The sequence below is a fragment of the Alosa alosa genome, chromosome 10 (genome assembly GCF_017589495.1).
Source record: "Alosa alosa isolate M-15738 ecotype Scorff River chromosome 10, AALO_Geno_1.1, whole genome shotgun sequence".
NCBI lineage: Eukaryota > Metazoa > Chordata > Actinopteri > Clupeiformes > Clupeidae > Alosa > Alosa alosa.
Window position 1 is genome coordinate 4145032 of NC_063198.1, and position 71024 is coordinate 4216055.

General features: G+C 44.4%; 4 protein-coding genes across 8 annotated transcripts in view; 2 read left to right on the top strand and 2 right to left on the bottom strand.

Moving 5' to 3' along the window:
- The first annotated feature begins 8754 nt into the window (after positions 1 to 8754).
- arl8ba (ADP-ribosylation factor-like 8Ba) lies at positions 8755 to 18391 on the top strand. The gene is made up of 7 exons (XM_048255425.1): positions 8755 to 8966; positions 12689 to 12769; positions 13216 to 13289; positions 13465 to 13558; positions 13698 to 13765; positions 17047 to 17117; positions 17239 to 18391. The coding sequence occupies exons 1-7, from the start codon at positions 8844 to 8846 to the stop codon at positions 17286 to 17288; spliced, it is 561 nt and encodes a 186-aa protein (XP_048111382.1). The 5' UTR covers positions 8755 to 8843; the 3' UTR covers positions 17289 to 18391.
- Positions 18392 to 18910: 519 nt separating this feature from the next.
- edem1 (ER degradation enhancer, mannosidase alpha-like 1) lies at positions 18911 to 28764 on the top strand. Its single transcript, XM_048254257.1, has 12 exons — positions 18911 to 19521; positions 19972 to 20044; positions 20450 to 20553; positions 20930 to 21101; positions 22689 to 22872; positions 23750 to 23924; positions 24206 to 24326; positions 25017 to 25187; positions 25520 to 25593; positions 26487 to 26583; positions 26826 to 27002; positions 27540 to 28764. Exons 1-12 carry the CDS (start codon positions 19058 to 19060, stop codon positions 27627 to 27629), a joined length of 1902 nt encoding a protein of 633 aa, XP_048110214.1. The 5' UTR covers positions 18911 to 19057; the 3' UTR covers positions 27630 to 28764.
- Positions 28765 to 30460: 1696 nt separating this feature from the next.
- Positions 30461 to 36331, bottom strand: gnat1 (guanine nucleotide binding protein (G protein), alpha transducing activity polypeptide 1). Its single transcript, XM_048254259.1, has 9 exons — positions 36080 to 36331; positions 34829 to 34871; positions 34587 to 34728; positions 33966 to 34123; positions 33634 to 33762; positions 32286 to 32415; positions 31871 to 32024; positions 31472 to 31698; positions 30461 to 31321 (listed from the first exon to the last, which is right to left on the bottom strand). The coding sequence occupies exons 1-8, from the start codon at positions 36183 to 36185 to the stop codon at positions 31508 to 31510; spliced, it is 1053 nt and encodes a 350-aa protein (XP_048110216.1). The 5' UTR covers positions 36186 to 36331; the 3' UTR covers positions 30461 to 31321; positions 31472 to 31507.
- A 1840-nt stretch (positions 36332 to 38171) lies between these two features.
- sema3fa (sema domain, immunoglobulin domain (Ig), short basic domain, secreted, (semaphorin) 3Fa) overlaps positions 38172 to 71024 on the bottom strand; it is a 47164-nt gene continuing 14311 nt past the window's right edge. For 2 of the 5 annotated variants that reach the window (XM_048254738.1, XM_048254737.1), the window contains exons 3-19: positions 54402 to 54562; positions 54071 to 54133; positions 53504 to 53623; positions 52646 to 52741; positions 50887 to 50980; positions 50575 to 50694; positions 49895 to 50034; positions 48385 to 48499; positions 44601 to 44670; positions 43241 to 43385; positions 42797 to 43019; positions 42167 to 42255; positions 42020 to 42061; positions 41619 to 41776; positions 41297 to 41379; positions 40958 to 41091; positions 38172 to 40658 (exon numbers count right to left, since the gene is read on the bottom strand). In XM_048254738.1, coding sequence (XP_048110695.1) covers positions 40134 to 40658; positions 40958 to 41091; positions 41297 to 41379; positions 41619 to 41776; positions 42020 to 42061; positions 42167 to 42255; positions 42797 to 43019; positions 43241 to 43385; positions 44601 to 44670; positions 48385 to 48499; positions 49895 to 50034; positions 50575 to 50694; positions 50887 to 50980; positions 52646 to 52741; positions 53504 to 53623; positions 54071 to 54133; positions 54402 to 54562 — 2378 coding nt within the window. In that variant the 3' untranslated portion in view covers positions 38172 to 40133. The remainder of the gene's footprint in view (positions 40659 to 40957; positions 41092 to 41296; positions 41380 to 41618; positions 41777 to 42019; positions 42062 to 42166; positions 42256 to 42796; positions 43020 to 43240; positions 43386 to 44600; positions 44671 to 48384; positions 48500 to 49894; positions 50035 to 50574; positions 50695 to 50886; positions 50981 to 52645; positions 52742 to 53503; positions 53624 to 54070; positions 54134 to 54401; positions 54563 to 71024) is intronic. The other 3 variants (XM_048254740.1, XM_048254742.1, XM_048254741.1) reach the window with 3 other exon arrangements.

Genomic DNA, 71024 nt, shown 5'->3' on the forward strand with positions numbered 1-71024 from the left:
CTGGCCCTCTTTAAGCAGGACCACATCTCCTTCTTGTAGATTTGGTCTCGCTATCCACCATATCGCGCCGATCTTGGAGCCCGCTGATGTATTCTTTTCCTCCATCGAACCCAGAAGACATTGGCCAAGTGCTGCTGCGCCGCCACTGTGCCCTGAAGAGGTCGCGTCCTTCAAACTGCCCTGGTGGTACCCGGGCGGTGTGCCAGACTTCTGTGTGAGCAGCATGGCAGGGGTAAGAATCGCAGGATGCTCTGGATCTGTGGAAACTGTTGTGATAGGCGTGCATTTACTATTGCAGTTACCTCAGCCATGAATGTTACCAGCACTTCATGAGTGAGATTAGCATATCCATGTTGCAGTAGCATTGTGTCCAAGATCCGATGGGAAACCCCTATCATGCGCTCCCAGGATCCGCCCATGTGTGAAGCATGAGGAGGATTGAACTGCCACTGGCAACCGTGATTTTTGAGGTAAAGTATCAATTTCGCTGTTGTGGCAACCCTTCTTGTCAATTTGCAGCTCCTTGCAGGTACTCACAAAGTTGGTCCCACAATCCCGATCTGAGCAGTTTTGCAGCACCTCTGATGGCAAAAACGGACGCAGGGCATTGATGAATGATGATGTGTCCATTGATTCTATGATTTCGATATGTATGGCACGCACACTCATGCACGTGAAAATGACAGCCCATCTCTTGGCCTCTGCTTGACCTCCCCTTGTCTTCCTGACCATGACATGCCAAGGCCCAAACACGTCTAGGCCCACATATGTGAACGGTGGGTCTGTGCTCAATCTGTCCTCAGGCAGGTCCGCCATGATCTGTTCTTGTTGTCTGCCTCTCAGCCTGCGACAAGTGACACAGTTGTAGATCATACTGCTGACCGCTCTCTTTCCTCCCACAATCCAAAATCCTGCAGCTCTAACAGCCCCTTCAGTGAAATGTCTACCCTGGTGGTACACCCTTTCATGAAAATGTCTGACTAATAGCTCAGTCACATGATGTCTTCCCGGAATGAGGATAGGATGTGTTTCCCCTGTAGGTAACTGTGATCTTGCCAGCCTACCTCCGACTCTGAGAAGTCCACTTTCGTCCACAAATGGACACAACTTGCTGAGTGGGCTTGATCTTTTGACAGGCTCACCTTGTTTAGGCGTGTTTGAAATCTTCAGCAAAGACCTCACTTTGAACAGCACTTAATGATTGTGGCTCTTGCCTGTTGAAGCTGGTCTTCATCAAGGTGCAAACTACATACATGCCAGTGATGACGGGCACTCTCTGGTCTGTGCTTGAAGGACTTGGCAATGTGTTGCAGCCTAGCTACTGCCCTCAACAGCAGGTTCCAGCTGGAGAATCTTTCAAACCTAGCACTTCCAAGATCACCTTTTGACAGTGTGGTAGCACAGGTCACAACCTCTGGCCGCAGCTCTGGATCAGTTACAGGGTCAACCAGGTTGAAAGGCTTCTCTTGTATTTCACTTTGCTTTGAGTCAGTGAGGAAAGGAGGTCCACTTAGCCATGTGGAGAAACACAGCTGTTCAGCGGGCAGCGCTCTTGTGGCATGGTCAGCTGGATTTAAATGAGTGGGCACATACTGCCACTGATTTGCCCTTGTAGATCGCCTGATACGTTCCCCGCGGTTATGAACATAGGCGAAAAACGTCTCTTCTCATTGAAGATGTAACCCAGCACGACCTTTGAGTCTGTGAAAAGTTCACATCGCCCACGCCGATGTCCAGTTGTTCTTGGACTAACTCTGCTACTTCAACGGCCAGCACTGCCGCCGCAGAGCTCCAGTCTCGAATGGTGATGTCTGGTTTTGGAGCAAGCCTTGCTTTACCGAGAAGGAAGCCCACTTCACTATAGCCATCTGCATTTGTAATCTTCAGATAGGCAACAGCCCCTACAGCTTTTGTGGATGCGTCACAGAAAATGTTTATCTCTTTCCTTTGTGCTGCTGATGAAGGAATTGAAGTGTACATTCTTGGGATGTTCAACTGCTGTAAGTGCTTCAGAGAGTCTTTCTATCTTTCCCACTGGGCCTGTTTGTCTTTTGGCAGTTCAGTATCCCAGTCACACACATCAGAGGAGATCTTCAATGCTTACAGGCACTGCGAAGCCAAGGGGGTCGTAGAGGCTGTTGATGACTGATAGCACTCCACGTTTAGTGTATGGCTTTTCACTGATTGTCACCTGAAACATGAACAGGTCTGTGGAAAGGTCCCACCCCAAACCTAAGCTGCGCTGTACAGGTGGTGAGCTTTGCCCAAGGTCAAGGCCCTGCAGGCCAGTAGCGAGATCTTCGTCAGGGAAGGCGCTTGTGGATGAGATCTTGTGCAGGCATATGTTTGACTGTGCGAGCATTTTCTGCGTTCTGCGCAGCACATCAATGGCCTCAGTCTCAGAAGAAAAGGATTTCAATCCATCATCCACATAAAAGTGGCGTTCGATGAATAGCCTTATGTCCCTACCATACTCTTCCTCAGCTTCAATCGCAGTCCTTTTTAGCCCATAGATAGCAACTGATGGTGATGGACAATTTCCAAACACATGGACCCTCATTCGAAACTCTGCAATTTCTTCATCCATGTTGTGGTTCTGGAACCACAGGAACCGAAGGTAATCACGATGCTCTTCTTTAACGATGAAGTTGTGGAACATTTGCTCCACGTCTGCCATTACAGCATATTGCTCAAGTCTGAAACGGATGAGCACCCCAACCAGAGTGTTGTTGAGATCTGGGCCCTTGAGCAGCACCTCATTGAGAGAGATGTTGTTGCACTGGGCACTCGAATCAAAGACTATCCTGATCTTGCCCGGCTTCTGAGGGTGGTAAATCCCGAAGCTTGGGAGATACCAGCATTCTTGCCCAGCTGTGATGGGAGGGGCAATTTCGGCGTGTTCCTTGATTAACATCATCTCCATGAACTCCACATAATGGTCCTTCATCGCAGGCTTCTTAGTTAATGTGCGACGGAGTGACATCAGCCGAAGGAGAGCTTGGTCTCTGTTGTTGGGCAGGCGTTGTTTGCCTCATCTTTGCAGAATTCTTTGCTCATGATATTTAGGAACAATTCATCTTCTGCAGATAGTGCCAGCTTATCATCCTGCTCTGTTTGCTTGAAGATGATTTTGCCTATATCGTCTTTGGGCTGCGTTTTTCCTAAGAGGGGGCTAGTGTCTGTAAACCTTTCCCTAACATGGATTCTGTTTTCACCGGGGGAGAGAAAACTGGGTCGCCCATTTTGAAGTATGTTTGTCTTGAAAGAGCTCACAGTGGGTTTATGAGCTCCTGTGAGGCAAACATCCCCTATGATCGCCCACCCCAGGTCAAGACATTGAGCGTAAGGAACGTCATGTGGCCCGTTAAGCTGACTGCGCACCTTGTGAGCCTGAATGATGTCCCTGCCTAGGAGGAGAAGGATTTCTGCTGAAGGATCCAATGGGGGTATCTGTGATGCGATGGGGGTATCTGGGATGCGATGGCCTGAAGATGAGGGTGGTGTGCCGCTGCCACTGGAGTCGGGATCTCCCACCTATTATCAGGAATCTGGTTGCATTCGGTGAGTGTTGGCAATGGCATAGACACCTTTCCATCGATCCCCTCAACAATGAATCCATTGGCTCTTCTCCCACTAGTGTTTGTTATGCCAGAGCATGTCTTCATTGTGTACGGTAGTGCTTCACTCTGTACACCAAAGATGTCAAAAAGGGTTGTCCTTGCCAGCGATACATTACTTTGGTCATCTAACATTGCATACATTTTTCTCTTCTTATCAGGAAACGCTTTGTGATAGATGTTGACCAGGCAGATTTTAGAACACGACTTTCCTTGGAGCCCTTTCCCACATACCTCTGTGCAGCTGGATGTGGTCACAGTGGAGTCTGGGTTGTCTTGCTCCCCGCCTTGACTCCCTGTGGATGTGTTAGGCTCTTTAATTGACCAGGGGGGTGGTCCAGCATGCAATGCTGAAACATGACCATTGCTATTGCACTCTACACAGTGAATCACGGCTTTACAGTCTTTGGCCCTGTGTTCTGTAGACATGCAACATTTGTAGCAGATTGAGTGCTCTTTCAGCAAATTTCTCCTCTCATCCAATGTCTTCATTCTGAAGCCCCTACATTTAGCTAGTGAATGTGGCTTCTTGTGAATGGGACATTGTTTATCTGGACCAGCAGGGGGAGTATCAGTGCCGGTGTGTGTCGTCTCAACCTGTGTTTTGTTTGCTGTGATGGGGGTTCTGAATTTTGCTTGCTTTACTAGTGTCTTTTCTGCTTTGAGGGGGAGCATGCTAGAGCCTTGCAATGTAAAGCTGGGGTCTATTTTCATTTCAGCATGGCTGTTAACAAACTTGACAAAATAAGAAAAAGGTGGATAAAGACCATTATGTTCATTCTTGTACCTTGTTCCTTGTTTGATTCATGCCTCTTGGAGGTTATGGGGAAGCTTCTCTACTATGGGGTTTATGTATAGGTTTTTTACTATCATATAGCAATACAAACGCAAAATACATATGCAAAGTAAGGCTAAACACATAGCTTAAATAAATTATATCATCCAAACTTACAGATTGTCCCGTGTCGAGGGCGTAATATAAACAAAGACATGCACACGAATTCCACCGTCTTTCCACTTCAAATGCACTTACAACAATGACTAACATTGGTTTACGTGTGCTTAATCTCACTCAGAAACGGAAACCAGCATCTACTTAGAAACAGGAAGTATTCACTACAAAACCCAGGGACAGAACACTGGGTGTTCGTCTGTGAAAGGTACGTGCTATTGCCTCATCTGTTAAACTGTGGGCAACAGGTGTCCTACTGTCGCTAGACGCTTCCGAGTAGTTGGTGGGTAGCCCTACTACTGAAGGTAATAGTACACTATTTTAATCATTGTTGTTCAACGTCAGGCTACCATGTTTGTGAGGTTGTACATGTATTTAATAGCCACATTGTAACGTAGGTCTCGGGTGAAGGACGTTTCAACGAAGCCCTGCACTGTTTACTAAGGAACCTAGCCAACAACGGTACATTTAGTTGTAACTCTTGTTTGGGGAGGGAAACATTTGCCTGTAAACTCCTTTTCTCTTATGTATGCCTGTTTACTACCTATATGTGATTGTTGCCGCTTTAGTATGGTGTAACACATGTGAGCTAATCATGTCCTCTGCTTATGAGGTAAATGCCTGTATCTGACATATACTTGTGTACAGCAGTGTTCTCACGCCGGCTTGTGGTGAGAGTGCCAGGGGTCCCCTTGCCAGGTTGTGTTTGCTTTTAGGATGCACTGAGGTAAAGTAGAATGATGCCTAGTGTGTATGTGTAAATACTGTCAATAGAAAACTGTTTGTTTGTTGATTGTGGATTGTTTATGGATGGCTGATTCTGACTATTTTGTGTCTCCAGAACCAGTTGCCACTGCTGTTTTGCCTACTGTAAAATTAATGTAAAGTAGCTTTTGCCCGTTTTGTTTGTTTTCTTTTCTGTTTAGTTGGTTTCATTTGGTATTATTTGACTTGGCCGTTACCTTTTAGCCTCCTGTTGCCTCTCTCCTTCACGGCATTAGGGCATGTGTGGTACTGGCTGCCCCAATAGTTTGCTACCAGTAAAATCCTTCCTATTCAGCTTTGCTCTACTGTTTTCCCAGTCACTGAGTGCTAACCATCCCCTCCCCCTTCTCTCTTCTCCAGAGTAATAGTGAAGCTGCTCACAAGGCAGGTCGCCGGATCTGAGTCCTCCTCTTCGCGCACTGCTCACAGTATTTTGTAGTGATAACGTGCACCTCACCATTTGCTGTGATCACATTGTTGCAGTAGTTGTGCCTATGCGTGTGTGTGTGTGTGTATGTGTGTCTGTGTGAATAGGCACCAGAGTCAAGAGCACGAGTGTTGTGTCGGCCTCACACTTCTCCCAGGACAGGTGACCGCTCCCCATCAGCTGACTAGCTATCTCTGCCCTGCTACTGTCCCAAAGAGTAAATATCCCTGGTGGCAGCCATTACCACTTCCCCTTGCCGTTCACCATAGTGGGTCCGAGCTCTAGTGCTTAACCGTATAAATGGCCTTTTAAGTGAATTCCATATTAATAAATCTTGTTTATTTTTGTACTGGAATCACGTCTCTGTCTTTACTTATCTTATCTGTGTGTCTCATCAAATACACTTGGGTTTATAACATATCTTGGCGTGAAAGGCCCCAAGTGGCGTTGTCGTGCACTTATATGTACCCTATAGGTACAGTCGGTCACACTTTATCTGCCAAGTAATTGTCAAATACATAGCGAAGTTTGCATGGAAGAGACTGACGTGACGGAATTGCCTTTCATTAAGTCAGTGATCTTTGTAAGTAGGACAAATGTCTTTTTTTGGATAACTGAAAAGTGTAGTCAGGTTAATAGGGCATAGATCACTCTGAAAGTAATCCCCAACAAAATCATTCTTTATGTTATTGTTATAGTTTTTGTGTGGACTTGTGGCACCCCCAACCAGCCTTGCAAATGGTTGGCTGTGTATGGGTATGTAAAACTCTTGCTGGCCTCTTGCTGGAGATGGCCTCTTGCTTAGGTTTCTGCTACTTACTTAATGTGTTGTCCCAAGTATACACTGAGTGTTACCTGCTTTGTTCTCTCCCTCCATTCTCCACTGTGGAGACCAGGACCAAGGATGCAGAGGACCAGAAGGGTGTGCGATATATGACTGGAATGGTCAGATAAGATCATTTTTTGTTTGAGGAGCACACGATGGGGCCTTTACACAAATGGAGTTGTGTTGATCCAACACCTTCCACACCTCCCATAACACTCCCTCCCTTCCACATTGTGTCTTTTGTGTAGTACACACGTGTTGTTCAAACTTTGGAAACTGAAATCTTTTTATTTTTTGGAAACCTAAATGAGTGTCAGACCTCCTTTTTATGTTGCAGTGCTACCATACCTTCCTCCCAGTCTTTTTTGCATTTGTTCCTGTTTTAAACACACATTGAAAACTTAATAAAAATTCTATTGAAAACCTAACATGTATCAGTCATCCTTTTCATGCTGTAGTCTCACCAGCCGGCTGAAATATAAGTTATAAGTATTTTATTGAAATAGTTGATTGCTTATTGAGTTAGAAGTGTGTTATTGAAACAGTGGGTGTCTTATCTTGCAGTATTAATTAAATTTTTCACATTTAAGTTGTTATTGATTCTTATTTAGCCTATGCGTTTTTGACATGTTTATGGCTTAGTCTTAAAATGTTACCAAGGCTGTGTGGTGGCCACCTTTATGCTATTTCTCTAAAAGAACTGAACAGATTTAATGCATTGATCAAACTTTTAAAATTTAAGCTGTTAGGCTACTGAATGCCATTCATATATGTCATATATTTATATATTTGATAGACGTTTATTGCTAGTCTTACAATGATCAAAGTCGTGTGGTAGATAAAGGGGGGTGGGGGGCACCTTCATCTTCATCTTCATGTTCATCTCACTGGCTCTAATGTCCACACACAAAAAGGATACAAAATGCATAGCCTACGTTTTGACAATGTAAGTAAGGTATATGTAGCGTGATACAGGCAAATGTAGGAATCCAATAACAGCTCATGTCCAGCAAGGAAACAAACGTTCAATGTTAGAACTACCAAAGAACATATTTTAGATCGATGTTGCAAACTAATTATACTCGCAATATATAATTGACACTATAATGTAAGCATGTTAACACGTAATAACACTCGTTTTTGGTTTGTTGTAATGTTTACCGTTCAATAATGCACTCGCTGCTGTTTATCCCATTGAAATAACACGACACGCAAAGAGCTGTTTGGAACTGTTGAAGCCTACGTGAACCACGTGACCGCGTGACGACGACTTCAAAGAGTGTCGCAACTCTTTCTATGGCTCTTCCATAATTTCCAGGCCATTTAGCCTTTAGTCATTTTGTCCACGACAAGTTCACCGCTGCCTACAGCACTGACTAGTGATTTTAATTGTTGACTAGATAACTAGTTGATGAAACCCCTATCATACAACCATAGATATTGTAACATTGTCACAATTTGTCCGCTAAAGATAGAATCTAATTACTCTGCTGTCTCTCGATTTGATAAAGCTCCATGCCACAGTAGCTACTGACTTCCTTCCTGACCTGCCACACAGGATACAGTTTTATCTTTGAAGTAGACTTGAACAGTTTGAAAGTTGCAATACACATATGTCAGTTGTTAAATATTAGGCTAACTTATGCAATTATGACCCTAAATAAAGACTTCTGGAAATGACCTATGTCTAGTAGCCTATAGGACATATTTTTAAGAACATTTGCTTTTTGTCTATATGGGTTTAACACACAGTAGGCTGACTAATGACTGATCTCTGAACCTCTGCACCACTGACAATTGCAAAGGCCACAGCACACAAGTAGCAAGATTAAACTCAGTGGTTTTCTGTTATAGCCTATCTTGCACATTGCCTATGTCCACTGTATGAGTGCCACATCTAATTAAACAAAGTGCAAAATTGTTTTGTGAAGTTGTGAAGTGTATTATCTAAATACAAGGATACAAGGAAGTTTATTGTCACATGCATATAGTTACTGGAAGTAAAAAATGCAGTGAAATTATGTCATATATTGACAAAATTGGTCTTATATGGTGCGATGAGCAGAACCACGGACAGCAAATGCCTTCTTGTTCAGAGACCGGCTGCGCTGTCCCTATGTCGACGCAAAGGAGCACGCAATAAAAACATATCGCGAGTCATATGACAAGAGCCAGTTCCTTTTCACTGCACATTGCGCGACTGGAGGAAACTGTTGGCAGTCTCAGTGTTGGGTAGCCAGCTACCAATATTGCAGAATGTTGGCTCTAATTAATCGTCTTTTGGACTGGTTTAAGTCCCTTTTCTGGAAGGAAGAGATGGAGTTGACTTTAGTCGGACTTCAGTATTCGGGGAAAACAACATTCGTCAATGTGATTGCTGTGAGTGTAATCTCGACATGTTAGGTTAGCTTTAAGATAAGATAGCATGCTAGCCACATTTTCTAGATAAACGGCTAACAAGCGTGATATAGCTCAGTAAGTTATGATTTAGTTGCTGTAGTCCTCTAACGGTAGTCGTCCACTTATGTCTTCAACCACAACAGTAGTTGAATTGTACTTGTTAATACGATCTTTGCACTAAGTTAGCTGCTTCTGTTTTAGAGTTTGTTGACATTAAACTGACCAAGGCCCCAGATTAACATTAGCTAGATCATTTAGCTTTCATAGGCTAGCTACTTGTGAAGCCTGGCAGCTAATTGCCAAGCAACATACCGTTGCTACGTCTAACGTTACATGACGGCTTGCTAAAGGTAATCTTATTCAGTATAAATTAGTCTACTATAGTTACCTGGGATTACGTTGTAACATGGATACATAAATTACACATAACAGGCAATTGACAAAGTATGTGTACAAGCTCTGTTGACATCACAGAATAGCTAGCAAGGTAACTTAAAATCACCGGGTAGCGTTAGGTAGTTTCTAGTTGGCTATGCTAAAATGCTAGCTGCTAAACGTTAGCTTAATACTATGATGGCCTCATTCTGTTGTAAATTTGTAACGCAATCTGATTAGTACAGAACCTGTCAATAATGTAGGTCTTTAGAAGGTCTTGTTGGTATTTAAGTCACTAGGATAATGGCACGAAGTTTGCTTCTGCTAGGGTGCAGGATAGCTTTGGCTACCAAGTCACTTCTGCTGGCCAAATCTGTCTTTTTAGCTGGATAGGATGTCGTTAGGCTAGGCTAGTTATCGATAGCTAGCTAACTTTTATCCAGCTTCACATTGTCATGCTAGACAGCTCACATAATGCTAGTCATGGAGTTGGTGATAGTTATGCCATTTTGGGATATTTTGTAACTACTTATTTGTTACTTGTGCCCTACCTTCCAAAATCTTTAAACGTATGTCATGTCTAGTTACGCTAAGACTGGGCAGTTAACGTTAATCACACTAGCACAAAATATCGGGCGTCTCCTTGCGTCATCATTCATCTGAAACTTGAAACCGTTTTCATACTCATAAGCACATGATAAACAAACCGGTTAGACTGGTTTTTAACACTGTAACAACTTAACCCGCCACCATGTTAGATTCGCCGTTATATTGTAGCATTGGTGTAGGCTACTTAATGTTAGCCAAGCATAATGACTTAAGCGTAGTATTATTGTTTACGGCCTCTACACACAGCTGCGTGCGTTGCAGTGCTGGAGACGCATCCCATTCACTTTACATGGGCTCACGTCATCCGTTGCCCAACTGAATTGTGGGTCCGTTGCGTCGCGTTTCTCCCGTCGCTCGCGTTGAGAAGTTCCGCTGTTGCTGCACTGACAGACGGCATCGGCCAATCAAGCCAATCGACGGACGGCACCAACCAATCAAATTACGGTTATACTTCAAGTCATTTGCATAGCTACCGTCGGGAACACCCACTGGCATGCGTTGACTGAACGCAACTGTGTGTAGGAGCGTCAGACTGGTTAATGTCACTGAACACCAGTAATACTTTGAATAATCAAAGGGTTATTTGATCATGGCTGAGTAATTAATCATTATCATGATTAATGGCAGGCAACAGCCTAAAACATGTGATCTGTTCACTTAAATGGATGACAAGTGGGCTAACAGACAGTTGTAGGCCATTCTAACCTGTTACCTGACCGGACATACCTGACATAGACAAAGCACATAAACAGATCATTTATCAAAGAGGATATTAAGTATGAATAGCAGATGATGTTGAGTGTGGGGTAAATGTAGTGTACATGTACTAGAAAAAGTCAGATGAATACATCAACATGTCTTAACGTTTATTTATTTTGCAGACGCTTTTATCCAAAGCAACTTGCAAAATGAGGAATAACATTCAAGATACATTGCAAAGTTGACAATGAATACAACTACAATAAATACATTCTACTACCAGAGGATGAGAGTGCAGATGTTTTAGTAGTATTGAAAGTGTAGTCGAAGGAGATCAGTGTGAAAATAGAAGCCAATATAGAAAAAAAAAATGCTGTTCAAGCATCCAAACAGGTGGTTCTAACTCTGGTGGTTTTTTCTTTGATAGACACATCGACAGACATGCAGACTAAGGAAGGTTATTCAGTGAGAGAATATTGTTTGAGTTTACATTCAACTCAGTCAACTCTCTGCCCCCCTAACTGGGGTGTGTTTGAGGGGGGTATTGTCAAGCACAAACCTGGTCTGCATATTCAGGGATTTGAGTGCTAGATGTGCTCTGGCCACATACTGTTTGTGTGAACACCCACAGATGGAGCTAATAGTGACTCATAGTGAAGGACCCTCCCTTCCTGGGATATTGTAAAGAGTGCTGTTCTGTGACATCTGATGCTCAGCTCCTCAGCCTTTCTGATTCCACCTAGTCATGGCCTGTTACTACAAATCAGCCATTATAAGATGAGGAAGCTAAAATGGACTCTCTCAATGGGCTGCTGTCCATATCAAAGAGAAGAAGCCTACACAGCAACCAGAGAGCTTGTGCACCTGGTAGCCTAAATCCCAATTGACCTTCTGTTGAGTTTTGTGAAACACAGAATCAGACCTCTGGAGACCTCTTTATCAGAATAAATGAAATTACAAGCAAACAGTAAATGAAGCAACAACACGGCTTCTTCCTGTTTTTGCCTTGTCCTATCAGTAACTGCAAAATTAAGTAGGTGTTATACACAGAGCACACTTAGAGGTGAGATGTGTTAGCTATGTTTGTGAATACAATTTTGAATACAAACTTAGAAACAAGCTGGCTGACTTTTTTTTTTTTAAGTTCTCAGTTTGTGACATGCATCTTTGAAAAGGTCTGTGCGTATGGCAACATGACTTGTGAGATGAGTCTGTGCGAGTGATTACAATTAACTGTGAAGTGACAGTGATATTGTTGTACCAGGGCTTACACATGCAGCATACTGTATGCAACCAGAAACACTCAGGTGGCACACAGTACTGTAACAATATGGGGAAACACAGGGGGCAGCATATTGTGCAAATTGTGTGTTAAGGCACCAATTTAGTTTGGACTTCCCATTGAGCCAGTGTCACAAGACTCAAAGCACTCACTTCCACTCAGCCGCTTGGCGTAGTCAGGTGACACATCAGTCATGTGCCTTGAGCCAGACAAAGGACTGCTCACTCACACACTCACTTGGCTTAGAGTTGAACAAAAAGAAGCACACCCCTGTGACCTTCCATAAGCTGCATCTCACTAGCTCTTAGTGATCCTAATCAGCAATGCTGAGTCTCCTCATGCAGTTCTTCTGGAAAGTCAGAATGGCACAAGCAGTGACACCTCTTTGGTTATTATTAACCTTTGGGTATTATAAACTTTATTGTTTTTTTCCTATGTGCTGAAACAATGTTACTTTTTCCATATTAATTCCATATTTTTTATAGAAGATTAAATACTTTTGAACAAAATTTTCCCCTGTAGTCAGGTTACATGTTTTTGTGAAGGATTGTGCATGCTGAAGCTACATCCACTCAGAACATTAGGCTGCTTGGTACAGAACATTTTCACAATGTTACAGTTGAGGCATTAGGCGAAAGGTCTTTGGCAAATGTTACAAACAGTTTGAATGGACTGGACATTGCCCTCTGACATCCAATAACCATGGCATCTGATTTTCCCCACTTTTGTGTTCTAGTCGGGTCAGTTCAGTGAAGACATGATACCTACTGTTGGCTTCAACATGAGGAAGGTCACAAAAGGAAATGTAACTATTAAGGTATGTAACTTCAGCAATACTTGATACAGTTGTCCTACACACAGTCACTTCAAGCAGGCATTTGGCTAAAAAAAGAATGAATGCCTTGTGATTTTACAGTTGCTTTGGTATAGCCCCTTACCCACACACATACACACCACACCATTTCATTATTCCCCTTTTCATTACCCCATACACACACAAAATACACCTTCTTAATTACTGCTTTATTAAGTTGAGCTGGCTCTTGAGCTTAAGAATTTCATTATAATTTCATCATTCATTTTATAAGTACATGACAATAAAACTACTTGAACTTGAACTTGAATAGGAAGGTCTTATTTGATGGTTCCAGCCTTGCATAGGCTACCTCATTCATATCTGCACCCAAAGTCTGACTTTGATTTTAAGTGGTGGGCATTGTCCTGGGAAACAAGACAAACTTGTTTTGTTGTTGTGATCATCAGATTTGGGATATAGGAGGGCAGCCACGGTTCCGCAGCATGTGGGAGCGGTACTGCAGAGGAGTCAATGCAATAGTGTAAGTAGATGACCCCTTTATCACCATTAGGTCATCTGCCTCCCATCAGACCTATGTAAATTAGTGGCGCATACAGTATGATTAACTGTATGGGAAGATACGCGACCTGTTTTATTTATGTTGAATGCTGCTGATGTCTGAATGACATTTAAGATTGAAGCTTCTTACCCTACAGGTACATGGTGGATGCTGCAGATCGAGAGAAGGTAGAAGCATCCAGGAATGAGCTCCACAATCTTCTAGACAAACCTCAGTTACAAGGAATTCCAGTATGCAAGCCTGTGCCTCACACCACACTTCTTTGTAATATGCAGAAATTATGTGTGCTTGTAGTAATCTGTCTGCTTACTCATTATAACCTTGAGACTCATTGGACTCACTGGCTCTCAATTACTGCTGTGTTTGCAGGTATTGGTGCTCGGTAATAAGAGAGATCTACCTAGTGCCCTGGATGAGAAAGAGCTCATTGAGAAGATGTAAGTAAAATGAAATTGCTGCTTTGATGAAACACAGATCAAATACTTGAGCTCTCATTTCAGCATGAAATGGCATGTTCCTGGTCCAAAGTTATAAGCTTACTGTGCTAGTGGCTCTGTTAACAACAGATCAGACCAATCAGAGCAGCACGTGTAGTGGGCTTGCCTGGTATTCTGGTTTTAGACATAGACTGTATTTAGAGTTTCAGTTTAGGAAGTCAGCCAGCGTTCTTCACATAGTAGCTCTTTTATGCGGCTTCACACTAAATAATAATGTTAACGCAGCACGTAGGCAAGCAGCTAAATTTCATTTAGAAAAGGAAGTGGTTAGAAGTAAGCTTTTTTTTTTTTACTGAAAAGCACACTCCACATTTTCACTTATAGGTGACTGACAACTAGAGCCTTACGCAAAGGCTATGCGTTTCCCAACAAAAACAGTTTGCGGACACTGCCTTTTTCACTATGTCAGGCTGTCACTCTGACATTATATTGCACTTGATTTTGGTGATGGGCATGGTGACATTGTGACATGGAACTTTTGAATGTATCGATCACAAACCATCATTGCCCAAGTTTGATGTGTCTATCTGACAAAAATAAATCCCATTCACTTTCGTGGCACTATGGTGCATTTCTGTATTAGCAAGGAAGCAGGAGCAAACCTGTGTTATTAGTTTTGCAATTAATGCAATTTATCTACCTAGGATATCCTCCAAGTTAGCACATATCCTGGAACGCTTGAGACCAATTTTTAGTTCAAATGTTAAAGGTGCGATTTGTAGGATTGTTACCGAACGTTCTGCAGGCCAAAATCAAAACACTGGTGAACGTTCTCAAGACTACCAGACGCGAGCCTCTTCTGGGTTGCCAGATGTAATGAAGACTTAGCTAACGTTAGTTGACCTGCAGCTGCTTTAACGTTTCTCCAACCATGACCCAGCTACACATTACGGAAACAGTGAAAACAAAAAATACCTCTCTAACCAACGTAACATATTTAGCTGAAGTTAGCGATGCAGATGAAGTTTAGCCTAGGCTACCTGTTGTGGAGAAATATGGCCAGCTCTGCGTCAGACTTGATATTCTTCGTTTGACGAAGACGTCACCATCTCAGGAAGCTCCTCCGATGTCCACTTAATTTGTTTATTGTTTTAATTTTGGAAATTTGCCTGCCTCTCGTAGGCGTTCATGACTACAACTGACAGCTGTTGACAGTTGGCCTTTGCTAATTTGGCAACCCAAATAGGAGGACGCGCTAGCCCATTATTAATACGCTATTCTAGAATTAATCGTTCAAAACATAAACGAAAATTCCAAGACATTCCGCCCCGTAACTCATTTTTTTTACGGGTTAGAGTAATGTTGTCAAATAAGCCATTACTTCAATTCATCGTGTTTCCTTACTCTCTGACAACATATGGTGATCATTTTTGGAATGGTTACAGTTTATTTTCCATTATTTCCTACATACTGGACCTTTAAACCCACTTGAAAGACTGATGTCTTGGAGGAGGTAGTCTGATTTTTCTGACTTGAATAAAATGCTCAGTCAGTACAGCAATAAACAAATGTTGTTCATGTCATCTAGATAGATAGAATAAAGCAGAAGAAGAAATGACACACCACACCAGCACATTTCCTATTAAACATCTCTCTTGTTTGGAATGCAGAGAGGGATTACTTTCAGGTTGGCCCATAGAGTTATACTATCAAGCGAGGTTATTGACTTAACTTCAGGAATAACTGCTGATCTCAAAAGAGCATGTCACTTCACTTATGACAAAAGATCAGCAGTTACATCTGAAGGTACTTTGATAAACCAGTAACCTCATTTCATCTACAAAAAACATAGCTCACAACCTCTTATTACAACCAAGTTATGCACTTTCCATCCATGTAGGCTACGTAGGCTACTAGACACTAGCTCACAGTTTTCCCCAAGTCTCTGGGATATCCCTTATAATCAGTTTGTCTACACATACCAGTAGCCTCATATTATGCAAATGAATGCCTTTGTATGCCCATTCTTTCTGTGCAACAGTGCATATGTGTTACCATCTCTGCCAGCTGTTGTCACTATAAAACGTTGTGTCCAATGGGTGATGTTACCAAAAGAGAGGTTTTTTTATTTTTTATTTTTACTATTTGGTGTCAAATGGACAGTCTATTAGTTTTTCCGTTGCTTACATTTTTACCTATCATTCAATAAGCCATTGTAACTGACTTGGTTCTACATAGAGAGGTCTTTGACACTTGAATAATACGGTCTGTCTGTCAGATTTGCCCAGTGGTAGCCAGATTGTATAAAACATTTCTTTAACACCACCAACAATCCAGCTGGCACTGATGAAAACATGCTAATTGGTGTCTTTTGACAATGTAGCTGGAAATTTAATGGAAGTTCCAGTTTTGAACTCCGAACTATTGTCATAATGTCACTATTGTGAACTATTTGTGCATATTTGTCCTTCACATGACCACATACCATGAATATTCATTTGTAGAAGATGAGAAACTACCTGCCTATAAATCATACCTAAAAGTGGTGAATTGTTCTAGTTATTTAATAAACTGATTGTTTGTTTAAAGGATAAAAGGTGAGGTGTGTTAACACATCCTCAATGCCCTGACGGTGTACAGGAACTCAGAGGAAGGGAGGATGAGGTATCCTTACAATATGTACCTTGTCACTACAGTATGTACATACCCATAGCTGCCAGCTCTGGAGATTCATTCACTTGCTTAGCTCCACGCGCCCTCATGCCAGTCGAATGCGTGAGGGTTGGCAGCTATGCATACCACAGGCAAATAGATACCTCCTGCTGTTTTTGTGATAGTGATCTTTATAATGGTTGTTTATACCCTGTGATTCACTGATCTTCCATGTTTGGGGAAGGTGTATGTCGGTTTTTCATTGTATTTTGGTTGTTTCAGTTAAACCACCCTTGTCTAGTTTCTTGTCCTGTGGAAAAGGTTTTCTCCAAACAACAGTACATGTCTCAGACGTCACAAGCCACAGGCCTGCTAGTGTCATTGAGTTGAAGATCTCTTACAAAAAAAACAGTGCCATCTAGTGGTCAAGGAATTAGCAGTGTTCACTTTTACTCTGTCCTCATCCGTATGATTCAAAAATCACATGTGTTAAGCACACAGGTAGAACCAATACATGGCAGGACTTTTACTTTCTTAAGCCGGACTTTTACATTTTGTCTTTGTGACATTTTTTCAGGAATGTTTCACATTTGTGGGAGGAACTCATTCTCTTTTATTTTTCTCCCAAGGAATTTGGCAGCTATACAGGACAGGGAGATCTGCTGCTACTCTATTTCATGCAAAGAGAAAGACAATATAGGTAAGACCTATGACAAGTCACTTGGTTATCGTTTCGTCAACTATAGCCGCTGATAATAGTTTTTGGAGATTGTGTAGAGTGATGATTGTCTCCCACTAAAGGTGACCTTTCTTCACTTCAGATATCACGCTGCAGTGGCTGATCCAGCACTCAAAGTCACGAAGGAGCTGAGAACAATCCTGAGAATAACAAACAAACTGCATCTCAGCTGTTTCTGCTGCCATGTTCTTCTCATGCCACTTCCTGCTCACTCTGTGACGTGCCGTTTTCCATTCTGCACACTCATCTCACCACCCCATCTCCCAGGCTCTCGCCCAATCCCGTCTCGCCGTGATCCTCGTCCCTCCAGTGTTTTTGTATGTGCCCCCTACCCACTCCAACCCAACCCAACCCAACCCAACCCAACCCGTGGACTATGCCCCTCAAGTCTTGACACCAAGAGAATGTTAGCCATGTGCTAGTTCAGATAGTCCATTTCAGGAAGCCAGTTGGTAGTCCAAAGTTGAAGCCCAAAGTGGGCCCAGCCACCTACCCTTTTTTCCTCCTACGTACCCAAAGGTTGTGACGCTCCCTTCCATGACCCTGTGGCGGGCTGGATGAACCACTCGCCCAGGTTTTCTGGCTCCTGTCCTGAGGGGATGGGGCTGTGTGCAGACCAGGGCGTGGTGAAGTGGACTTGAATGCCTCTTGTCATGTTGTGTGTAATCTGTTTATGGGTATTGCCTTTTTTGCCAAATGGTGTGTGTTCCCCTGAGAAAGCAAAACGATACAAAAAAAATATATATGAATAATAATGACGTAAGAGCAAAGAAGTAAACGAAACAGCCCAACTGTTGGGACTATTAAGGTTTTTATTTAAGGTGAACATACGTAAGAGTAATTTTGAAAGAACAGATGTGTGAATGTATGAAAGGTTGAGCTGAGGGCTACCTTTGATGGTGATGTTTGTGAGGTGTGAACTGGAGTATAGGCAGAATTTAAAGTGCCTTGTGCAAAATCCCTCACCTCTTCTGCTACAACCGCTTACCAGGTGTGCCTGCCTGGACTGAGAGGTTGTCACGTAAAAGACATCTTGTCTCTTCAAGAAATAAAAAGGCATGCTTTTAAATGTAGATCATTGTATCGTCATTATCAAATTTACAAAAAAAAGAAATCCGCTTTAAATTCTGTGTAAAGTTAAGTTCATTAAGTAGCCAAGTATTTGGAACCCCACTATTATCAATGCACTTTTGTAAATAAAACAACAGTAAATAAACAGATTGTAGTGTATGAAAGATGTTTCATTACTTGTGTGTTTGTTTGTTATGGTTTTATCAAAATTGAAGAATACATGTTGCACAATATTCAATTTCTAATATTATGTTCCCAAAAACACCTTTGTAATACCTGTAGCCTACTGTGCTCAAGTACAACTGAAACTGAATATTAGTCATGAATCTGCCAAAAATACAAAAAAGCAACATTTTCAACAGCCATGCTTTAATTGAAACTAGGCTACACAATGTCAACTTCCGCGATTGAGAATTTTTGTGTAAATATTCTGTTTGAAGAGTTGCTGCTCATCATACATTAAAATTACAGTTGCAGTATTTTCATATCATTGGGCCACTGAAAACTATTCAGTCGTCTTCATTCTTATCAGACACACTTGTGGCTTTTTCATTGGCTTAGAGGTTCAGTCATTTCTTTGAAGAACTACATGCCACGACAACTTTTCAGAGCGCCACAGTTAAAGGCTTGTCATGAATCGACACTCAAAACCGCCAATCCCTGGGCCAGGTTTGACTACTCAACGTCTCAACCAATGAACGTGGGTACATTGGGAGAGGCTGGTTTGTTGACAGGATGTGGTGTTGAGAAAACTACAATCTGCGAGCTTGTAGCTAGGTACAGTGTTACTCGAAGTAAATTATGAGTTTTAATGTGGACTTCAGGCAAAGATGCAATGGAGGTCAATAGTGCTGGGTTTGCTTTTCTTAAGACTGGCTCTCAGTTGTGTTTTATGGCTCGCGTTTGGGTTGGGACCTAGCTGGGGGTTTAACTTCCCCATCAAATTCAATTTTAATTTGCACAAAATCGAACTTCTGAGGGATGGCGACAGAACATCCTCAATGACCAATACATGGTCACAGAAGACGTATGACACTCTGGATAATCTAGGGAAGACCTGCTCGAAGGTTGGAGAAAATTCTCCCAAAAAATCTTATCTTAGTTTCTTTGAAGATGGCAGAGACGAATATGATAGGAAGTATAGCTCCTTCCCGGACACTCTCAAGGCCGAAATGAAAGGTTTAGCAAAAGACATGTTCTACTATGGATATGACAATTACATGAAATATGCATTTCCAGCAGATGAACTTAATCCGATTGACTGTCAAGGAAGGGGACCTGATGTTTTCAACCCGTAAGTCTTTACCTGAACGGAATATTGTATCGGCGCATGGTTAGCCGATTAGATTAGCTTCTTGGCTATTGATTATGGGCAGCTAATTACCTGGCTCTGCCTCTGTAGCGCTAGATACTTCGTGAATACTAGCTGCTAGCTAGCCTCATGTATTTTTTGAGATTATTTGGTATTTAACGTTATAAGTAACCGAGAGGTTTTTAGCTATAAAGCTGCAATTGTAGCTTTAACGTTAGATTCCTAGCCAGGATAGCTAGGATAGGTAAGTTAGCTTCCCTAGAATGTAAAGTGTGGTGTGATGTAGACCTGCATAGTAATTTACAGATTTCCTCCATTGTGTCCCCTGATTTAAATCAATCACTTGGTTGTCAGTCTGACCAAGCGGTCAAACAAGTTTCCCCCAACAATTAAATGAGTGTGTGTGTGTTGCTGATGAGACGCTTTTTTCAGGTCCAACATCAACATCAACGATGTTCTGGGAAACTACTCTTTGACCCTTATTGATACATTGGATACGTTGCTGGTAGGTGATTCTTGTTTTCGTATGATTGTTGTACTGTAGATAAGTACCCCATGCAGATTAACATGCTTATTATAATCTAAAATAAATCTGCAGCAATACAATTGAAAGAAAACTCGAACTTGATTTCTATGTTTCCTATCTGGCAATACAGAAGTGTGGCATGCTGATGAGTATTTTTAGCTCTATCTTAAAGTTAGATGTTGGCTGATAAAACTGAGCGCAACTAGGCTACTGGGATATCCTATAACTCCGTATTAAATGCACAGGCCTTCTGAAAGCCTCTGATGTCTCTTACTTATGTGGCTGATCAGGGCGATGTTGCATCAAGGTCCTGCACATAGGTATAATATTGGAAGTGATGGGTATAATGCCAGTAAGGACATTCAGCCATGCCTTTCCCCCTAGATTCTTGGAAATGTGTCCGAGTTCCACAAAGCTGTCAAACTGGTGATTGACACTGTGTCCTTCGACAAAGACTCAACTGTGCAAGTGTTTGAGGCCAACATAAGGTTGAACATTATTTCTCATCTAACCAGTAGCTCTATCATCATGTTTGATTGTTTTTCTCTTGCAGCGTTCAGGTGACTTAACTTAATTTCTGAGGTCATTAGTGAAGGCTTTGTTTAAATGGCATTTTACTGGCGAAATTATTTAGATCACTGCATGTTGCAAGAAGGAATGCACTTGCCATCTATAAACCATAGTTCTGACACTTTAGTTCCACTCTGTACACAAGTCTCATTTCCAAGCTTCATATCAGATGACCGAGCACTTCGGAGACCAGTGATATGCAACACACACTCACTCCAATTTGTTTACCTGTGCAGGAATTACAATTATAGCTAATGTCATGTTGGCCTTTCTCCTTCTACTCTCTACCCGTAGGATTCTGGGCAGTCTGATCTCAGCTCACATCCTCCTGACAGACCCACACCACCCCTTTGGAGATGTGAGCCTGGAGGACTACGACAACGAGCTCCTGCATATGGCCCATGATCTGGCTGTGCGACTGCTTCCAGCCTTTGAGAACACTGGCACAGGCATCCCCTATCCCCGGGTACACACCTGCAGCACAGAGCTCTATCTGTACTGACTGCAACCAGTAGATTTCCACCGTGGATCTCTGTTTGACTTTGTAATGTTTTAATGTAAAGCTGTTACGCCGTAGTACACTAAGATTCCTCTGTCATTTTATATTCCCAAAGCTGAACTAGGATGTTTGTAGCCTCGTGAGACCATCCTGATCTCACGAGCTTCAGGGTTTCACTCACAGATCAGTCTGGCAACTTTCCGATAGAGAAAATTTGGAGCAGTTCACCAAACGAACGGCCAATCAGCGTTGGTTTTGAGGCGGGTTTAGGTGTGACGCAATGAACAACATGACAGCATCCACAGATGAGATGAGCATAGCTATCGCGCAAGTTTTATTCAAATTAGAAAGTATTCCTGGGTAAGCTGTGAAGCTATGAGTCTCAGCCATGCAGCTGGGAGGAATGAACGACACAGACATCCTCCACGGCCTATTCCAGTTCATAATGGAGGAATATACTTTCTTCAGAAGTGTAGGGCCTACCGTGAAAACTTTCAAGCTTTAGCACCCTGCACGTCTATTACATAGGGGGAGAACCGGGACTTTTCAATGAAATGTAATTTACAAAGACATCGTACCACACTGGAAGCTAATATTTTGTCACTAGCAACTTACATCTGTCCTCTGTCAAATACAGTTGGAATGTCAGTTGAGTTATTTAAGCAGAAGTCGAACGTGCGTTTTTTTTTATTCGACTCTCTTAGCCAGAATGAATGGAACAGGCATGGGGGATGAAAGAAACATACCATTTAAGCTATGTACTTCCCACAACTTCAATATTTGACAACATATCATGAACGGTACTTCAAATAGGTGTTATTTTTAATAGATTGCTGATGGGCTATACATCTTGGTGAACGTCTGTTAACAACTTCTTGCCGTTATCGTGAAGCGTGTATCTCTCGTTATGGAAATATCATGCAATATGCCATTTTTATAGTTCCCAATTATATCATGTTTCTATAGTGTAGCATGTTATTTTACTGTGTCTTTACGTGGGTTAGGGCACCACACATCCAAATAAGTGCCCTTCATGACCCACAGGCCTTCAGTCTCCACAGGTTAACATGGCAAAACTCGAAAAGCTTATCAGACCTCCCGTGCCTAGTGACGGGTTGCTAAGCTACGATTGGCCTGTGGCGGTTTTCGGGTGTGGCTTAGCGAAGGGTGAATTGTCGTTGATTAGGTTCATGTCACATACGAATGGTAAGTTAAAAAATGTTAACGTTAGTTACGTTACCTAACTTAATTGTATGTTAAACGAAGGCATTAGAACAATACTTTGTTCATCTAATTGGTTGATTTGGCCCGTCGATAACCAACATAGGTGGTAATCGACAGATGGTTTATCCAATCAGCTAACCAGTATTTCCGCCCCTTCCCAAAAGTTTTCCAACGGAAAGTTCCCAGATGGACATGCAGAGCAAATGCGAAGCATCCATCTGGCGGAGTCAGGTTAGGATGTTTGTCCAAAGCATTCAGTAAGTGTAGAAATCTCACAATGATCTGGTGGCTCTATAATAAAATGATGTGTTTGTGGGGTTGTGGCTGCAGGTGAACCTGAAGAAGGGCGTTCCCCCCGACAGCGTGAACGAGACGTGCACTGCAGGAGCGGGGTCTTTGCTGGTAGAGTTTGGCATCCTCAGTCGCCTGATCGGAGACTCCACCTTTGAGTGGGTGGCCAGGCGGGCAGTGCGTGCGCTCTGGAGCCTGAGGAGCAATGAAACAGGCCTGCTGGGTAAGGGAGCGCTCCAGGATTACACTTGTTTGCAAACACTTTTAATCGGTCTGGGCTACATCCCTAGGGGAGCATTGCCAGTAAACTGAAGTGAAACCGTGTGGTTCAGTTGGTGTGAAACATGTTCTTTTTTCACTTAACCTCAAATGTCTACTCTGATGAGTTTCATTTGCATGTAACTTACTAAAACAGAGTTGAGTTTTGGTAAAAACGAACTACTCAAACTACAATATACTAGTCTGGCTTTCACCAGACCAAGCTCAATCTTTTAAGATTGAACATTGGTCTGGGGAGTACGCTATGTATTTTCTACTACACAAGAGGCATGATTAACGGGCATAGTTCAAATGACTCTATACGCAATTGGATAGTCATTCACCAATCTGACCAATGAACCGGGTGACGTTTGCAGAGCGACGCGAAAACTCCAGGCTCTCCCGCTATCGTCATTGAACCTGCCAATAGTGAGCCAGGTGGATAAGCCAGCTTGTGACTGGTCCCGGCAAAATTGTAACAGAAGCAGCAGAAAAAGATACACAGGTTTCCAGCTGCAGGGCGAAAAAGAAATCGCTGGCAGATCAGGCTGGGGTCACCCAGTCTACCGGATTTCTCCTTAAATTCCCATTATCCATTGACCTGCACAAACGTAGCACACATGACCTCCCAGGTGATTCTTCACTTTTGCATAGACATTTCATATAGTGGTGGTAGTCATTTTATTAGAAAGTGTCTAAGATGTTGGATGTGCTCCACAATGCTTGACGGGTTCATTCAAGAGTTTCTTTTATCTATATCTCCAATGTACTTTCCCCATGTGTTCACTACTCTTACTGTCAGTCATCTGTGTCCTCCAACTTGTTCTCCCTTCTTTCCTCAGGTAATGTGGTGAATATCCAGACAGGCCAGTGGGTCAGCAAGCAGAGTGGCTTGGGGGCCGGGATGGACTCCTTCTATGAGTACCTGCTCAAGTCCTACATCCTGTTTGGGGAGAAGGAGGACTACCGCATGTTCAGCGCAGCCTACGAGAGTATTCAGAGCCACCTCAGGAGGGGGTGAGTCAGTCAGACACACAGGGCAAGGCACACTGGGAGATGGCATTAGTTTGTTCTCTTGCGTGTGTGTGGGTGTGGGTGTGTGTGTGTGTGTGTGTGAAACCTTTTGAAAGCATGAAGCATGTAGTGCCTTCCTGGGCATTCACATGATCAGAGTTAAGAGCTGTGGACACCAGTGCCGACATGAGTGCGGCGCACTCCGCTTTCGTCATTCGGCTCCGGTCTCCACAGCGCTTCAGAGTGTGGAGTTAAGTTCCATGACGACACATGCATTTCTGCAGGAGGGAAGCGTGCAATGAGGGGGAGGGGGACCCGCCTCTATACGTCAATGTGAACATGTTCAACGGCCAGATCATGAACACCTGGATCGACTCCCTACAGGCCTTCTTCCCAGGCCTTCAGGTGGGCACAGCTGCACCTCTTCAACTCTTCGCCCTTTCTCTGCTTCTTTTCACTCCTTTACTCAATGTAAACAAAACACTCCTCACGTTAAAATTTGATCTTGGGTACGAAGAATACTACAATAATCTGACTTAGTAGTTTTTGTGAAGTTACTGAATATGGCCTATGCAGAATACAATTTTTTTTGTCTTCCACAATGGACTTACGATTGACCATGTCTGACTAGGTGATCCGAGAACCATAAAATCTTGCCGCATCTTGGTCAGGAGATTGGCCACATTACAAGATCATGTAGCCTACTCATTGCGTGTCGTCGCGTAGTGTCGGTGTTAATCTATACAGTATATGGTGTCAACACGTAGGATATTCCTCAAAAAATCTAACATGCTAGACTTTTGGTCGTGGAGTCGTGGAATGTTGCAGACAATAAATCGGGGGATATTGAATATGTCACATTACAGGACGCGTTCCTCCTTCGATGTCGTTCCTGACCTTTCATATTCGGGCATGACACTGGAAATTTGTCGGCTACGACAAAATAGTGCCAAAATCGGGCTGAAATCATGTAGTCTGCATAAGCCATAACCTATGGAAAAAATGGTTTCAAAAGAATAGTGTTTGCCTTCCTTATCTGTAAACACTTGTAGGCTAGTCTACCTCTTTATATTGTAAGATGTTTACTATTTGCAGGTGTTGAATGGTGATGTGGAAAATGCCATCTGCTTGCATGCCTTCTATTACGCCATCTGGAAGCGCTTCGGAGCACTACCAGAACGGTACAACTGGCAGCTGCAAGCCCCCGACGTGCTTTTCTACCCCCTCCGGCCTGAGTTGGTGGAGTCCACCTACCTGCTCTACCAGGTAAGCCTCCACATCCGTCACCTTCCCTCCCCTAAACGGAACACTCACCTCTCCAACACGTATGGCAACATTCTAGAGTTGAGTCATGATGACTGACTAGGGCCTCCTTATCTGCCGTTGCATATCCTTGTTGAATTTCCTTAAGACAGACCTGTTTAAAGTGGGTGGAGTTGTTCTGCCGTGCATAACTGCAAAGATATTTCCTGGCTGTCATTTACTGGGGAAGAAGGAAAAAACAATATCTTTTGACATTTAGGCACTGAACCTAAGTTCTGTAGCTATTTATAGCTTTCACTGTTGTTCATAAAATGCTCATTCTCTTCTTAATGCAGGCAACAAAGAACCCCTTTTACTTGCATGTAGGAATGGATATCCTCCAAAGCCTTGAAAAGAATACCAAAGTCAAGTGAGTTTATTTTTTATAAGCACATCCTTTTTAGTGAAAGTGCTGATTTGTTCTCCATAAATTGCTTATTTATGTGTGCAGCATACCCTGGGAACTCCAGAGTTCTTGCAAGAACACATTTTGAATTGTCTCTGTGAGACATTCTGGCAATGAGTAATGATGCACGTTACTTTTGCCACTTGTATCGTGGGTGGCCAATCACGTCGGTGTATCTGATATAGGCGGGCCAGAGGCAAGCTAAACAGATGACAGTCGTAGTGTTATCCAATTGCGTCAAAGTCCGGAATCAGTCAGTAAACATTGGTCGTATTGTGTTATCCAATTGCATGCAGTGAGATTTTCAAATGCACGCTTGGTGCCGCCCCTCGAGTTGGGCCATTATGTTATTCGTGGCCAGACCTGGAATCCAACTGGAATCCATGCATTTCCACAGAATTATTTTTGGAATCTGATCCTTTATCATACCTGTTCATTTGTACCGCCATTAATTTACTTCGCGGACTAAATTCAAGATGGCTGCGAACGGTAAACTTCCTTAAGGTACTGTCTGTATAAATCGTCTTGTAAATAAACTACCAGTGCCTTTTCAAAGTTCTCAATGTCTCGTTTTAAATGTCAGGGCCCTCGGAAGTCTACCAATGAAGTGTGGAGATACTTTGAGCCTCGTAAATGGTGTAAAACAGTGATTTATTTGCATGGCTAGTGCTGAGGCACCCCCATTGAAAAAGCTGTTGGTAGCATCGGCTAAATAGCGCCAGATTTCGGAGTGCAGGGGACAAGCCGAGATGAGCTATGAGACATACGTATACGACTCGGTATCATGTTTCAACACACTTTAGGTTAATATCACACCGGAATTCTCCTTTAACTGTACTTCTGACATCCTCATACAGGTGTGGCTATGCTACTCTGCACCACGTGGTGGACAAATCCAAAGAGGACCGCATGGAGAGCTTCTTCCTCAGTGAGACCTGCAAATACCTTTACCTGGTCAGTGCTCAGCCTCATCTATGGTCTATCCAGCATCCTGCCTATCTGTCACTGACCTTTGGGTACGCAGAATAACTGTACTCGAATATGAGAAGCCTGTGAAGTGTTCAAGAGCAAACATAACTCCTAGGGAATCTACAGAGTTGTACAAAAGAGTGATGTATGGATTGGATTCCATTCCATACGGAGTGAGGGAGGTGTTGCATGTGTGTCAGGCTGTGATTGATGTCTTGGCCCCTCAGCTCTTTGATGAGGACAACCCACTGCACGACTCAGAGAGCCGCTACATCTTCACCACAGAGGGCCACGTGGTGCCCATCGAGCCGCGCTTCCGCGAGCGCACCTGGAGCCACCTGCAGTCCTCTGATGAGCCTTGTGACGAAGAGCCTGACCATCATCACCCTGCCAACACCAGCAATGTGAGTCCCCCGCACCATGACGTAAACTGGTCAGTGCAAGTGCCACTTTTGCAAACAAACACTACACATACAGCACATACAAAGTTCCCGGATGTGCCGGTTGTCCGTATCACCCAGAACACAAAAAAACCCCAACAAACCCCATCATCCAGAACACCACCAAACCCAACAAACCCCATCACCCAGAACACCAACAAACCCCATCACCCAGAACACCAACAAACCCCACAAACCCCATCACCCAGAACACCAACAAACCCAACAAACCCTAGCGCATCAGCAGCAGCAAAGTACACACCCTTAAAGGTCATAGATTTGAACACTGACTGTAATGGGAGCTATTGTACATTTTGGTTCACCCTTGTCTTGCACCCTCATCCCCATGAGCTCCTCTAAGTGGGAAAAGGTTCTTGTGTACTGTGTAAAGGTTGAGGTCATAATGTCCTCTGTTTTGAAAGGGCTCAGACTGGAGCATGACTCGTACCAGTATTATCGCTGGATTTTGTGTGAGTAAGTGACTTGTGTCTGTACTAACAGTGCGACCGGATCCCTGAAGAACGACGCTTCAGCCTGCCTCTCAAAAGCATCTACATGAGGCAGATCGACCACATGGTTGGCCTGTCCTAATGCCCCACCGAAGCCCACCTTCATCTCTGCTGCAGCTGCCTTTTGACTCTTCAGGAGAACTCATCATGACCTGAGAAACACTTGTTTTGTTATACCTCGACTTTTTCCTCACCCCTTTTTTTACGAGAAACTAATATATTTTATAACAAACTACACAGGACACACATATCTGAGAAAATCATTTTTGTTTTGTTTTGTTGTGTTTTAGCGATGTTTTGTTATTTCAGGGGAGACATGCACTAAAAATCAGACCTTTTTCTTTTTTCATTTTAAACTTCCCTTCTGGAAGAATTCAGCCTACAACAGGACACACTCAACCTGGGACTCAGCAGGTTGTTTTGCCAAGCCTTCTCTGGAAGGTATTTGTGCCAGAGGAACTGGTATGGGAGATGTGCAGGAGGTAATGATGTGCAATGCAAAGCAAACATTTTGCACCAAACTACACAGCTACATGATGAAACACAGGACTCACTTTGTGCAAGGCTGCATTTTTTTTTTTTTGTGTTGTAGCCAACATGGACAACGTGTCTGAACATGGACAAAACATGGGGTGTGGTGGGGAGACTCCATGTAAGGACTTTTCTGTGCCATTTCTTTGGGGCCTAATAGTATTTGGCATAAGAATGCCTGACAGTAATTCCAGCCTTATTCCAACTGCTTCAGTGTGTTGTTCAGGACTGTCTTCAGTGACATGCAGTATATAGCCAAACCTTTCTTCATCATCTTAATTGTATAGCCATTTGAGGACTTGTAGCTACTCGTGTGTTGTCTATGTTAGGGATTAACATTGATTTGGAAACTTTTGAGGTGTTGACAGTGATTGTTAGGAATTCCTTTATCACTCAGGAAGCACAAGGGAAGTAAGTCATGAAAACAAAGCAAACAAAACAAAAACACCTGTTTAAAGTCCCACACAGTGATTGCTGGATGGGCATCCACACAGACTGCAGTCAGTGTGTGAAGTCACAGGTACGACACAGATGCCTGTGCTGCACAACTATTTATCCGGGCAGTTATAGTCTTCCAATTCTCCAGAGAGATGGTTGTTATGAGCGTTATTCAAACCATCTTGCTATAGCAGACCTCAGATGTCCATATTGGTGAAGTGTTCTCTCTTCACAAATATTTGTCTCTTGGGGGGTCTTTAATTTTGTTTCTGTCTTTGATTTTGTTCTCCACAAAGGTCATTTTTGGGCCATTCTTATTGTGGTGTGTAACATTATTTCACTGTATTGTCGCTCTGTGAGTTTTGGTCACAGATGCCGGTGTTTGAGGCATAGGTGGGTCTTTGGGACTGGTAGCAATGCTATCCCAGGGAAAGGTTATTGAAAGCCATGCTAAGTGCATTAATGCTATGCATCCTATTTCCAGCTAAAGTATTTTCTGATGGCAGATGGCTGTACAGTATGTCACATGACAACACATAGCACAGTGCCTCCTACAGTAATGTTAACTGCACAACCACCTCATTGACTGTGCCTGTAGATTTGGTGTTTTGATTGTAATGTGTGTGTGTGTGTGTGTGTGTGTGTGTGTGTGTGTTCTCTCAATCTAACGGACCAGACCTAGTAAATGGTGCCTTTCTCTCATGTAGTGACTGTAGTGTACTAGAGACTACTGGTAGGCAAACCTGCAAGCTGGGGCTCTTAACAAGGCTCTGTGACTTTAGAGGTAAAACCATGACAAGGTGTAAAAAAAACAACAGATCTTTTTTCTTCCTTCAATTGATGACTTGCGATATCTGCAATATTTCTTTTGGTGCAAAAAATGTAGTTGTGGTTCTTCCCACTCGCTTTCCCTGAAGTTTGCCTGTCAGTGATTTGAATGGTCCATGAGTGCTGTTTTCTGAAACAAACAACTGTCTTAAATATGAAGGCTGCAAAACAAGTTGGGTAATTGTTTTCTTAGTGTACATTGACTATTTCAACTATTGATGACTATTCTTTGAATAAAAATGGCTAAATGATTGTAAGTGCAAGAGTGGAAACATTATCTGGATGTTTGAGTTATGGTGTGTGTGTTTTTTTTTTTTTTTTTTTTTTGTTTGTTTTTTTAAAACAACCTTTTTAACAGACATTTGTATTTACCATAGATTATACAGTTCACTTGCTCTCCATAATTGTCCTCTCATTAAAGAAATGTTATTCACTTTGCATTGTAAAATGCAAGATACCTCATGCTAACCCTTCACCCAGCTCCAAATGATTGCGCTTCCTCTTGAGATGATGTCATATGATATTTTTTTGGCTAAACCAATTAGGTGAAAGGTTCATGCTGGTGTATTTGTGTGCTTGCAGCGATCAGGTGCAAAAGCAGGAGCTGCGGACAAGCTGTGTCGAAACAAATTCTGCCTCTTTGGCCGTTAGCAAAGCAAACTGGTTTTGCACATCAGAGAGAGGAAACTCAGGGACTGACGTAAGTCAGGATGTGTTTGTTTTAAATAAGTACTCGAGGATGTCATTGGATAGTGATTTGCTTGACTGTCTGTCCTTGTTCTGTCTCATTTCACCATTCTGATCATAGGCTAAATGACAAGTTAAAATTTATTTTTTGAGTATTCATGTGCCCTTTTCACTAACCAGCTGTGTGGTTGAGCATCATTTTAATATGCATGCTTTGGGTAACTCATGTACATTGAAGGACATACTGTATGTCCAGAAGTATGAAGTCTTGCAATAAACTAATCTGATTTATTGTTGTTCTGCAGTTGTGCGTGTGTACTTGCAATGTGTTGTCTAGTCGTGATGAGTAAGTACAAAACTGACCTACCTGAATGATGGCTTCTCTAATATCCTCTTAGTCTAACTTCAGAACCGACACTGGGAAAAGGCTGGGGTGCCTACAGAAGCTTTATTAGACAACTTTCAAGTACAGAAAATCTCTGCATAACGGAGTGCTGTTGGTTGACTTCTGCATCTCAGAGGCGAGTTTGAGCTACAGCAGAATAAACACTTCAGTTCTTCTCGCCAGACGGTGCCCCATAACTTCCACAATTCATTGGTGCGGTATGTTAGAAACAAGTTACAGAAAAATAGCATTATAAAGCAGTAGCTTGGGCCTCTATTTATGGTTGATGTTTTGTGGCTATAGTTCTTTCTTTTTCTCTCTGTCAAGCTACACTACTGTGTACTGCCATGCATGCATCATTCTGTAGTGTGGTATCAATGGCAGGGAGCTTGTATTTAGTTTTTTTTTTACTGCTTAAATCGACTTCACCATCTCTCCAACAGATTACAAATTGAAGTGCATGTGCAGGTGTTGATCCGGTAATTTGGCCATGTGTAGCTACACGATCTCCTGGATTAATCAGACCCAGTCAAACATTTCATACAATTGCCATATAATTTGAGCACCTATCACATACATGCACTCCTGAAAATGCTCTATACATACCATTCCATAGTCTATGAGGGACCTGCAGCACTGCTTTCTGGACTACAGGTGACCAGTAAAAATGTTTCATTTGACGCTACCTCTCCGTCTCTTGGTATCATGGTACAAATACATCCTTACAGTCACACACCTGGACAGAAAGCAGATTTCTTTTTCTTCTTTTTAGAGTTTGGTTGGGCTCATGGTTGTGTTTGTGTATGTGTATGCACGTGTGTGTATCTGGGGGTTGGGGTTGTCTTCTGACTTCTGAAGGAGATGGGTAAGGAAGTGTGTCGCAGGAGGGGTTCACATGATGTTACCTAACAGGAAAATAAGAGCAACAGTTTTGAACCTCTTCTCCATTAAGGAAACTTCATACAAGGGTAATATTTCAATGATTTGTTCAATATGCTGGATATTAGTCATACACGACTTTGGCCCGATAGGGGAACAGGAAGACAGGTGTTTACCTGCATCTCTCCTGCCTGCCAAGGGTCTGTCCCTCTTTAGAAGAGACCGCAATCCTTGAGGTTCTCTTTGATGATGATGTCGGTGACGGCATCAAACACAAACTTGACGTTCTGTGTGTCTGTGGCGCAGGTCATGTGGGAGTAGATCTCCTTGATGTCTCGCCGCAGGTTGAGGTCCAGGAACTGCATCTTGATGTAGTTACCAGCATCCTCAAAGGTATTGGGACCTGTAGGTAAAAGCATCAAGTTCATCATCTTGAAATGAAAGTCGAGTTGAATTTTGAGTGCCATTGAAAATGTGTAGGAAGTATTCCATGACACACCTTGTACCAAACTTGTACTTGAGGAGTGTTTTATGTTAGTACACAGTGTAGGTGGTAGCCATTCAAAATACCTTACCATCATACTCAGGGAAGCACATGCTGAGATGGGACTTCTTGATCTTCTCCACGAAGACATCTTTCTTGTTCAGAAAGAGTACAATGGAGGTGGCGGCAAAGTAACGGTGGTTGCAAATACTGTTGAACAGGTGGAGGGATTCGTGCATTCGGTTCTTTGGGAGAAGACACAGACAAAAGGGAACCAGTAGGTTACAGGAGGCAAGGGTTTAAGACCATTCACATATTTCAAGAACACATTTCATAGGTCTCTTGAAATTGGCTATAGGATTGCAATAGCAGTTGTGATGTGATGGAATATTGAACCTACTCGAGATTCTCTCAACGAACGGCTTGGCACAAATACTGTATTTATACTAACACGGTCCTCTCTCGGTCCCTGATCTAGCCACTAGGGAATAGGCAGGCACTCTCACCACTTCATCATCCTCCACCAGCACCATGTCGTAAGCACTGAGAGCAGCAATGAAGATGATGCAGGTCACACCTTCGAAGCAGTGGATCCACTTCTTCCTCTCCGAGCGCTGGCCACCCACATCAAACATCCTGCAGGAGGAAGAGGAGGAGGAGCAGAGAGGGATGTTACTAGTGTAAGTGAGTACATGAATGTAAATATTAACATTTATATAGATATATGTATTAGGGCTGTCAAAAAAATAGCACAGATGAATCGATTCCGTATGGCCTTTGACTCCAAGCCGTTCTGGAAAATAAAGGAGAGAGAAGAAAATGTGCTGCCTAGATCATTGTTTGGAACATTTACTTTTAAAAAACGGCCTGATGGTGTTGATAAAAATAAAGTCCTCTGCAATGTCTGCAGAAAGGAATTTGCATATCACCGGAGTTCGTCAACTCTGAAGTCACACATCAATGCAAAGCAATATGTTGACATTGAGGGGAGTGTTAATTTATTTTCATTGTGTCCCCTAGGACAGGGGTTCCCAAACTTTTCCACGACAAGGCCCCCAAATACCACTAGGTTCTGGCCAAGGACCCCTTGATGTTTTATTAATTAAACCCATCGACAATACTACGGCAAATGTAAAAATACGTTAAGCTAATCTAATAATTATTTTAGCCACAACCACATCGCGATGGAGCATACAGTGTGTAAAAATGTTATTTGGGGCTTTCTGCTATATGAGAGCCATCACTCTACTATTATTCCCAGTCATTATCATGGGAAATATGTTCAGATATGCGTCACATTATTATAATGGCATTGTATAACAACCCTCATAGTATATTTTAAATGTTTCAAATGTATCCAACTTGCTGAGGACCCCCTGGCACCCCCTCACGGCCCCCACTTTGAAAACCACTGCTCTAGGATATATCTGTGGCCTGAAATGCCTTGTATGTGAAAAAAAAACTTCTTCCCGAAGCACTTTTGAATTTATTTCCTCAGCATATTAGGTTATATCATAGATTATTATGGCCATTATTTGGTCATAATAATAGTTAGTAAAAATAATAAAAGAGTTTTAGAACTTTAATGTCACTAATGCTGATTATTCAATGATTCATTTGATTTTATATATTTAAAATACTTTCACAGCAAAAATGACATATGCGATTCCTTAAGATTAAATTAATAGTATGTATGTAATTAATTGGATTACATTTTTTAATCTATTGACAGCCCTAATATATATGTTTAGCTTTGTTTTTTTTAGTTTTTTTTTTTTATTATGTTTTCTTGTTTTGGTGAACCCCCCTGGATCATGGCATGGACAAAGTCGTGATGATGTCATGATGCCTTGCCTGAAATGAAGGTCCTTGAAGGAGAACGTGGTCTCAATGATACCAGTGGTCTTTACTCGAGAACGCAGCACATCCTGCTCAGTGGGAACATAGCCAGGCTGCACTAACCGCTCCAGGTCATTTAGGTAGCTGAGAGAGAGAGAGAGATAGAGAAAACAATTACTATGTATTTTTTGTATCCAGGTTGAATAAAGTGTCATTTTGTCTCTAACTTCATCAATATAAATAGATTCTTCAAATATCTAACGGCATTTTGTGATTTGTCCATTTACCAAAATACAAATCTGATTTGTTTTTTGCCACATTTGGCTAAGAGGCATTGAAAAACCTACTATCCAGCAGAGTCGTTCAGTTGGTACTCAGATGCCCTGTCGAAGCATGCCTGGATCCCAGTGTCCTTCCAGAGCCTCAAGATGATATCGGCCATCTCCTTAGGCATTGTTCCCTCCTCAATGGTGTCAGCCAAGTGCATCAGCTTCCTGGCATCATCCTGCAATCACACAAAAGTACACAGGAACATCAGACACAAACAGGGGAAATTACTGTGATGATGGATAGTGGTATTGTCAGTGTTGTTAGGTGGAGTTATGTTTACTTGGTGTTTACCACTCTTGAACCGCAATGTATTCAACATGGAAATATGAATGTTGCACGGTTTATCACTCATATAGGATAAACACAATACATGTTTGATCTAGGCTAAGGGGATTCAGGCTTTGGGCTGAAAATTGTCTTGAGATCATTTTTAGTTGCTATTGACATGCACTAAATAAACAAACATACAAATCTCTAAAGTAAGTCAACTATCTAAACTTTTCATAGCTGTTACAGTTTCTGGAGTTTTATTCCCCCTCACACACACACACACTTTGTTTTTCTGTGTTAGAGCATGCTTTAGCCAGGGATGCTTTAGCCATCCCATGCTTTAGCCAGGGAGCCTATTGAAGACTTACTGCTGCTGCAGTGTCTCCATAGCCGATGTTGAGGGTGTTCATGGCCTTCACAACGGCCATGATGGACTGTAGCGTGTTGCTGTAGATGATGACAATGAACTCCAAGCACTCTTCCAGGGAGTAACCATCTTTGTGGATAATTCTGTTGGATACAGACGGATACACGAGCGCAAGGAGTTACAGTGACATCAGAGAGTGTCGATCAGTATTTGGGAGATAAACAATATTTGAAACACACTCACTTCATCTGTTTGACAATGGTGCTCTTGCCTGATTCACCAGCACCTAATGATGAGAAGACAGGATGGGGCATCAGTATTAGAATAGCTCTTACTGGGCAAGCTTTCTGATGAGAGGATTGGGCATTTTCTTGGGAAAAGCAGCCTGTCTCAAAGTCATCAACACATTTGTTGACCACACTCAAATTACATCATATCCTGTACTTATTGAGGCAGAGGCAATGCAATATTGCATAAACATTATCCATACTGGATACTCGTATAGGATAAACACAATACATGTTTGATCTAGGCTAAGGGGATTCAGGCTTTGGGCTCTGAAAATTGTCTTGAGGTCATTTTTAGTTGCTATTGACATGCACTAAATAAACAAACATACACATCTCTAAAGTAAGTGAAATATCTAGAGAAATATTTTATTTTTCTAACCCCCCACACACACACACACACACACACAAACTCTGAATGGGAAGGTGAAGTGAGTATTTTATGGAGTAGATTTTGCTTCCCCCTCGGTTGCATAATTTGACTAGGGATTCATTTGGGGACCACAAGCAAGAAAATTGGTCTTTCTTTCTTATTCACAATCCTTTTTTTTCATTATTCATCTAGCACTCCCTTCTCTTGGCCTTTCTCCCTCCCTGTATTATTTGCTCCCTCTTGAGAGGATCACTGTAAGAGGCTTGGATCTCATTACTCCTGTCCTAAGCCCCTCACTGATAATGTGACGGGCTGCCCGCTCCATGCCTGACCCAAATAGACAGAGATGCAGATCCCTTTTTATAAATCCTTGATCAAATCTGTGTGCATAACACGTCCCTGCAGGTGTCTTCAGAGTTGGGACTGACCCTTTGGCTAACCCAACAATGTAAGTGCTCCCGAACTCTCTCTGACCTTCTCAGCAACAACTTAAGGAGGATGAATTTCAACATAATTGGTCATTAAATGAGGATGGGTGTCACCATAAGGTGTCATTATAGGCTACAGTCAATAAAAAAAACATCAAGAAACATCAGTTAGAAACATCAGCTGCATACTGAAAGACCTGACATATACACATGACAAAGGTAACTTAAGTGATCAAAAATTCCCATGAATTTCCCTTGACACAGACGAACTACCCATTCTTTGCATATCCCCTTTTCTTGCTTTTAATTCCCCATGTCTTTAGTCTGGGTAAGAGCCATGGATCCCCGTCCACCCCTGTCCATCCCATCTGGTGGTGAGAGGGTCCCCAGTGAGTCCTGTCCTTACCCAGCAGCAGCAGCTTGACTGTCCTGGCGTCCTTGTCGGCATCCTCCTTCAGCTTCTTCTCCAGCTCCCTGGAGTGCTTGTCCTCAGCACTGCCTCCAGCCCCCATGTCCACTCAGCGAGAAAGGCGCCCTAAAGAGTCGGCCTGGACGAGCTCGGAATCACCTGAGGAATACGCTCCACAAGCCTGGACCCCACGCCACGCACAGATGCCTACCGCTGCCTGTAGGTACTGATGGACCGAGTAAATGTCCTCCTTTCTCTAAGAGGGCTTTTGGATGTTTTGCTGACCACCTGGGCACGGGAGGCCAATAAGAGGCAAGGACAGGGCCCCTCCCGTGGTGGTGCCCGTGGAGGGGCACAGGTGACCTCCTCTCAGCTTTAGGAGAATCTGCTGCCCTCAGCAGAAGGTCCTAGCTGCGGCTCAGCCCTAATCCTGCCCTTTACTCATCTCACTGGCCTTTATAAAGACTCTTCCAGGAGTGGACACATTCACTTGGACATGCTACAAAGGACTGCAAATGGTTTGCATGAAACACCAGCCACAAAGCAACAGTAACGTGCACAGATATATTCACAACTGGCCATTTATACTTTCACAGAGCAAGAAGAATCACTTTCACAATACATAGTGTCACATTACACTGTGTATATTTGTTTAAATCTAATTGTCAACTTCATATGAATAGTGCAATAGAAATGTTATAATTCAGAGGTAAATGCAAGTCCACTAATAACTGATTCCCTGGCTGTCGTGTATAATTGATATGTGGGTATATGGAGTTACTTTTGAGATTATTATTTCATCATTCATCTTTAGCTGATGCTTTTACTCAGAGCAAGTTGTAAGGAAATAACTACAGGGACAGTCCCCATTGGATCACCTCAGGGTGAAGTGGTGGGGGCCCCTGATCAGACTCTCACCCTACAGGTGGTCCATTTGGATGCCTGGGTCCCTAGGCACTGGTCCATCACTGCCAGATCCAGCTGGAGATGGTTCAAATGAGAGAATAGGATGTAATGCATCATTGGTTTTCAAATTGAGGGCACTGAAGATAGACTTGTGTCAGGCTTAGCCTTTGTCCAAGGCCTTGTACACTGTTTTGGCTTTTTTTATGTAACACTATTGAAGCATCACTGAGTGTGGTTTCCTCCACTCTACTTGTCCACTTCATCTGTTGGACTTGGCAAAACACCTGTACATACACAGACCTCAACATAAGCAGACGCCAACCTCGAATAGACATCATTGACCTACATGTTCATAATGAGATGATGAGGGTGCTGGACGGGAAGGTCTGGATATACTGTACACACATGACTCATAAGCACCGATCATGACATCAATAACTCCTGGGGCCAATGACAACCAAATTCTTATGCACAAATTATGGCCATTGTGTGGCATATGGGAGCATTGAATGTTTGCAGTTAAGGTCTTGCCCATGGTATTAAATTAGCAGATTGATTTAGCCAAGATATTAAATCAGCTTAAGACTCCACACTTTCACCCATAATTCACATTAGGGCACCTGGTTCTCCAATTCACCTCCTAAAGGGGCTTTTCATTGAATAATTCCTTTTAACAGTGATATATGACAGTATGTATTGCCCACCATGCGTTTCAGCCCTAATTCTCACAGATAGGAGTTCCCTGGAAGGCGGGAGGGCCCTGGGAGGAGCTGCCGGAGGTTTTTGTTCTGCATCATCACGCTCATCTGGGATCAATTCAAAGACTATTTTCCATGTGGGTATACCTGTGTGATCTTAACCAGCTTAGACAGAACGCATTGACCTCAATCTTTAAATGGACAAGAATCCTTAGCACGACTAAGTTTACAAGTGCCTGATGTTTATGACACAAAGGAAATAGAAATTAACTCTCATCTCTTTCAAGGAACTCTAGTGTACAGGAGTACACTAGTCATTGAAGTGTATGCCACTGGACGTGAAAACAATGTATCTCCCAGAAACCAAGTCAAGTATGCATGATTATGGCATGCATAGAGGTCATAGTTCCAACCATTGTGTGAACTACTCAAAGTTAATGTTGATCTTTATTGCCATTTCTGAATAAATGAAATTAATATTCTTATAAAATATAGAGCTTTATTTTTTTTAATCAGTTTGCAACATCAAAGAGAGGGGAGAAATGTACACGGTCAAGTCATTACAATAACATCAACTGTGTAGTACATCCAACTCTGTAGATTTGATTTGAATTGCCCATAAAAACATACTAAACCCCAAGAATAAAAAATTAAAATTTAACAGACAAACGAGACAAAATGAGACAAACCACACAGATGTGTTTTTTTTTCCTTTACAAAAAACAGTATATCTTTCTCACATATTCCTCTTACAGCCATCTGTTGTGACCCCCCAGGGATGAGGAAGAGTAAGGGCTTCCAAAAGATCCATACAATCACCTCTTCACCTCTTACATGCTAGCCTGTTGGAGAACATGGAGTCCCTGGTTGCTTTCTCCCGTGGTACAAAGTCACTGGTCACCACCACAAATGAAAGAAAGACAGAGAGACAGGAAAAGAGGTTCCACAGACAAAATCTACAGCAATATTTCTTAAACATATTTACAGTAACTGTACATCTCATGCAGAGTGAAAGCCAGCTTCCTATGGTTTTCGTTCTGGATTTAGCTAATAAACGGTAATCAGAAAATTAGCTTTCTGGTTTCCCCACACCATATCCTTAATGAGTTTCTAAAGTTGTAAAAAGTGCTTCAACTGCCTTATTAATGCCATAGAACTCCCAATTAGTGAGCATGCTATTGTGCTGTATTAATTAGATACTTGGAAGAATGCCCACTGTCTTGATATTTTGGACTAAAACTTGTGTCAAATCATCCACTGCAGATCATTCTCAGCAAGGGGATTGGTGATGGTCTATCAGGAGCTATATCAATATTCATATTTACACACAGTAATCAACAAACATTGCATTGCAATAAAACTCTGGATCAGGCAAGGTAAACAAATGCGGAGGTGGGGGGGGGGGGGTGACGCAGAGAGAGTGGGAGACCTTCACAAGAACACTAATGAATGGACACCATGTGTTGTGAAAAGGGAGAAATAGAAAAACAAAAGAGGTGTGTCGCAGGTTTGTGCTGAGAGAAGCCTTTAGAGTAGCCAAAAAAAGTTTGGCTTTTGTGTGTATGTATGCGTGTGGTAGGTGGCAGGCGACAGGAGGTTTTGCTGTGCACTGCCTTATTCTTGCCTGTGGGGGGCGCTCCTCCTCTCCACACATCCAGTGAAATGCCTCACGTTCTCTCTGAGAACCTGAACAGCTGTGCAAAGAAGGGGAAACCATGTTTGTCTCTCTCTCTCTCTCTCTCTCACGATCGATCTCGCGTCTGACGGGCACTCCGCGGTGACCCTTGACCTTTTTGCAGCCCCTTTTAAAATGGCTCCGCCGGTTCACATTTTCACATGAGTCTCTTTTTTTGCAGTCCGCTGTAGGTACAGAAATGTGATGGAGCTGTTGCCATCTCTCAGAGAGAGGACACTCATTGTACAATAACACCATCTGATATAGAATTACTACATTAATAATAAATATAAGAATAATAATAACAATAATAACAAAAAAAATATTTGCACAGAAAGACCTATACACAAAAAAGAAAAAAGGTAAAATGTACCCAGTCTGGGTACAAATAAAATCCACAGAACCTTGACTATTTACAAGCTACAATAAATACCATGTGTGCCTGTTCAACCCTCACTGCTGTCTATAGCATTGCTCCATGCATGAATCCTCAGCCGTCTTAGTCTGGCACCAGAGTCAGAGAAGGGAGACTGTGTGTATGTGCTTATGTTGAAGTCTGTGTGCTTGCATGTGTATGTGTGTGTGTGTGTCTAAGAGAGAGAGAGAGAGAGAAAGAGAGAGGGAGAGAGAGAAGACATGGGGCTGTTGGACATGGGGTGTGTGTGTGTGTGTGTGTGTGTGTGTGTGTGTGTGTGTGTGTGTGTGTGTGTGTGTATGCGTGTGTATGTGGCTGTGTGTTTATGTGCGCGCTGGATTGTCCCGTGCCGCCCCTTCATGTCTCGGTGGCAACGCCGCTCTGGCCCTCGTGGTGGCGCCGGTTGCGGGGTTTGCGCTGCTCCCTCAGCTCCTTCAGCTCCTTGCGCTTGACGCCCCCGCTGCTTCCTCCTCCGGCGCTGACCAGGCCACTCTGGGGCCCACTGACCAGTGGGTGCGGCTCGCCGTGCTGCCAGTAGTCCTGGCAGTACTGGTTGATGAGGCTCATCTCGGGCTGGCTCAGCAGGGTCAGCAGGTCCTTATACTGCTCGGCCGTGGGGGTCCAAGCGCTGGAGGCGGGCGGGTGGGTGAGTGCGGGGGCCTGGGGCCCGGGTCCAGCGGCGGCCGCCTGCGGGGTGTGGTGGGACTCAGCCAGTGCGGCGTTGGCCGTGCGCGAGGACAGCACCACCAGCTGCAGCTTGACCAGTGTGTGCTTGAAGTTGTTCTCGGTGGACGTGCACTGGTAGACGCCGCTGTCGGACATCTGCAGCGAGCGCAGCAGCAGGCCTTGCTCTGTCCGCACCACGCGCCCGTCACAGCGCAGCTGACACACACACATAGACACACACACAACTAGTCAAAACACAGAAGAAACTCATGGCACACTGAAACCACTACATGCAATAACTGCTAGAGGCAGGAGCTGCATTCATGTTCATCTGAAGAAAGCTATGAAGGGCCTTTGCAAAGCCCCTTCAAGAATCATTATTTCAGCTCTCCCTTATAAAACATAACTATGGCCCATTCAACATAGTTAAGGCAGTTGCTTTCCATGCATAAAGTACTTTTATAACTTCTATGAGTCCTGTAAATAGGTCCAGATGCCAAGGGCAAGCAGCCTACCTCTTTCTTCCTATCGCTGTTCTCCTTCTGCAGATGCCACTTGATTGACACGTGAGGGGACCTGGCCTGGCACTCAAGGAAGGCGGTACTTCCCTCCACTCCATACTGCACTGTCTCCAGGGTGTTCTTATTGGCTGTGAGGGGTTTAAGCATGACATCATATCCTGTGCTCCAGAGAGATGCCTTCTGAGTATTTATATGCTCTTTGTATTCTCATGTGCTAAAGTCTTTCACAATGTAATGAAATAAATACATATTGTACTGCTTTAGCTGTAGTTAAGTGATACCATTAGAATACACACACATTGAACAAATAGAGGAAGAGGTAGCTTCTCTCACCATTGGAGTTGTAGCCTCGGCACTGTCTGGTGGGGTTGCCGTACTTTACATCCTGTCGACGGCTGCGCCTGGAGGGGTCAGATCCACATTCCCAAACCAACAGAATCATTACAATATGCTCCACACAATGACATCTTTACTGACATAGACGCACAAACATTTCACAATTTTACTGATATGGAAGACAGTATTCATCTCGTTGCAAAGTAATATGTCTATAAGACATTTAAATGCATAAAGATGTATGCACTGTGCACACAGACATGCATGTACGCACACACACACACACACACACACACACACACACACACACACACCCTACCTCTTCTGTGAGGCGGAGTAGCGGGAGCAGGATTTGCCGTCCCAAGCACAGTAGGGGTCTCTGGCCAGGCAGCAGTCAGCACAGGCCTCGCCGTAGACGTCGCAGCGGTGCAGCACCAGATGGGTGACGCCCGCGGGCGAGCCCACGTACAGCTGTTGCTGTAGGGAGACAGAGGAGGCGGGGGGGTCAGGAGGTCACCTCATCCTCTCTCATCCTCGCTCATGCGCTCCCCACAAAACAGCATCCTAGCTGGCCAAGAATGGCTGCTCTACCCAATATGCTGAATGCATTAGGCATGTGTTCTTTATAAAGTGCACGTATTACTATGGAAGGTATTCCTTAGGTATTACTGTGGAAGTTGATTTATGTATAAGATTTAAAAAATAAATAAAAATACATACCCTTTTGGGAGATATCTTCATGCTTGTTATTGGTGTTGGAACCTGAAGGTTTAGATAAAAACATATTTTACTGCATGAAAAACAATGACCAGGACAGATAAACCAGGAAGATAAGACCAGGAAAAGATAAAAACATGGACGACTCACTCTGAAGACCTCCACTTCCTCAAGTACTAGTTCCTCCGTCTGCAGGTCATCTCTGGGAAGGACAATCACTTTCTGAATGGTTCCTCTGTCTGTGGATGGAGAGAGAGAAAGAGAGAGAGAGAAGGGGAGAGAGAGAGAGAATGAAAGAGAGATCAGAGAGTGTAAGCGGCAGTGTGTTTGAAGTGAAGCTCCAGATGAAAGCTGAAAGCCGCTCTCTCATATAATGCATTTTCCCCCGACCTTACTGAAGCTAAACAGAACCTCCCCATTGATAATCATCTCTGAGCTGACACATGCTTCCAGGCAGACAAACAGTCTAACAGTCTGTCCAAGAACTCTGAGATTTTCCCTGCAGACTTTACACCACATGTCATCTTACATCGCTTACTCAACTGAAAACACACTCCAGAAAATAAACAGCCAGAAGAGGGCTGAGATCGGACACCATCCAAACGTCAAACTTAGGAACCCTGAAAGGGCTCTCTATCTAAACACTGTGGGCTCTCTCCTTGACTTGAGGAAAGCACTTTTAAAAACAGGTGTAATACAGTTAATCTCATTCAAATACACATGGGCTGATGGTTCAGATCTACCTGGGTCTAGGTTACCCCCCACTGCTATCCCACTTACCCGTCCCCAGGAACAGCACTTCGTAGTTTCCATCGGCGGCGGCCACCTGATCCACGGTGATCGTGGTGAACTCGTAGTCCACGTTGGTCCTGACCACAAGAGGGCGCTTGTGCACTGGGTACACGGCGTTGTACATGGTGGGGTGGTTACGCATAAAGTTGATGACCTCGTCCGGGTAGTCTTTGGTGGACTTAAGTTGGGGGGTGAACGTTCCTCCTGGGCACTGGAATTTTAAAAGAGGATATCCGTTTATTATACGTGTACTTTTTTTTCTCTTGATGCACTCAAAGATCTTACTGTAGAAAAACAGGTTTCAATTTTTTTTTACATCTTTAACTAGATTCAGGACTTGGAGTATCAGCATAAAGAGTGGCTGTATATACAGAGTGTGTGTGTGTGTGTGTGTGTGTGTGTGTGTGTGTGTGTGTGTGAAATTCTACTCACTGTCCCTGGTCGAGGGTATGGTATCTTTCCTGTGTAGGCGACCCACTGGTAGTTTGGTCCCTCTTTGTGAGCAAAGGGCCCATTGAACACCATGCGCACATCCGCCATGGAGTAGACACACACGGCTGAGCCCTTGAACACAGACCTACACATGGGTGAAGACAAACACACACAGGTCCATAGGTTTGCTTGAGTATGCACACACAGACACAAACTGATCACTCTTTCTCTTTCACTCTCTCTTTCTTTCTCTCTCTCTCTCTCTCTCTCACACACACACACACACACTGCTGGTATTATTTTTAACTGGAAGAGTCTGCATGAACTTTTCCCCCTTTCCCTCCATAAAAAAGGGACTCATTTTAATCGTTTCCACAAAATTCAGATTCAATTTATCAAGGTTGCTGACTGATATGTCTACTCAAACCACATGGGACCACTAACCTCTCTGCTCAACAGGAAAATGCTTTTCCCCCACTCTTTTGTGTAAGCATTTGGCTGTACTGGGCCGTATAAGTAGAGATGATATTATTATTGAAGCTGAAAAAAGGCAAATGTCTTTTCTCTTGGACAAGAGGGCCTGAATATGAATGAGAGAGAGAGGTGGACCCACACACACACACAATCCCCCCCATCCCTGAGAGGTACTGTAGAAGGCACCTCCAGGCATTTCAGACAAAAAGCTTGACTATTGTGGGGTTGCAAAGGCCTATGCACAGTCATCTAGGAAATGGAGCTCCAGAAAGACAACTGGTGAGGGACAAAGAGCAAACTATGCTTCAACCAGCCAAGAATAGGCAGACTGTTAATACATTACCTATGGAAATGGCTGTGAGTTTTTTTTTGCTTTCAGGTCGTAGGTGAATGGAGTCTGAACTGGCTAATAAAACGAAAACCTGCTACCGCTGCAAAAGCACTTAACAGGGGTGCAAAAATCAGTATTTATGTTTGGTGCTGGGCAGCCCCCAGTGACCCCCTGACCAATCCCAGGATGTAATTAGCTTTGTAATGGGCAGCCCTGGCTTTAGTGAATCCAGACCCTGGTGTATAAACCTAATACAATGGGCCAGATGCCAGGTTTCTTTCGCCTGGGAGTCTGGAGGAAATGTAGTTTCAGGGAGTGACGGTCTACATGCTCAGGCAGACTACCTCAACTTCAATACCTGACTGGATACCAGTAGAGGTGTGTGTGTGTGTGTGTGTGTGTGTGTGTGTGTGTGTGTGTGTGTGTGTGTGTGTGTGTGTGTGTGTGTGTGTGTTTGTGTGCGTGCATGTGTGTGTGTGTGTGCGTGTGTGTGGAGGGGGAATGTGATCTGAGACACACATAAAAGATCATTCATCACACTGCTCGATGACTCACCCAGAGACAGAGAATACTCCATAGATGACGGGGTTCTTGGTGTCCTGGGTCTTCTGGATAAATACGTCCCCTATCCGACAGAGACACAAAGGCGCTGGTTAGACTCAAAACGGGAAAAAGTTCTGCAGCAGCTTAAACAGTGTGACACACACTACAATAAAACTGTGAAATAAAAGAAAATGTGCTGATGCTTGTATATAATTTCGGATTAACGTGTCTGATGAATGGCCTTTATCACAGGATATCGCATTGCAGACCAGCAGGGCTTGTTCAACAATAAGCAACAGTCCTGCAGGCGCATGGACACTGTCTTTCGCACGCTATGTCAGGCTGTCTCGAGTGCCTCGCTGGCGTGAGATAAGTTATCCCACAACGTCAGTGTGCCAGATACACTTTTTCCCAGACACCTCAGCGTTGATGGTGACACACAGTAAGGAACGGCCTCTCTGTACCCTAGGCTGCATGCCCAGGCCTTATCCTCCATTTCAACTCCCACAACGCCGCCCCCCCACCTCTCTTTTCTACTTCTCTCTCTCTTTCTCTCCTCCTCCCTCCCTCCTTCCCTCTTCATTGGCTGTGGCCTCTCCCTGTGCCTGACCCTTCTTGATGTAGCGCTGGAAAAGTTTGTTTGACATTCACGAGGAGTGCAATCACTGACCCCCCCCCCCACACACACACACACCCACAACCACCTCCTCCTCCTTCTCCTCCAAAAAAAGGCTGAAATGTTTGAATTTATCGGTGGGGCAAGAGAATGACAGGTGGGAGCTCGCAAACAAGAAGAGGAATTAGGACTTGGCACAATGTAAAGAGAGATCCATAACCCATCTGACGCCAGTCTGCAGCAGTTCCTGGCGCTGGAGCTGGGGGTGAATGAAGGGGTGGAGGTGGAGGTGGAGGAGAGGAGAGGGGGATGGCGGGCGGATGAAAAAAAAAAAAAAAAAAAAAAAAACTCTAGCCCAGGGGGGAACGTTGCCCTGGTTTGGTCTGTTGACTCAGTCAGAAGCCAGCGGGCACCTTTTTTTGGTTCATTTACTTGTAGTATTAGTTACTGCCTGGCAGTGTGTGCACACTCGTAAGAGCACAAAGGCATTTGTTGCCTGCCTCATAAAAGACAATGGTGAATGGGCACACACTCACTGGATACTGCCTTGTTACTTTTGAATCCCAATCTGGAAAACATCTGTTACATCCAAGATCAAGAACGGACATGATTTATCAGACATGTCTAAGCTGAGCACAAGAAGCATAGCAAAGACTTCCAACATTTATTAGCAAAGACACTGTGTATGGTTGGTGTCTCGGTGAGGAATACATTGTGATTTCTTCATGAGCTGCAGCCATATTGTGTACATAGCGTGGAGAACGGACACGTCCTTCCACGATCAGAACTTTTCAACACTCTTGACATGTTGCTTTGAGGCCATGTGGAACAAGGGAGCGAGCAGGAAAGACAGACTGAGAGAGAGCGAGAGAGAGAGAGAAAGAGAAAGAGAAAGAGAGAGAGAGAGAGAGAGAGAAACGAGAGAGAAAGACCACACAAGCCCCCATGCCCAGAGGTGCAGAGGAGTCAGAGTCAGGCTGTCTGCTGACGAGAGAGTGAACAAGTAAGTGTTGGTGAGAGAGGAGAGAGAGAGAAAAATAGGGAGAGAAAGAAACAGAGGCAAATGGCAAAGGAATAGACGGAGCCCAGCAGAGTGGTGTCCACCAATCTTGCATGTGGAATGTGACATCTCCCCAAAAACAGAACAAACGAAATAAAAGAGGGAGCAGTCAGCAAGAAAACAAAAACAGAGCTGGAAAACAATGAGTCATCTAGAGAGAGAAAACATGACCATCAAAGGAGACCAACAAATGGAGAGAGAGAGAGAGAGAGAGAGGGAAGCACAGAGAGATGGGAGGGACATGAAGACAGAGAAAGGAAGGACATGAAGACAGAGAGAGAGAGAGAGAGATGGGAGAGACATGAAAAAGAGAGAGAGAGAGAGAGAGAAGGCAGAACTGGATGAAGACATGCATATATGAGCTCATGGTATTGGTCATGGGTAAATGGGCATGGAGAGGCCAGCCCTATAGGGCGGACTGGGATTTCCCAACAGCCATGTCTGCTGACACCGCCACGACAAAAGCAAACGCAATGCTGGAGTATAAACAAAGTCACCAGCAGAACCCACAGGAGGTCGCCTGAAAAACACGAGGTCAACAACCACACACCCCTGAGCGCTGTCCGTGCAGAGAGACAACAACAGGATTCAGCAACAGCCGCCCGAGGCTTCACCGCAGAACAAAAAGCTCCCACTATTCCACGGCGCACTGTTGTGAAAAACTCTGAAATGAACCTTGACGCTCCGCTGCCATCTCACCGCAGTTTGGCTTGGCCGTGCCAAAAGCAACAACGCCGTTACATCGGCCATACATCTTCATTTCCACGGCCCAGATGAAGACGTACACGGAGCTGTGTGACTAGGTTCTCACGATCGGTGGCATGAGATCTTCCTATAGCCTCTGGTCAAGCATGTGTGTGCAGAGAACACTAGCATTCACTCCAAAAGCTATTTCAAAACTGTGCAACACTTGTGAGTGATTAGTGATATAACTGCATCCAAAGGCTGTAGAGTGGGGTGCTGTATGTTAAGCAACGTGCACAAACCACCACCATATTTCTTGAGAGGACATTCATGGGATTTGCTGAGCTTGCGTTGAGTTATGGTCAGCACACCACCCCGAATCCACAAGGCAGGCCGAGACTCGGGAGCAGCTTGGAGTCAGTCTGGCTTGGCACGGGCACCGACTCTGCCTACGGACACTCACGCAAAAGGAACGCGCACAAGCACTGGGAGGATGGTCTCTGGAAGGAGATTAGACCGTCTTAATCATTTTCCTGGGCAGAGCCGGGGACTAATAAATAATAGATGAGGTCAACAGGTCAACGTGCAGGGATCGAGCAAGTGCTCAGCAATTTCCATCCAGATGAATCGCTTCGACATGGCAGTTGACATGAAAGTACAGCTCTAATGTGGAAACTGTAGCTGATGGTCCGTGCAGGCACTGGAGCCTTTTCCGGAGCCCAGAGGGGGGGAACAAGGGCTGGGGGTGGAGGGGGTTATAGTGGCTAAATCATCTGCCATGAGGGGCTATTAGCGAATGATCACGACTGCGTCCTTTTTGCCATTAAGGAGATCCTGTTTCTCCAGATGAGCGGCACTGCTGATGAGAACCCCACTGGCCACGGCGCTGCCAACATATGGAGTCCATCCACGGCCAGTCTCGTCTCATCTCGCACACAATGCCTTCACGATTTGTACTGTATGTCAGCTGAGAGGTTCTCTTCCCCCGTTGTTTTTTTTTAATGGACACATATGGACTTTTCGGTCTCCATCTGGGGGGGATCTCTGGAGCTTCAGAGGTTATGAAACACCTCCCGCCTCCAGCGCTTTCTCCAGCCTCGACTCGAGCAGACATCATAAAAAGGCAGGGGCAGGCATCCCACAGGCATCGTATCCAGTGTGGACAGTGTCTCTTTTCATCTCAGGTAATAATTGCAGTGGAGTTGCGGGTGGAAGTTCTCTTGAGGGGGATGGATTCTGGCCGAGGACACTGCTACACGTCAGACAACCCCGAGGCGTAATCTCTTTCGTATAAATCTGTCATCGACTCGTCCAGCCCGCTGATCTCACCTGAGTGATTTGTGTCCCGCGGATCTCACCTGAGTGATGAGAACCTGCCTGCAGGGAAGGAGAGAAGAGAAGCACTTGGATAAAATAAAAAGGCCTGACGGACTCACTCAGCTCGTCGAAGTGGGTCTCGACCCCGTCGACTCCCGGAACTGAGCAGATCAGCCGCGCCTTGAGGAACGTGCTCCACTTGTTCACCAGGCAGCAGTGGCCTCCGTCATCATTCTGCAAAAAAAGAGAGGAAATGACATTACATTACATTACATTACATTACATTCACTTAGCTCACACTTTTGAATACAGTGAATACTTGTGACTCAATAGTGAGAATTAGAGAGAAAATAATAGTGAGTTGGTGTGAGGGAAACAGACTCAATGAGAACGTCAGACAGAAGCCAGAGAAAGAGTCACAGGGAGGAAGAGGAAGAGGAAGAGTGTGACAGAGAGAACGAGTGACAAACTGAAGCCAGACAAAAGTTGTTAGAATGGCAAAGAATTGCTGGAGTGATAAATCCAGACTGTTTAGAGCACGATAGCAATCCTTGATAGATACAATTGCCTACATACACAAAAGCAGTTCATTTCCATGGTGAATCATCCACAGCAAATCTGGGGGGTTTCAGCTAGATGTACTGAAACATGGCCAGGCGAAGCCGGGATAATGAGGCGCAGAATGCGTCCACAAAGCAGCTGGGGCACCCCTCCATCCCCACCCAACTACATGTGAACATGATGGGACTTCTTGTTTCCGTCTAAAATGCCGCTGCCTGTGTTATTCCTTCTCTGTCCATGATGCGTGCAGTCTGAATGGGACTCAGAGTAAACAGACGCTTCGTCCCCATCTGCTCTGGACCCCTGCCAACAACTATGACGGAGACGGCAAGCGACGACGGGCAAGAAATAATGAACAGTAATAAAAACATAATTAAGTACAATCTTCCTCACCAGTGGAAAGATATACAAAGTACCAACATGGATGTTAATATGTAACACATGGATGTTAATATGTAACAGCCACTGTATACTGTACTTCATGTATTAGAATAAGTGCCGAACACTATATTCTGCAGGGCTACCTCATGTACTGTATGAGATTATGGACCAGACACTATATTCTGCAAGAATACTTCCTGTATGAGAGTATGTGCTGAGCATTTTCTGCAGGGACACTTCATTCATTTGACACGGTCTCTTTTGTTTCTTTGCATGTTTGTGAGAGTGTGAGCAATGTGTGAGTGTGTGTGCACATATGATTGTGTTTGAGACTTGTGTGCAGGTTTCATTTGTACAGTATGTGTGTGTGTGTATGTGTGTGTGTGCGTACGTGCGTGGGCGCGTGTGATAGAGAGACAGAAAGAGAGAGAGAGGAAGAAACAGAGAGGGGGTAGACACTGCATTTTGCATTTAAACCCTGTGTTTATGTTTAAACGTTTAAACTTGTTTAAAAGCTTGGCGATGCAAAAGAACTGCCATGCAAATTCCTCACTAAAATGTAAGTGAAGGACAGAGACAAAAGGACAGAGACAGCCGGACAGACAGAGAGAGAAAGAGAGAGTGTGTGTGCGTGTGTGTGTACACCAATGAGTGTGTGTGTGTGTGTGTGTGTTTGAGAGGGCTCACCAGGCAGATCCTGCCGATGCGGGACTGAGTGACCGGACTCTGGCCCATGTCAGTGGCCTTCTCCCGGAAAAAGAAGTAGAGCTTGTCATCATTCTTCTCCGCGCTGTCAGGGATAAGCTGGGCATGGATGAACGTAGGATCTAGGAGACAAAGATGAATAAAGTCAGAAAGAACAAAAGGAGGATGGAAAGAAGGAAAGAAGAAAATAAAGATAGAAGACCGAAAACCTCTCCTCCTTGTGTTGTAAAACTGTGTGTTGTAAAATTTTGATCATAATCTTTTTTGCTGAATTCATAAAAACAAGTCAAGTGAAGAAGCAAAAGCGCACAGAATGAGAGAGGGGACAATCACTATGAGATCTCTATTTAACACTGACCATGGGACCGGGGGACTGATCCTGGGTCAGATCTGCTCAGACAGATTTAAAGCTGCTCATGGGATGTGTCAAATCTTTAAATCACAGTCACTGAGCAAACCCTTGTGACCAAAACTGGAAACGAGACAGACATGGTGTGTTTGTGTATGGCGACCATCACACTGGAGCAGTGCCCGCAAATGCCTGAATGCACCACTGCAATCTGGAACAAACACACACACACACACACACACACACACACACACGCACGCACGCACACACACACACACAGAAACACAGACACAGACACACACAGACACTGTACCGTGCAGCCAGCGGGAGTTGTACTGGTCGGTACGCATGGTGGTGTGTTTGCTCATAGTGCGGAAGATGGCTGAGTCTGTGCCCATGAAGTCAATGTAAAGGCCTGTGTAGAGTTGTCCATCTGCCAAACAGAGAAAGGAACAACATTAAAGGAGTGCTGAGAGAGATAGAAAGAAAGAAAGAAAGACAGAAAGAAAGAAAGAAAGAAAGAAAGAAAGAAAGAAAGAAAGAAAGAAAGAACAAAAAGAACCCAAGACTGCAGACACAGTGCCAATTCGTGCAGTAGAAGTATGCATGTATACTAACTACTCACTGATAAGCGAGGAGACGCTATTGAGTTTAGGGTCATATGGACATTTCCCTTTCCCAGAATCCACCTTGCCAGGCTCCAAACGGAAAATGTATTCCTGGAAAATGCAACACACACACAAACACACAAACAGTTAATGATTTGGTATTGCTCTGCATTAGCAAAGCAATATTGATTTGGCTAATCTCTTTGGAGCTTTAGATAAGTAACACCGCTCTAAGGGTTTCCATCCTTGAAGAGAGAGACAAGAATGAAAACCCTGATACATGTCTGGACTGTACAGAGATGGTCTGTGTGAATAAAAACACTTGCTAACAACCGTCCCCCACCTGAAGGTCACAACACTAACAAAGGCATCTTGTTCTCAAGCCAGCTCCAGAAAAAAACTCTGGATTATCTCTCAGCTAAATATTGAGATCTTGAGGACAATACCATTACCAATATAAGACATACTGTATCTTTCTGTCCTCAAAATGTAAAAGAAACTTTTATCTTATCCTTTGCATTGAACTATGCACATTTCACACATTCCCTGAACATTAGTTGTGTTGACGTTCACTGTGCACACAGAAGAGGATTTTTGTGGATGCAGTAGCCTTGTAACCCAGAGAACTACAGACTACGCCAACTAAAATGAAGCAGAGCTCCCATGCTGTTAGCCGTTAGCAGGCAGCATGTTTCATACTCATCAGTGGAATGACAAGGCTAGGCCGCTACGCACTCCAAACGGTTCACACAGGGAGAGCGCACCGAAAACCTCTGTCAACAGAGGGCTGATAGCACAGAGAGATGATGATGGTGAACTTGTAGCTGGACACGTCTCAACTATGTGGTGCAAAACACAATCAGGGCTAAAGGTTCGGAGCATGCTGTTCTGAAGGAGCTGGCCAGTGTGTGTGTGTGTGTGTGTGTGTGTGTGTGTGTGCCTCCAGTTGTGTATATATACTGTAGAGTATAAGAGAGAAGGGAGAGTTTATGGATGTGTGTGCGCATATTTGCGTAAATACAGTTTCTCAAAGCCGATGACAGACCAGCACTTCTTTTCCTCCGTCTTCAGCCAAAGAGTAAATCAGCTGCACAAATATATAATCACACATGCACACACGGACCAACCGCGATAGAGCTAGTTCACGGCCAGATTAAACAGAAAGGGCCATAAATCAAAACACTCATCTGCCAGCAGGAGGAATACGTACAGCGGGTATCAGCTATGTACAGCCTACTTCCATAAGTGGACTTTTATGGTCAATGGCAACCATGTCTTTGTGAAATTGTTACCATGGACAACCAATGCATATTTCCATCACCTCCGAGAGAAGAAAAAAGATTTAACTTGGCAGATTCATCCCAGTAAGTGTTTGTGTGCTTTTTTGAAACAATGCAGGTTCGGATGACTGGTCTCGGTTCAGTGGTATGTAAACTATCACACTGACTGGCAGTGTTGTGTAACCTAAAACCCAGAGTGGTGGCGTGGGGCTGAGATTCAGAGCTAAATTCCCTGTTTTGATGACAACCCATTTACTGGTATTTACACTGGAAACGAGCACGGCCACACACTAAGAAACATCAAGGAGACGAGTGAGAAGAGAATTCTTTGCTTTAACACATTTAGCACATTTTCTTGGTCAGGTCTTATGAATAGGTTTAGGTCAACCCCTCATTAAATACACAGCAATACAGCGTGGTGCCGTACTGTCTAACTCTCTGTCACAATACGTAGTCAATCCCCCGGTCTCTCCCGTTAAGTCCTGCCCGCTCCCACCTTTGGCACGGTGGGCTCGGCTGTGGTGTCGGCGTCGGCCGCGGCCGCTCGGCTGGTCCTGCCCCCTGCCCTGGCCGCCTGCTCGCTGAACAGAGTCTAAAAGAGAAGAGTCACAACGGGCCCAGACTGGGTTAGATGCCAAAAGCACTGCTGGCCCTGCAATTCAGCAGGCCTGAGGAAGCCCTTAGAGGATCCCAAAGAGCGGACAGACAGCCCCTCGCGTGAGCGAATGTGGCTGTGAAATGAAGTCTGCAGTGAACTTACACCCTAGTCGATTCCAAGTGAGGTAAATGAGGTGGAAGAAAAGAAAAAGAAAGGATGCAAAGAAAGGAAAGTGTGCAAAGAATAGAAAGGATGCAAAGAAAGGAAAGACCAAATGGGAGAGGTCAGTTGAAAAGCTGAAGTCCAACATGCTGCTGCCTGAGAAACTGCTCATACATTCTCATGCAAACAGACAGCACATGCACACGGAGACGAACGCCAGCAAGCATCGGCCTTTGTCACTAAATCTGCCTTCTGGATTTGCTGTAGAGGGTGGAAAAAGGGCTAGTGAGGCATGGCGTGGTGAAAAGCAGTGCGAGACATGAGACTGAATGCAACAAAGATCTGCCATTTGTTTTCCAAATCTACTGCTCCCGGGTACATGCAGAGACAGAGACACTGCAGGAGGATTTAGCTCCCTGTCGTCAGGCATCAGCACAACATTGAGGAGTCACGAGCTGATAGAAACCATTTCTAATCCACTGAAAGAAAGTGAATGGAAACTTGGCATGAGCTAGATGTATAATAATGGTGATGAAAAGAAACTCGTGGACAGGGTGCAGACTCTTAGTTCTGGCAAGGCAGGAGAATGGCTACCTGTGACCTCCGACCCCGGTCAACGTAGGTGCAGACGGGATTGTAGGCTCCAGTCCCACACACGTACAGGTGGGTCCTGTTCCATGGCTCGATCAGTCGGATGAAGTTTCCACACTCCCCCTAAAATAGATGGAAACATGGGAAGGTAAGAGGAATCCACTGAATCACCACTCAATGTAGACATTTATTTTAAGCTTAGGAACTCTAAGGTGAGAGTCCATCGTGGTCGTATTCCAGATTGGGTAACTTTTGCACCTTGTGCTCCAGTACTTTTCGGCTAGTTTCTTTTCAAAAGACTGGAACACTGCAAAATTGGGTCTTGTGATTTTTTTCACCACAAAGTAGGGGGATTCCAAACCTGACCGCAAGTATGAGTCAGGAAAATTCTGGCACATGTAAAACCAATAAAGCAGATCTGTGCTGCACTAATCATAGGTGCTAACTCCAACACGCCACTCAGGCTGGTGTCGGGCGTTTCGGGGGACTCAGGTATTTTTCAGCGTTTTGGCACCGTTGGTGTGATCGGATCAGCTCAGCTACCGCTCTGGGGTTCAGGTGCAGACTTACATTGGTGTCCTTGCCAGACAGAATGCATTCCGTCTTCCTTTGTGGATTAACAGGCCAGTGAATCTGAGAGGGAAAAGCAAACCAACAGTTCATTCCACCCACGTAAATCCTCTCTACGATGCATCAAATATTACTTTCACTTGACTGTGCTGATGTTAGCATAGTGCTAATGTCGATAGACTTAATGCTATTAAGAGCTTTCACAGCACATAGCACTGATTCTCCACAAATCAAAGCTGACACTAAGCATAGGCTAAAGCAGCTCTAGGGGCCTCTAGTGACCATAGGCCAGGACTGTAGAAATGACCAGGGGATCAGCGGCCTCTCTTACTATGAGGGGCTCCTTGTTGATGTCATGCAGGTCCAGGGACAGGATGTAGTCCTTGCTGCCCACATACATGCGGTCGTGGTCCTCGTCCATACACAGGATGCGGTAGTCAGTGGAGTTGAGTAGGAAGGAGAAGTGGTGCGCCGTGCCGGTTGATCTGAGCTCTGGAGGAGGAGCAGGAGGAGAGAGAGAGAGAAAGAGAGAGCCAGAGAGAGAGGGAGAGAGAGAGAAAGGGAAAATGGGGGGGGGCAAGTCAATAATTGGTGATTCAATAAACATAGTGCGCTAACATGTGCCCCACATGCTACATATGTTACAAATGATGCATGCGGTTTAGCAGTTACAAAGGAGCTCTGTAAAAGATTGATGACAGATTTCCCTTCACTTTTTCAACTTAATCAAATAGCCAACTAATAACATACAGACAGTCGCATAAATACTTGAGCGTAGTTGCAGCTCAAACCCAGCTGACCTCTCGCATTGCCCTTCGAGAAGTCAGTTGACAATAATCTAAACAACATATGTTTTAAGTTTTGTTCGGTTGCAGCTCTAGACCTCCAATTCCTGAATCCAGAGTGAGTTTGGTGAATAGAGAGGCCATTCTGCACAAACAACAGACTGACAGACAGAATTCAGCATCGGAAGAACTATCATCTCCTCTTCCACTTTTCCCAGAACAAGTTTGAGTTCTCACGTCTAAATCTGACCCACTGAGTGGTATGCAGGTCTACAACACCAAAGCACAGACCTCCTCTCCTCCTCCTCGCTCCACCACAGAGGTGTGTATGTGTGTGTACATGTGTGTGTGCATATACAGTATGGCACGGACACAAGTGACTCTATACCCGCAGCGCAAATAAGCAGCGGAATGTGTGGAAGAGACACGTCCCCACTGAGGAATGCCATCGGGTCACGGCTGAACAGGGCACTCTGTGGCCATGCGGACTCAGACAGAAGCGAGAGAAACACACCCCAGACAGGAAGAGGGAGAGAGGCAGCGAAAGAGAACTGGAAAAGGCATGCACACTGCATGGGGTAACAATGAAGGCTCCATTAGCTAACACTAATTACATGCACTATTTACCATTAAAAAGGCATTAACCGCAGCACTTAACATTACTTGACATTACTGTTGAGGTTAATGTTCTTTTTGGTGTTATTAAATTAAATGAATGTTGTTGGCTAAGAGATACTACATGGAGGTCTAACGAGTACCTGGTGAACATAGATAAACCATAAGCTTTGGACTTCTCCATTCTGATGGTTTACTGATGCAAAGGATCATGGTTTATTCATGTTCATGCATGCACTGAGTAAGGTTTGCACTGTAGAGAGGCCCACTGTAAAGCAGTGCAGCTGTCTTGTGCTAACCCAGCATGTATTTTCAATTCTTCAGAGGCATGATAATAAAGACCCCCAAAATCCACACAGCACAGACGCACAGCCATCACACAAGAGAAGTCAAGCTTTGCTAAGTCCTTCCTCGCTTGGACAAGGGAGCTGAATGTGAAGCCATGGGTGCTTGGGCCAGGTGCAGGAGGGGAAAAATAATTCCTGACCGCCTCTCTGCTCCCACGGGACCACTTCTGCTCGGGTGGTCCAGCGGAGCGCCAATGGGAACGCGCATGAAGACCGGAGCCGGGGCTTCGGCATTAGGGCCGTCTCAGCTTGGATTCCCCTGGATTTCCCCCAGACTTTTTAATTGGGATATCCTTTTGGAATGAGATTTTGGAATACGCAGTGGAAATGCAACTGACCAAACAAGGGATTTAATATTTGTATGGGGGACATATGCAACATGACTCATAAAGAGAGAGAGAATGAGAGAGTAAAAGGGAGAGGGTGTGGGGGGGGGGGGTAAGAGAAAGTGAGAGTGGTCAAGCACCAAGGACTCTGAGGTTGAGAGAATGTGGACAGCTGTCGGTGTGGTCAGTAATGCCATTATCTCTCCCTGTGATGGGAATAGTGGTATGTAGTGGTACTGTCACGGTTTCGGCTGGTGTATATGGGCAACCATATGCAACGTACAGGGAGAGGAACAAGTTAGTCATTAGTCACACTAATGCACTGCCTTGACCACCCACCAACACACACACAGGGCTCAAATTACCAAATACACTAAACTACACAAAACAATATGCTATATTAGTCTCTGAAAAAAAGTTTTGCAAATCAGCAAAACTTCTCAGCCACAAATATCAGCAACCCTTTTGAGTTACTGTATTTGAGTACCAGAGAAATCATTCAAATACATTATGGAAAATCTGTACATTGTTGCATATACAGATTGTTAAGATCCTGTGCTCAGAGAAACGTACAAAAGGCCAATTGTTCTAAAGTGCTCTTAAAGCCACTAATAGTAGGTTCTCTTGGCTCGGTGGAAATTGCTGCATTAATACGCCAAGTTTGTAGGAAGCTCTATTACTGTCAGTGTTACCAAAACAAATGATGAATTAATGATGCATTCAAACAAAGTAATTGTAGACTGTGGTGTATTATGTTGCATAATTCTTGTAATCGTGTTTTGGAGAGCTTGCGGTGGTTCTACCATAATTGCCGAGGTACACATCTCTCTTTCTCTCGAAGGATTCGGCCCAGTGTCTGTGTATAGTATAGCTTGCAGCTTGTCTTACAGCTTTGCATAATGCATACATTAGGGAATCTGATCCTGAAAATGTCCTGCTAACTTGTTTTTGAATATGAAAAATGTTGGTCTATGGACTGTTTACTGATTCATGTATGCATCTGTCTATATGAGGCATTTTCATCTCCAGACATTACATTGTGAAGCTGCTGGACCCATCTCCGCCCAATGGCTCTATCGTAACTCCTCTAACAAAATCTCCTTTTCAGACTTATTAGATTGGCTCGCACAAACTTGAACTAATCCTGGCGAGAGATACATTTATCATGGAAGTCCATAGCAAATCCATATGTGCTGTCCATACATACGGGTTACTGTATCAGATACAATATCAAGAGTTTATGACTGAACTTGAAGTACATCTCGTACATTTACTACAAATTACAACCTCTATGTAATTTCAAAATACTGTAACTGGCATGGCACAATTGTAATTATTTAACAATACTGTCTGTTTTACCAAAACTGAAAAGTTGTATTGCCTGTTTCACCATGAGCTTGTAATTGTCAAGAGATTATGAGCTTGTAAGTTTTTCCTGTTTGTTGTAGTGCTAAGCACAGGCTTGAATTAGTGGTTTATGATTGGCTGTTGGTCCATACATGTCTTTTGCATGCTTGATGGACTTGTAATTACTATTTTGGGGATGTATGGCTTACAAAAGGTCCTGAGACGTTGAGTTATCCGTCAGTCAGGGTCTCACGTTAACATGTAAAGCCGGTCTGATCTGATAGCATTTCCACCAGGCCTCCAGCCCTTTGAAAGCACAGACGGCTATATGTACAGTATGTGTGTCAGGCCGACAGAAGCACCCTGGTCCTCTCTCCAGCTATCTGAGTGTAGAGGTGCTATCAGACTGGGGATCGCATGTTTCTCCCGTCCCCTATAGGCTGCAGGGTAAGACGGGGATCCTGGCTAGACGTTCTCACCATCCAATATCCTACATAATACCTGAGTGGGCATTCCTGCAGCATTGTTTGAATTCCTCCTCCCTATTCAACGACAGAGCCTTAATCTACAGGAGGGTGGGGGCAACCATGTCTTAGCTTGCCTGGTTAAGTGTGTGTGTGCATGCGTGTGTGTGTGTGTGTGTGTGTGTGTGTGTGTGTGTGTGTGTGTGTGTGCACGCACATGTGCACATAATATGTATGTGTGCTTATGTGTGTGCATATACATATATTTTTACATGAGCATGTAGTTGTGTGTGTATGCATGTGGCTGTTTAACTGAATGTGTTTGAACTCAATCGCTCTGAAGCGGGTCTATCCTTGTGTAATGCTCCCTAAGACACTTGCTTTCTTTCAGTGTTTCCTCTAGAATCCCTCTAGTTCTGGTGCTTACCATGACAACCCCAGACAGACAAGGGGTGAAAAGGTGAAGACTTGAGTGTCTATATGTGGATTCCTGTTTATGTGAATTTACCTTTCTGTCCAGGGAAGATTTACATGCTGATTTGACCAGGTTCATAGCTGGGAAAAAATATGCAGGATTACTTTTAGTCCCAGTCTCTCTAAGATGATAAGAAGGTGCTGATTAATTCTGAGGAACAGAGTGTGATGTTTTTCACTCTGTGTCTTTCATTTCTCTTTCATTCTTTAGAACGACTGCAGTTGTGAAGTGACAGAATAGAGAATGGTGAGAACAGAGATGGAGGTGATGGAAAGGATTAAATTAGAGAGAGACACGTGAGAGCAAAAGGCTGTGGTTGCCGGTGATGGTCAGGAGATATGACTTTAGTTTTGACTTTGGAATGACCATAATGATATGTCCACTTCAGACAGGATCCTAATGTGAAGAGTCAGACACACCCTCGCTCACTTCAATCCTTCCCCGTTGTCCGGTCTGTTCTCATTTGAGGCCTCACTAAAGAACACAGAGCCACACCTCTTTTGAGAAAAGATGAATTATTGTACAACAGAATTCAATTCAAGAGGATAATCTATGATTCCATACCAAAGCTGGGACCATCCTTTGTTGGATCATGCAGGCTCTGTGAGGAATGGTGTTTGTGCTAATGGTTGGCTAGCTGCCAAATGAAATGGCCTCAAATCGAATCAGTGGGTTCGAGCATTTACAAAGTTGACAGGTATTCACAAATCCACCCATCCTAATATTGTCAACATGGCCCATAATAACAGATATCAAGCGAGACCGAACACGCCCCATCATATCCTTTAGGAAAAGAACATGTGAATATTGGAAGCCAGTAATATGCCTCCGAGGAAGGAGTCATTCTTCGAATATCCCCATATGGAAAGCTTTTAAATGGGTGGTGTTTAGGGAAGGGCAATAAATAAAGAGGAGAAAGTGATGGAGGAGAAAAAATGACATTTGTTGGAGTTGTCATGCCAATAAAGCCCATTTGAATAAAAGCGAGAGAGCTAGAGAAAGAAAGAGAAGGAGAGAAGCTGACTGTTTATTTCCTACCCTGTGCTGTTATGGAGGGCCCCACCTTCCTGAATAAACCAATAAACCTGTTCAGATGGATTAGTTCATTCCACTCATAAGATGTCATGTCTATTCAGGGCCATTGGAGGACTATAACACAGCACACTTGTTCCCGTGCGACCTAGTTTATGCATTGAGCGAGCCGCCAGAGTTATTTCATATGCTCACATTGTGGCACATTTGCAAAGACAAAGTGTTCTTTATTCATTCAATGTAAATGCTCCCCCCCCCCCCCCCCCCACCACCACCACCACCACCACCCGACTTGCTCTCCAAACAGCCCTGGGAAGTCTCAGCAAGCCGACGTGAGCGGCAGGATCAGTTGCTCGATATTTCACACTCACCCTCCAGAGCCTGCCTCCGAGTGTTGGCTTTCAAAGGTGAATTTAGGCATTGTGTGTTTTCTAACAAGATTACCGTCCAGCAACGTTTATGGGCTTTCTTTTGATTTACAAGCTTTTGCTCTTATTTCAGTACTGGCTCAAATCGTTCCCCTCTGATAGCCTAATCTTATCCTAACATTGACCATTTTACAACAAAACAAAAACAAAAAAGAGTTGCTTTTTTATGCCTTGGCAGGATTTGATATAATTAATAGCAAGAGGAAAAAGGCCAACTATTTGAAGCTCTGTAATCAGATTGTATTCATCCAACTTGAAACAGGGACATACACTTGCAGATGACCTTCTTCCTATATGATTTATCGTCTGGTAAAATTAAATGTTTTGGAAAAAAGCACTGCACTGCGTTCCTTCTGTTTGCTGTAGACAGATGTTTAATGTGTTCCAATGGTGCAGATCATATACATCACCGAGGGAGAATAATGGCATTACCAAAGCATATAATACAGGGGATTTATTGGGACTGATACACCCCTTTAAACATGTCCTGCTGTGTCTCTGCTGCTCTGTACTCTCCACCTTTCTTTCTTTCTTTCTTTCTTTCTTTCTTTCTTTCTTTTTTTCTTTCTCTTTCTCTCTCTCTCACACACACGCACACACACCAAGCCAGGACTCCCAAAACATGAGACTCGCAAAACACTCCACCTCCACAAACACCTCCTCCTATCATACCATCTTCAGTGAGACTCATCTGCCTCTAAATCTGCTGTGTTCACCATGGAAGAAGGCACGCAACTTTGATTGCCACTTGCCACTTCCTTGATTGGATCCGATTAGTTTGATGGTGGATTCTGCTCGTAATCCAACGCCAGCATGTTCTGCATTTCTCAGTAAAGGTGTTTTGAGCCAAAGAAATTGTTTCCATCTCGTGATAATATAGATGTGAGTTTGAAATGAGGGTGACAACAGCCTGAGGGTGAAGATTAGTAAATGGTGGAAAAAAATGCTTCCTATTTCACACAATCTTGTCCATCCATCTATCTTCCTCTCTATCTGCCTCTTTCTTTCCTTTCTTTCTTTCTCTCCTTCTTCCTGTCTGTCACTCCCTCATTCAGGGAGTTTTGGCAGGACCAATGAAAAGCTTTTGGTGAAAAGATACATTCTCCTCCCTCCCTCCAGCCTTTCATCAGACCAAATATTTCAACGCCATGCTACCTCTGCAACCCCCGTGCCAGATATTAAATGAAATCTATCGCCAGCATCTTTTTTCCCCTCCCTCTCTCTCTCTCCCTCTCGCTCTCTCTCTCCATGCTTCCACCCTTTTCTCTCTTCACCTCCCATCGGCGTTCTGCATACCAGCCAGGTGCGATAATGGAAGCTATCTCCCCTCCCCGATCTCTCGCTCTTTTCTCTCCACGGCGGCATGGAGCAGGTGAGAGTGAGAGGTGATGAAGGACACGCATGCCGGAGTTCCGGGCAAACTTCCCTGCCTCCCACCCGCCGCACGCTTGCCAACCACCCCCGATCCCCGGCCTCAGAAATGAGCCATGGAATGAATATCTTTCTTTTTTCGTACCGTGGGCAACCGTAAATCCCGAGAGGAAACGTCCAAGAAGCGGTTTCAGGGCTTGCGTTTCGATTTCGTTTGAAGGAGGCAGCGGCATAAGTGTGTCTTGAGAAAATAAAAATGGCAACAGCTGGCATATGTTGTGAGTGTGTTGCAGATTGTTTTACTCACCTCATGGACTATGTGCACATGTGAATGTTGCTACGTCTTTGCCCATCAATCTAGAGCCATAAAGGCCTATGCCAAATGCAACCAGAGCTCTCTTGTTATTGCAACAATCAAATTAGCAATGCGGCCCTAAAGGCCATGTTCACTTAACTGCCTGTCATGTGCTTTAGGACTTTGTCTGCAGAGGCCAGAGAGCGAGTTGTTTGTGGGGGGGCAACAAGGGAGGTGGGGGGTCTCTTTTAATGCCCAAAGGAGGTCAAAACAACCCCTTCTCCCCCCTGCTTCTCAAATGCAAACTCAACCTTCCAAAAACCAGTCAACCAAACAATTCAATTCAGTTCAAATCAAATAAAGGTTGTATGACAATGTTTACCATGACAAATGCTATTTGTATTGGCAGAGCATTAATAACGTCCCACAAAACTTCTGGTATTTTCAACTAGCACACACCAATATTGTAAGGGTTGTACTTCATGGACATGACCACTAATGGCTAACTACTCTGAACTCTGTAATAATAAAACATCTGTGGATTTTTATGATTTGTGTGTGTGTGTGTGTGTGTGTGTGTGTGTGTGTGTGTGTGTGTGTGTGTGTGTGTGTGTGTGTGTGTATGCGTGAGTGTGCATGAGTTAGGGTGAGCTGGCAGGGAGGAGTGAGAGGTCAGGAGGTCAGGGGGAGGGTTATCACACTACAAGGCCAGTGCTGAAGCAGTCTGCCTGAAAGGGCCCCTGGACTCGTCAGGTCAGGGGTCACACACACACACAACAGAGCTCCCGCTGGCATCCTCCACACACACCCACTCGACCCCCGGGGGACAGGGAGACAAAGCCGGGGTCAACGTCCCACCAGGAGCCAGCCGTCACAGAGACCTCCAGCCAGGCGGCAGGCCGTAATGCCATCTGACAAGCGAGGGACATGAGAGCTAAGAGGCTGACCCTAAGCAGAGAGGAGGGCTGCTCTCTCTCCCTCTCTCTCTATCCCTCTCTCTCTCCAGACAAGGCGACGCAGCTCAGCTCGATCCACCAGGGCCCCCCTTTGTGTCCAGCTCTCTCAGGAGACACGCGAACGCATCTTGAGACGAGGTGACAGCCGTGAGCTGCCCTTTCAAGACGACGTCTCAGAAGCTCCCCTGAGAACACTAAGCCCTCTGTGGAGCACACAGGCAGGCGAGCAGGCAGGCTCAGGCCAGCTGCTGGGCCGCCCGACCGACCAACCGGGCCCACGTTCGGCCTCTGCTGCTCTTCGCAATGAATGCCTCTGTGCGCACCCGAGGTTGGGGAGGTCATTGGTATTCACTGCGGCCCTCTGCAGGTCAGGACATTGGATTTTTGGTCCTCGCCTAATTTGGTGCCGAGATTGGAAGCAGGGGCTTGCCGACATCACCTTATTAAGTCTGAGCAGAGCGCTCAAGTGCAAGGTTGAGCAAATGGCAATTACCCGAGTGCATCCACTGCTGATTGGTGTGATTAGTGCAGATGACTGGCAAACACTTCCTAATCAATGATAATTACCACCGAGGGGACTGCTTGGAAAAACTCTCTGATTAGCCAACCAATAACAAATGTGCAACGCTAGCTTACAGAGGTGAGCTTCAGGTTTGGAAGAACTTGTTGCATTACACATTACCTCAATGATACAGCGGCTCTCACAGAGTTCTCCAATTCTGAGAACTCCCCATAACTCTTGGACAACAGTTCAAACTCAGGGGCCTTATTTTTCTGCTTAAGTCTTGGAAAATATTCCACTACGCTAGCACTAAATAAAGTTGCCGTAGCGTAAATCTCAGCGCTGGATGCGACATCTGTATTGCATGTCTCCCACTTCATTAGGCTGGTTTGCTTGATCACAGCTGGGCTGGGCCTTTTTTGGGGGGAAGCTTTGTCAGCACCCTGCTGCTGTTGTGCTCCGCATGTGAGCATGAGCGCTCTCACAGGCTCAGCATGCCGGCTCCTACAGTACGTCTGCGCAGTGACATCAAAAGCATCTCCGTGCGTGCTCTCTCTCTCTCTCTCTCTCTCTCACACACACACGCACACTCTTGGAGAGACACGCAATGCATGTGCAAACACACCCAAAAATGTCCCAGATTCTGCCCGTGCATTGTGAAAGGTAGACAGAAACGCCAGTGTTTTGGAAAAGGTTCACACAACCTGTAGAAATTTATTTTCGCTCCACACAAAAGGGTGCTTTTACGACATGCTTTTTGCAGGGGCTCAGAACGGTGACCCCTAGTGCCTTCACCACCCATCTGTTCATTTACAGCTGAACTAATCAACCACCCAGGTTTAACACATTGATGTTCCTTTACTCATTAATCAGTGGAACTAAATGCCTAAAGTCTTCAAATGCCTTAAGGCTGCAAAGAAAGCCATAGAGCCCCCACGATAACCCTCCCATCCCTCGACGTCTGTCCTCATCTGTCTGAAGTCTATCTCCACTGGACGTGAAGGGCCACATATTCTCACACACCCCAGAATAAACACAGTGACTCCCCCAATCAGAGTGTGCCAGGCGAGCAGATAAATTGGCTGGATAAAAACAGCCTTTCTCTCCTGCACTTATCACTGACTAAGAGCTAGACTCAATATCCCTCTTATCCTGTGAGTGTGAGAGACAGAGTGTGTTATGACAAATAGACTGCACCGCAGATAATGGAATGCTACAAAAATGTGCAAAGATACCAGGAGTAATGGCAGCCGAAATGAGTGCATCAGGATATCATACAGGACCCTCAGTAGCATGAGGAGCCAAGTAAAACTGTCTATCTGATTGGAATGTTTGCTCACCATGCAAAATATCTGATACTGGCTTTATACCTAAGCTATTTTATGAAATTTCTCTATCTGATTGACTGTGCAAAAAAAGCTCTTAATATAATACATGTTAATGTCATGTCTTATCTGATAATTCATTATAAGAGAGGTATGAGGGATATCCATAATTCTGGATCAGGATAAGTGTGGATGAGACATTTTAGGACATCAGGTAAGGAATGATGCAAGCCTGAAAGTTGCTTGGGAGAACATAAGGCTCCGGGGTTGGAGGGTGCTAGGATATGATATGTCGGGGGATTCTTGGGTGGATGATGCAAGGCTGCAGGATGCCATGGCAAAGGACTCTGGGGTAGGAAAACCAGGAAGGCGGATTTGAGGGAGGATTGTCTCTAGAGTAGAGGATGCTTGGGACTGACACGGGGTCGCAGTCTGTTTTGTCTCCAAACACTCTCGGCTCCAGCAGAGCATGGAAGGGAATCCTCTTTCCAGACTCTTCCGTACACTTGGGTGGCACAAACTGTTGAAAGTATAGAAAGCATGAGAAGGATCCGGGCTTGACTCCTATAGGACAGTGGACGGCAGAGGACATCAGGGGGGCTGTTTTCCACGGGAAACAGACTGGCCTATGAAGGGTCACTGAGGGCCTCTGGTTGTGGTCAGACAGTCTCGCTCCTCTTTTCTCTTCTCACAGTGTGAATCATGAGACCAGGGGGTTGTCTGTGCAGTCTCCAGTCTCAGGATCACCTGACAAAAGCCTTGATGAAAGTGCAAACTCCATGCCCCCCACCACCCACCCCCACCCGCACCCTCCTCCACCTTAGTCCCAGACTGCCCATCCTGCCGTCACCGCCATGTCGGCTGAGTGGCTGACAGCAGCCACAATGACCCCCAGCCAGTAAGACTGAGCCGTACTTTTCACTCGTTTCAATGATTTGTGTGTCTTTTTCACTCGCTTCTATCCCTCCCTCTAGCCTCTCCTCAAGGTTGATTCCAAACGAAGCTGAATCAATGGCCGGGGCCCTCAATGGTCCTTTGATAGAGACGCTGGGCCAAGCCAAAGGCTTCACACATGTGTCAAGCCCTGTTAGCTCAGCCAGCCGCCCTGTGACACCACCAAAGGGGGTACATGCCCACATAATCTGGAACCCATTAGAATTAGAATCCAAAGCATAATTAAGTTCAACAGTGCTGCAAATAGGTCAGAGCCAACATCAAGAGCAGTTCATTTCCAATGCTAAGGTTCTGGCCATGAGTTGTCACATGCTGTGTTAGAGGTCTTTTGCTTTGGCTCCCACTGGGCCTCATGTGTCAAGCCGGAGAGAAAAGGTGTGGCTCTCGTCAAGACGATCTCAAAGGAGTTCCGAAAGGCTCCCGCGAGGCTCTGTCTGACTTCTGTTCTTTGGATGGACAGGGGAACAGGCAAAGATTTGTGACGTGCTCAAGATTTTGGCCTTAAATGGATGGATTGGTATTGCAATGGGGGATGTATGAACAGTGAAGTCTATCTGGCCATGCTTCAGTGAGGATATTCAGTGACGGCTTACAGTTATTTCAATGCCAAGCCACAACAGTCTGATGGAAGTGAATTATACATGATAAATGTTTTTTTTTTTCATCTTAGTTTATTTACTACAGGAAAAATGTCACATCACTAATCATCTTTAGGAACACCATGACAAATTGTCTATCTTCCTCTGTTCCCTCCCTCATCTGTATATAAAGAGCTTACATTTTTCTTTCAGCTACGGCAATTAAAATGAAACCATCCGTGAAATTGTCTAATAAGATTGTGCCTTGTTCAGATTAGGAGGTTTTAATTGATTTTATGAACTGAGTGGAACAGAACACTCAGTGAAGACGACTTGCGAAAGGAAACAAATCAAGAAATGTCAGCAATTAATATGGCATGTTATTGTTGGCCTTGGCGCCACTTGCCATAAGGAAAAAAATGAGAAAAAAACCATTAGAAGCATTTCAGCTGCCATTCACATTCCAAAGGCACTGCATAACTAATCGCAGTGCTGTAAATGTTGTCTCAACCTTTTAAGAAATGCATTGTAAAGAAGTCCATTTGCCTAGAGTGAAGAGGTAAAGGTACAAACATGTCAGAGGGAGAGAGAGAGAGAGAGAGAAAGAGAGAGAGAGAGAGAAAGGGAGAGAGATGGAAGAGGGAGGTGAAAGAATGAAAAAGTTTTAATTATGTCTCAGTTCATAGCCAGGTACTGATGCCTGTTATGGCAAAGAATTATACCTCACATAAATCATAATCTATAATAATATCCTCATATCTTCAACTATATCTAGCTATCTCTGTGCATACCATGATTAGGAAACAACCTAATCTGTAATCCACCTTATCACTTTATCATTAATTTTCTAATGAAACAGGCTGTCTGACTGTCCCCTCTCTCTCTCATGCTCTCTCTCTCTCTCTCTCTCCCTCTCTCTCCCTCTCTCTCATGTCTGTTCAGATTCATGTCTTCTTCCACTGCTCCAGCATTCCTCTCTGGTGCCCTGAATCAACACTGGGTCGTGCTGGGGAGCAAATAAAACAGCATGGTGTTTCAACAAGAAACCGATGAGTCACCGTGGCCTACTAATTGCCTGAATCCCATAAAAGGTTGGTGTCGGGGGGATGTTGTGGCTAGAACTTCAAATGACCTCCGAAAAAGTAGAACCCCGTGTTTGATTGTTCACAAATACATCTCACCTCTATTGAGTCTCATGATAAAAGACGAGAGGAGAAACATGAGGTGCCTCAGCAGTGTTTCTCTGAGAAGTGTCAGTCTGGCTTGGCAAGCTGCTGCCAAGTAATATGCCAGAAATGCTTACGCGCTGCCAACTAAAGCAGCCACAGAGACAGGCAGAAGATGTGCTGGCCAGTGGTGAAGGGCAGAACTTATCTGAGGAAGAGGAGCAGGAGGAGGAGGAGGAGAGGAGGAGGAGGAGGGTGCGCTCCACCACCGCCATCTGTCTCTGTCAGGCCAACTCCAACCACAGCCGGCCGCTCCTTTCTTTTTGAACTCCAGAACTTGCGTTTGGCACAGTCCCGATTCCCTGAGCAAGACATCATGACTGTACGTTTTTTTTTTTGAGCGCTTTATATCTGCACATCTGAGAGCATTTCTGCTCGATGCTGATCTATTTATAGAGGTGTGTGTCTTTCTAATAAACAAAGAACTGCAGAGGTGTCACGGGTGGAGGACTTATTCTTCTTCTTGTGACTGTGTCTTTGATGAACTTGATAAAAGTGTTCCTCCTCGGGATGCTGACGAGTTCCTTTCCCCTGCCAGAGCTCCAAAACCACCCTCACACAAAACCTCTCAGCAAATAAAACACAGATTATTCAGTCCTCAGTACGGTCAGCCACTGACAGCCAACTCCATAGTCTTTCTAACATCATTATTACTAAACCAGCTAACATGTGTCAACTTTGCACGTTCCATGCTAAACATTAAAGAATAAAGCAATCTGGATGAATTGATACAAAAACAATGGAATGTGCAGGCAGCAGTGATATATCGAAATAATACTGCCATACTGTAGAAGTTAATGCACTCCAATGGGGAGTCCCAATCGGCCATGTTATAATACATTACCAAGCCAGAATACACTACATCTGGCACCTTAGGCTCTTCTAGGGTGACCTGTTAACACTGGACAAGCCTGCTGTGGATTTAGGGTCAGAGAGTGACTCCTCGCAGGGAACGTCAAACTTTTAACAGTCTTTTACAGTCTTCCCATAAACATTCAAGCAGGGCCATGCTATAAGGTGTCGTGCTCTTGCCTGACTGGCAGGGAGTGGATTGGAGGACTGTTTTTTCATTAAAATTGAATTTCCACACGAAACTGGAGCAGGGCTAAATTGGCTGTAATAACAGCCGACTGTCACTCATGGTTTCATATACTGGCCACATGGAGCGAGAATGTGACCTGGACCATCAGATATACTGTTATATGCACAGGCATCTAACACAGTTAAAGTAGAAGACTAGAATATGCTGGACGGTGATACCTTAAAAACAATAGACAATTTGACCATGAGGGAAGAGGAACATTCAAAATTATTTTTGTGGTCTAAACAACATCTGCTTGACAGAGAAATGAAGCAGAATGGGGAAAAATTCCACCTTGTACCAGGCCATAGTTATAAAATTTAGTCATCTCCTTTAGACCATGAAATGCACGTCTGTATATCAACAACTTGAGCAACCCCCGGCATGTCAGTGCTTTCACTGTCTGACTGATGGTTGCAGGCGGACCCTGCTGAATGCTTAAATCTAAAACAGGTTGGGCTATTCAGACAGCCTCTTCCCCCCCATCTCCCCATCTATTTTAAGGGCCCCCGAAGTGTTTGTTTTGCTTGCGCTGCCTATTCAGTTCCAGTTGAGGGTCTCATTAAAAAGACATTTGTCACTCAGGGGCCTCCGTAGAGAAGCCAGAGGTCATCGTGGCAGCACACATATTGTTCATATCGCTGTCAGATATGCCGTCTCTCAACGACAGAGTGGCCCACACCGATATGTGTGTTCATGTCGTCTGTCATCTCCTGGTGGAAAAACTATCTCCAACATACTTTTCTGACCTGCGTCAAAGGGACCACCAATGACCACGGCTGGGAGCCGGCCTCCACTCTCCATTGTGCATTGTGGCTTGAGATGGAAGCCCAGTAACAGCCCACACCAGCCATTCAAAATAAACAGACATCGTTCCAACCGAGATCTGAACACACATACAAAAATCGCCTGTCTGCCAGCTCCATGAACCCAATGGCTTGAGGAAGGAGGACATGTTCTTTGACTCTGGGAGGGAGAGAAGAGGGGAGTGGGTGAATGGGGGTGAATGAATGGCCTGACGGGGGGAGAGCGGCTGGGGGATGAGCTGGTTCACACACGGGGCATATAAGGAGAGCATGCAGGAGCACGCCACATCTGCTCTCCTGCTAGCTCCAGACCTGGGCCAGGACCAGCCCCAGAGACCGCCGGCAGTAATCCTGTTCAAACCACGGCGCTGTGTTTCTCATACTCACATCACTCATCCCTGTGCGCGCGCGCACACACACACACACACACACACACACACACACACACATGCACACACACAAACACACACACAAACACACACACACACACACACACACACACACACACACACACACACACACACACACACACACACACACACACACACACACACACACAAAACACACACACACACAAAGACACACACACACATACACACACAATGCTTACACAACACCCACACCCACACACACACACACACACACACAATCTCCATCTCTTAAGCAACAAATGACAGAGGTCATAATTCCTCTCCGCTCTGCTTCTGCTGTAAAGCACAGAGTTGATGAACTCCATATGGAGACCATCATAGAACATTACCTGCACACAGCAACACACACACACACACACACACACACACACACACACACACACACACACACACACAAACACACACACACACACACTGGTACTTACATGGGATTTCATATGCACACACTTATAAACTCACAACCAATAAATTTATGCAGAGACATGCACTCCCAACGAAATCTAGTTAAGCTGAAAACGGGGCTTTAAAATGGTTATGGTATGATTAGCATTTTTTGTCTTTATTCATACAGTCATCTTTGCCAAGACTGAGCACACAGTCAGCAAATCATTTGCTCTTATTCAGTTATAAAACACTCCAGCATCTTGCTACGGGCTTCTCACAACAACGTTGGCGGGTCAATCAGTGGATATGGGCTTGCTCAATCTTTGTTTGGTATGAGAATGACCTGATGATCTCTGAGACTACGCAACGCAATTACGCTAAAAGCTCATTACTTATGTCACTTATTACAACAGGCCTTGATGGAACAGTAGTAGATTAACCAGGCACACCTTTTTGTCAGTCAGAGAGTAGAATTACATGCAAGTACACAGTACTTGTACGAGTACACAGATGTGTATGCACATGTACATGCACACAGACACATACTCAGACATACCCATGTACTCCGTCTCTCTCTCTCTCTCTCTCTCTCTCTCTCTCTCCAAACACACACACACACATACACATACACACACACACACACAGACAGAAAGGCCTGATACACACACAGACACACACACACACACACACACACACACACACACACAGACACACACACACACACACACACACACACACACACACACACACACACACACACACACACACACACACACAAATACACAGAATACCAGATTCCTGTAAATTAGCATAGCTGGTGTGTTAGCTGAGTGTTGGCTGAGGGAAGCCCCTTATCCCAGACCACTGACAGATGATGGATTAGCTCTGGGCTCCTTCCAGAGCCCCCAGCTCCTCCTATGCCTCCCACACCTACTCTTACCCTGACACTGATGCCCCTCCATCCATTAGCCAAGCGGCCTCCCTCAACTGCCTCCACCCGCCTCCAACCTCTCTCTTTCTCTCCCTCTCTGTCTCTCCATCCTGGACTCCCTTCTTCCCTTCTGGAGTTTTCTTCTTCATGTCCCTAGCATTCTTCTCTTCCTTGCTCTCTGTGCTTCTTTTGAAATGTGGGATCCTTTTTTGGTGTGTTCATCTCTCTGTCTCTCTTTTTTTCAGTCTTCCTTCCTCCCCCCCCCCCACCCTCCCTCTTTCTGTGGGGATTATTG

Excerpts from the sequence above, each read along its gene's own strand:
- edem1 (XM_048254257.1), top strand. The coding sequence starts at position 19,058 with ATGCAATGGAGGTCAATAGTGCTGGGTTTGCTTTTCTTAAGACTGGCT. Across the intron at positions 20,045-20,449 it reads ATACATTGGATACGTTGCTG|ATTCTTGGAAATGTGTCCGA; the intron begins GTAGGTGATTCT and ends CTTTCCCCCTAG. Across the intron at positions 21,102-22,688 it reads CAGGCATCCCCTATCCCCGG|GTGAACCTGAAGAAGGGCGT; the intron begins GTACACACCTGC and ends TTGTGGCTGCAG.
- gnat1 (XM_048254259.1), bottom strand. The coding sequence starts at position 36,185 with ATGGGGGCTGGAGGCAGTGCTGAGGACAAGCACTCCAGGGAGCTGGAG. Across the intron at positions 34,729-34,828 it reads ACCATTGTCAAACAGATGAA|AATTATCCACAAAGATGGTT; the intron begins GTGAGTGTGTTT and ends TGTATCCAACAG. Across the intron at positions 33,763-33,965 it reads CTGAACGACTCTGCTGGATA|CTACCTAAATGACCTGGAGC; the intron begins GTAGGTTTTTCA and ends TCTCTCTCTCAG.
- arl8ba (XM_048255425.1), top strand. The coding sequence starts at position 8,844 with ATGTTGGCTCTAATTAATCGTCTTTTGGACTGGTTTAAGTCCCTTTTC. Across the intron at positions 12,770-13,215 it reads AAGGAAATGTAACTATTAAG|ATTTGGGATATAGGAGGGCA; the intron begins GTATGTAACTTC and ends TGTGATCATCAG. Across the intron at positions 13,766-17,046 it reads AAAGAGCTCATTGAGAAGAT|GAATTTGGCAGCTATACAGG; the intron begins GTAAGTAAAATG and ends TTTTCTCCCAAG.